General features: G+C 27.9%; 1 protein-coding gene and 2 pseudogenes across 2 annotated transcripts; 1 reads left to right on the top strand and 2 right to left on the bottom strand.

Moving 5' to 3' along the window:
• Positions 1 to 13,547: 13,547 nt before the first annotated feature.
• Positions 13,548 to 21,093, bottom strand: LOC149518493 (uncharacterized; annotated as a pseudogene).
• Positions 21,094 to 55,920: 34,827 nt separating this feature from the next.
• Positions 55,921 to 60,434, top strand: LOC111284993 (uncharacterized). Its single transcript, XM_022874185.2, has 5 exons — positions 55,921 to 56,282; positions 56,665 to 56,771; positions 57,180 to 57,356; positions 57,664 to 59,531; positions 60,207 to 60,434. Exons 1-5 carry the CDS (start codon positions 56,107 to 56,109, stop codon positions 60,351 to 60,353), a joined length of 2,475 nt encoding a protein of 824 aa, XP_022729920.2. The 5' UTR covers positions 55,921 to 56,106; the 3' UTR covers positions 60,354 to 60,434.
• Positions 60,435 to 60,566: 132 nt separating this feature from the next.
• Positions 60,567 to 66,260, bottom strand: LOC111284361 (uncharacterized; annotated as a pseudogene). Its single transcript, XR_016342897.1, has 4 exons — positions 65,306 to 66,260; positions 63,176 to 63,415; positions 62,025 to 62,185; positions 60,567 to 61,176 (listed from the first exon to the last, which is right to left on the bottom strand). The product of XR_016342897.1 is annotated as an uncharacterized LOC111284361 (transcript).
• Between the last annotated feature and the right edge of the window lie 5,829 nt (positions 66,261 to 72,089).

Raw genomic sequence — 72,089 nt, 5'->3', positions numbered from 1 at the left:
AAATTTACACATATTGGGAATTGTTCTTAACTTATTCTAATATTTTGACAAAAAAAATAAGAAAATCCCATCACTTGAGGAGTATTTAGGAAAACAATTGTTCTCTTAAAGAGGCTTTGTCATCGAATAATTTAACACTTATCTTATTTTTTATGAAATTTCAAAAAAAAATTTAGTTTTAAGGAAAAATTGATGTTGCAACTTTTCTTTCCAAAATCTTGATATCATTTTAAAAGGAAAATTGATATTTCAACTTTTTTCTTAAAAATTTAAAATTATTTTTTAAGGAAAGATTGATATTTTAACTCTTTCCCTTAACTTTTGAAATTATTTTTATTTCAAAAAAATTAATATTTCAATTTTTTCCTCAAAATTTGAAATTATTTTTGTTTAAGGAAAAATCGATATTATAACCTTTTTGGTCAAATTTTGAAAATTTTTTATTTAACGAAAAATTGATATTTCGACTATTTTCACAAATTTTTAAAATTATTTTTGTTTATGGAAAACTTGATAAATTTAAAAACTTACCAATAAATAAAGAAATAAAAGATAAAAATGATAATAGGCAAAAGAAAAAAAATTACCAAAGAGATTGTGTCAGCTCGACTTGAGGAATTGGCTTAGCTTGAGAAAGAAAATGCGACTCAATGGCTCAATTTTTTGGCTTGAGTCAAAAGGCTTAGTAGTAGCTTAGCATAATCAAGTTTCGAGTTAATGGTCACGGGTTAGGCCGTGGAGCACATGCAGATCCTGAAGATTTTGTTCTCCGAAACAATGTCATTTCTTACTCGTAAAGAAGCCAAAATCCCTTTTTTTTTTTTTCTTTTTTCAGATTTCCTTTCTTCCTTTCTCTTTCCTCTAGAAATTCTATCTTCTCTCTCTTTTTTTTTAATAGATTTTGGTTGTCGGAATCTTCAAGGTTGCAAAAAATCTTACCGATTTTGAGGTTGCTCACCAAAAAAATTGGTAACAGCCATCAAAGTCTACTAGATTTTAGGCTTAGTCATCTAAATGCTCACCAATATTTGGAAACTTCATTGAAAATTGGTTGAAAAGTTTAAATCTCATCAGAAAATTCCACCAAAATTGGAGTTTCCTATAAAATTTTTGAAAATTTATAGAAAAAAATTAAAAAATATTTCCTTTAATGAAATTCAATTCTTTGAATTTGTTCTTCCCTTTATTTCTCTCAAGTTGAACTTAAAAAATTTAAGAAAACCTAAAAAATTTTAAAAAATGTCAAAAGAACAAAAAACTCCAATAAAGACCAATGACCTTTTTTTTCATTTTACTATTATCTCTACTTTCTCTCGGATTTTTTCTCCCTTACGTTCCGTGTAATCGTTGGGGTTTAGATAGAGATTATGTAGTAGGAATTAGGCTTAAAGTTAGCTGGGATTCAAAAATTAAAATTTAAATGGCCTTATCCTACTGATTTGGACTTTGAGTTCAAATAAAAAAAATTTCAAAAAAGCTTTCTTATTTGTATGACTGCCCAAAATTCAAACCTTCATGATCCCATAATTATATCTCAATTTTTTGCTTTTTCTTTTTATTATACTATATTACATCTAATCATAGAATACAAGCAAACAAATGAGTCAAATTTTGATTGGACCTAAATTAAATGGCCCATGAGAATCAAGATATTAAAATCCAATAAAAACTCAGTCTAGATTTAAATGGATGTTTACATCTAGTTTTTATAAAAGTGATTATTTGTAGATCATTTATTAATTCATTTTTGTTTGAAAATTAGAATATTTAAAAATAATAAATCGAATACAATTGAAAATATTAATTTATCAAAAAAATATATTATTAAATAATAATAAAGATATATTGTATGTACAAAGTAACAGGTAATATTTGTTTAATATATGAGCAAATAATTATTCATCTCCTTTTACTCATACTTACTAATAACTTTTACTTATTTATATATTACATTATTTATTTTTTTGTATATTTACATATTTATTCATGTATTTATGGATGCAAATATTTGTTCTCACATATGTTACAGGTAAATAAAATTAACATGTAATTTTTGTCTTATACAAAAAATATATCATATTAGCAAAAAAATTATTGATTTTAAAGTTAATGTAAAATTAAAACTCTCAAAATAAAAATATTAAAATTCAAGGGATAAGATACATATTTATCACTCAACTTATATGGGTGGTCCAAATTTGTCATTAATTAATCTTTTATTTGATGCAGTTTTACTATTATACTTTTAATTCTTGAGTAAATTTATCATTATACTTCTAATTTTAGTGTAAATTTGGTCAATATATAAGGATTGACAAATATTTTAAAAAAAAATTTAATTGGAAACTGTTTTATAATTCAAAAAAGATAACTTGAAAATAACATGATAGACGAAAGGCCAAAATCAATTGAAAAAATATGATGTGTGGTATTATATTTAGTAAAAAAATTATCGTGGTGAAAGAAGAAAAAATAAAATATAAAAAATTTTGGATTATGTGGCATTATATTTAGTAGAAATTATTATGATAAAAAAAGAAAATTAATAAAACTAGTGTTGAATCTGGCTTCGGTTGGTGTGTTAAATTAATTTTTAATACTTTATTCAATTAATATTTGATTGAATTAGAATTTAGAATAATTTAATATAAAGTTACTATTGTTAAGTGCACAAAGTTTTGTTAAAATAATTGGCAAAAGAAAGTTACTATAAAACTAAATAGAAAATGCTAGATGTGCATTTTAAAGTTACAAAGTTCCTAAACAAAGCAGTTGTTAAACAGAAACTATAATCAAACATTTAGTTTGTAGCTACAACTGATTATTGAGAAGTTTATTCATAGTTAGGATAGATAACTACTTCAAAAGTTTTATGTGCTATCATAACAAATAAACAATAATCATCAATCTTCAAGTGATTATCGATGACAAAATTTTTTCGTTCTTTTGAAAATGATTTGTTTATGGTATTGTACTGTATGGTCCAAGATTTATTTTTTTCAAGATGTAATAGAGTGATAAAAGAATGTATGTCTGGCAGATGGTTATAGAAATAACTTGGAATATGTTGTAGAAACAATGTGATTGTTAATAAAAATTTTGATTGTATGTTTTGCTATATTATATAGTAATAGTATATGCATAATTGTTTACCAAAATGGGATACCTATTGATGTTTGCATTGGTCAGCAAGCAATGAAAAGTAAGACTGTCACAATAGTCATCATACTGAGTGTTGTAACTTGAAATACAAAATATAATAAGCGTAATTTACGAAAATTGAAATGAAATATAATGTAGGTGAAATTAAGATTTTACCTTGTTCTTATTGCAAGGCATTTACTATTATAGCAGTAGATGATCAAGATGCAAGAATGCTTCAAAAGTGTTTGGATTATTGTATGTTAAAATATTTTAAAGTGCAAGCTGATATGCATTACCAAATTCGTGCCATCTATTTTGAAAGTATAATTGACCGTTGATTTTTGTCAATTCCATCTTGAATGTATTTACTAAAAACCCCTTTATGTGTAAAGTTGTAAGAGTTTGAACTATTGACATGTATTGTTGAGTAAAGTTCTCTGGTAGTTCTTATAATTATATATGGTCTTGACACAATAATGAAAAGCTAAAACAGCCATGGAAAATTTGTTTAATTATTTTATAAAATAGATAAAACAATTTAAAAATAGCTAAGAAACAAAAGTATCAACCAAAAAAAGAGTTCATGTATGTGATATTTACAGTGTAATGAAACATTTAAAGTACCAAAATGCCCTTTCATTTATTATGAAACATTGTATTATAATGAAAGCTAGCATCCGTTCATTTATTCTTTCCAATTAGATGATGTATGCTTGACAACCAAGTGAAATCCTTGAAATCCTTTACAACTTTAATCTCATGTAAAAGTAGATAGTATCAATAGCTAATATTTGAGTTGAAGTAATCATTTCAAACTTATTATTGATAATAATATTAACCTAAATACCACAAAAACCCCATTAAATACTTAAAATGCTTAACAATGTATTTAAAAGCAACATGCCTACATCATTTCTATGATATCTTAAGTATGTAGTAGATGAGAAAAGTAGTTAACATAATAATAAAATGACAAAATCAAAGTCAATGTACTATGATACCTTGCTTGTGTAACTATCATAATCACAAAATAACATTTTTGTCTCTTTTTAAACAACAAGGCTGAGAATAGAAGGTTCATTTTGTTTTTTTTTTTTTTTTTGTTTCTTATTTTTAATTAAAATAAAAAGAAAAAAAGTCAAAAGAGTTTTTATTTCTAATATTTATTCTAACTCTGGCTGTAGTCCAACCTATGTTCTAATGATAACATTTTTTTTATCTCTCTTTGTTCTCTATAGATTTTGAGATATAATTGTGAGTGAAGATAAATAATAGTCATAGATATAGGTTAACATAATTTGAAACCTTAAATGAAATATAAAAAGGAAATACAAAAGAATTAATTGTTTATGATATAAAGAAATAAAGTTGTATTAGAAAGATTTTTACCATGAAGTCTTGAATAGCATCTTTAGGAGTCAAACACTTAGGAATTGTTGTGATTGTTGGAGGTTTCTGCTGTTTTAATTATAAGAAGAAGTTTAAGCTGTCGTGTTTTTTTTTTTTTTATTAGAGGATTGATTCCGATAGGTGAATTTGGTAAGGTCTGTGGTGTGTAGAGTGTTTTATGGGTTAGCATAAATTTTGTATTTGGGTTTTATTTTAATATAAGATAGGCTGTGGTTTGAGATTATTGAGGGGGTTGGGTGTATGCAATGTATTTGTAGAATAAGTAGGTTTATAGTTTTTGTATTGAAATTGTAATATTTTTATAATTTTTTTTAAAGTGCTTATAATAATTTATAGTGTGATATTTTTTGTTAATATATATATTGTTAAAGAAAAATGTGTTATTTTTTTATATTTTTTTTACAATAAATTTTATTGGATATTTTATATAATTTTATATTTTTTGGAAAAAAATATTTTTTATAGAAAAAGTTGTCAAAATAATTTGGAGATTATTTTTAACTTTTTATGTTATTTTGTATTGAGTAATAAAATATTTTATTCTAAAAATTATTAAAACTTAATTTGAAAAAAGTAAACTTTTATTCATTTATTGTAGAGTGAATATATTTTTTGTCAAAGATGTTGCAATCATAATATCGATAGTTGTTAATGAAACAAATAACAGGAAACAATCCCATAACCAAACCTCAGCTCAAACAAAGAATAAAGGAAGAGGAAAAAAAAGAGGTGGTAGGAAATTTGATGAAGGAGATATTTGTATGAGATCAAGATAAAGGCCTTACACTGCAATATATAAGCCACTAAATCTAGTTATCAATAATATTATGGTTGCAACTTCAAATGGGTCTACAAGGATATTTGTATGGATGCAAATGTTTTAAATAATAAATATAGGAAAATAGATGTTTCATTCTTACTAATAGATTTCAAACTCCTCTTCACTATTTGTAAATGATGTTCTTTACAACTGTTTCATATTTACAAAAAGAATATGTTCTATACAGAGACTAAGAGTTAAGATTTTTTATTGACAAAAGTGGAACATTAACAACTGTTTAACAAAATGATAACATCAATCGTTGTTCAACAAGATGATAACATTAATAACTGTTCAACAAAATGATAACATAAAAAAAGTAAGTTAGCTATTTAACAAAATGATAGCACTGACACTAACATGGTTTCTTGATCAACCATTATGGTAGATAAAAACATCAAACTTGTTTGCTTTAATCTTCTGAAATACACATTAATCTCCAAGATTAAGATCATCGTCAAATGCAAAATGACACTAGTCACCCGAAAAACTTTTGTTTTTTTGGTGTGAATGTAGTTAATAAACCATTCTATTTTCTGTTGATTGATATTATTGCCAGTGTTTTGAGTAGATGTTCTTACTTCTTTTTTTGGAATTGAAAATATTAAGTTCATTAGATGAGGTGGAAGAAAGCATTTAGCAAATGGTACAAGAACATGCTATGTAAAGAGTAAAAATAATATTTATTATAAGTACAATAAAGATTGTTTAAGTACAAATTCACATTAAAACAAATAATTAGAAATGATAGGACAGATAAGAAATACACATTGTTGATCACTGAAGGTTTAAATATTAGTATAACAGTAAAGCTATTATGATAAAATCATTATGTTAAATAGAAGTTAATTGAAGTGATAAAACTTAATTTCTACAATTTACTACTATTTCAAGAATAAGTGAAATATTGTAGTGATAAAACATATTTTTATAAAATTATTCATTTTGCATATGCAGAAACGTTTATGTAACATAAAAGGAAAGTAGATAAATAACATAATAATTTATGTTTCAAGTGTTATGAGGAATTTTTTTTTTACCAAAATGTAATAAGTTTGAACGTTGGTTGCACTTATTGTGCATTGAAAAAGTTACAGATCATAGTTTGAATCTGAATCTGAGCTTAAATATTCAATTCAATAACTTCATGAGGTTATTGTTGTTGGTTGTTCGATTCTTTATCGATAGGAAAAAATAATGTGTATGTAATTTTTTATTTTAGACATAATTTCTATAGAGAAATAAAATGTTACATTTCCTCATTTGTAGATCATCAATTGTCATCAAAGTAGCATTCATATCATAAAAATAGACATCATATGTAACATTATGGTTAATCTTAAATACAAGAAAGTCCCTTAATTCAATATTATGAGCAGTGAAAAATTGTAACCATCCATTGCAAAAGGAGACATTTTTATTCATTTGAACCATTTTGATTTTAAATGCAGCTGGGATCAGACCTTTATGGTAGGTAGTTCTTTGAATTTCAACATTTTTTATGTAGTGATTAATAAATCTTTTTGGTAGAAGCTAAAAGTTTTAATCAAATTTATCATATTAGTAAAAAAAAATTCAGGTAGTTTACATTATCTAAATAAAGTTGAATAGCTATTTGCATTTGAAAATTTAGTATGTATGCAATGATAAGCAAAAAAAAAATAAAATTGCATAGCATAAAATGAAAGTTTACTATGTAAAGTATAGAAAAAAATGTAAAGAAAATAGAATACATAAATAAACTAAATCAATATAAATAGATTACTTGTCTAACTTTTCTACTAATACAATAAACTACTTAAAAATAATTTGAATAAAACATGCAAAACAGATACAATACATAAGTAAGCTAAATATACAAAAGAGCAATTATAGAACATGAAACAAAAAAAAAAAATATGGATTTGAAAATTTACCGTGTAGAATTTATTTTGAAATAAAGAAAAATAAAAAAATTTTAAGGGTTAAAACGTGATAAATTTTCAAAATAAAATCAGATTAAAGAGTAATGTTTACAAATAGAGAGTTTAAATATTTTAGTGTCTATTAGCCCTAATTTCATTGAAAAATATATGAAAACCTAAATCTATTAAATTATTTAGGTTTATGTGATTTTTCATGTGTTTTCACTCTCAAACACTCAAAATTAAGAAGAAAAGGGAAAACTTTGTGTTATTAAAACATTTATATGATTTGCATGTGCCTATTGTTTGTATATTTTGAGAAAATTCAAAACTTTAAAAAAAGCTTACCGTGCGATTGCGAGAGAAAGCTCTTGTGAACCTGACTTTGAAAAATTTTAGGACGATATTTGTTTTGGGCAAAGCTCATTCATTTCATTTATGGTGATCGGCCATTTTTTAGAATATTTTTGTTTTTTTTTTTTTGACAAAATGTGAAAAGTTAAGAAGTGAATCTAGTTATTTGGACTATTTAAGAGAGTGAAAAGTTTATGGCTCTTTGTTAGTCGGTTAGAAAAGACAAAGACAATGGAATTTTATATTTTATCCCAAATTTGTGAAATTGATTTATATTTTATTTTTATTTTAAATATTGTTGGATTATAGTTTTTGAGAAATGGGTTAAAAAATAGTTGGGCTTTATGTAAAGGTTAGATTGTTGTTTAGGGTTAGGCTTTAACGGCTATTTAAAATGGCTATTTGCAAAAGAATGAATATGTGGGCTTGTTTAAATTAGTTGTTGTTTGGATTTAATTTCATGAATTTTAGTTTTATGTATGAATGTTAGAAAGTTACAATTTTTTGAAAGTGCTTTGGTTGGGAAAATTTTGTTTTTATTGGAAGGTAATATTTGATAGAATTTTTTAAAGTGAATTAGTTTTTTTTTTCTCTGACTATGAATGTTTATGAAATTATAAAAGGTTTATTTGATTCTATTAGTTGATTTTGAGTAGTTTATTTTTAATTTGATGTTGTGCTTTGTAATTTGAATGAAATTGTCTTAAGTTAGGAATTTTAGATACTAACAATTTAAATCAAAATTTTTTTTGCAATGATATTTGTAAAAGGTTGAGCTTTTAATTTGGTTTAAAAGATGGTAGACTTAGGTGGGTTTTTAATTTTGGTTAAACGTTTGAAAACCTTTGATTTATGTTTTTTGTGTTTGAGTTATTGAAATTAACTAATATTTATGGGCTTTTTTTTTTATATAGAAAATGAGTTAAAAAAATATGTTTCTGGGTTTATTTATTTAAAATGGGCTGAATATAAAGGGAATTTAGGTTGTTTTGTAAAGTGGGGATTTGGGCTATGGAAATGGTAAAGTTTGGAGTGGGAGCTATTGGAAAAGAATAAAAAATTGCGAAGACTAAAATTGAGGAAATGAGCATAGGGAATTTGGATTTAGTTATGGGAAATTTTTTTTCGTTAAGTTTTTTTTTTAATTTGTTTTGTTTATAAGATTGAGTTTTATGTATTTTCTTGCAATTTTAATTTTTTTAAATTTTAGTTGGTTATATGAGTTTTTGAAACTTGAGATTTTGTTGTGGTGATTTGGTTGAGAGATTTATGTTTCTTTGTTAGAGTATAGAATTTAGCATGAATGAAAATGAAAAAGTTATTAAAAAAAATAAATTTTTTTATAATATTTTTTTTACAATTAGTGTTTGATAATTTAACAAAAGCCTTATCTAATTCTGTTTACTTGTTTTTGATAGTTTTTTTTTTTTTAAGATCAACAATTAACAAAAGCCTTGTCTAATTCTGTTTACTTGTTTTGATAGTTTTTTTTTTTTTAAGATCAACAATTAACAAAAGCCTTATCTAATTCTGTTTACTTGTTTTTGATAATTTCTTTTAAGATCAACAATATCTTTGGTTATTTGAGTGGAATTGTGTCAAACTTAAAGTCTTAAATTATAATAATTTAAATTAATAGTTTTTTTTGTTTATATTAGTGCAAGTCATAGTAATTAATTGAAAATATGTTGGTACTGTAAATCAATTTTTATTTAACTTATGTTTGATTGATTAAATAGGGTAAAACATTATACAGAAGAAAAAGAGTCATAAACATGTGAACTTGCAAATATAAAATAGTGGAAAAAGGAAGCAAAACTTACTTGGTAAAAACATTTGCCACCTTTAATATCTTAAAAGTATTATTTTTGTTTTACATGCTTTAAACTATATGCAAAAAGCTTTAAAAAGTAGAAACAAAATAAAGAATAAAAGATTCAAAAAATGAGTCAAAGATTTTGGAAACAAAACATCACTATGATGGTATCAACAAATAATACATACACGGTGATGTTTGATTGGTTAATGTAGTTAATAAGAAGGTAGCTCCATTGAATTAATGAAGTCGTTTCTTTTTACTGTGTTAGTGATAAAAAATGAAAATTTTATAATATTCATTACTATAATACAATTAATATGCAAATTGTAGGAAATAGTTACTTGAAATATTACATTTATCAAAAGAAAAATTAAATACATAATATAGACTAAATCGTATGCATGACGATATGAATAATATTATGTGCATTACATTGAAGGAGTAGTAAATTCTTGAGATTTTTATTTTGAAGCAGTTTTGTGATTTTTTAGCAACTCCACTATAACACTAGTGAGCTAAAATATGCTTTACATCAAATGTGACAAATTTAGGTTCTTCAGCTACATCAAATTTCACAATCTTTGATGAACTATTCAATTAGAAATAATATATAGAATGTCATATTAGCATACAATATGTAGATTCAAATAAAAATATAAAAACTTCAAATAATACCATAAAAATAATTATTGTAATAACTAATAGAATTCTTTAAAGTACAAAGTACATCAATAAAGTAAAGTTATTAATAGTTGTTTAAATTGTTTCAAACTACTCGTATCTTGCATAACACTGGTTCTCAATCTTTTGATCGGGGATTGGTCTAGTAAAGTGGCACTAACAATATTTATCTTTTTTTACTTCCAAAGATATCAACTGCTAGCTGATAAAATTGATGAGGACTTGTTGGTGATGTTGTTTCAGAGCAATGGTCACCATGGAGTGTTGCAAATTGATAGAAGACATTTCATACCCCTGGTTCAATAAATCATCAATTTTTTGCATAGTATTTTTATCGATGTTGTTGCTGTTTTAGCTGCTGTTGTGAGTATAAATGATTTAGAGATATTTTTCGATAACAGAACTTATTGTTCCAAAAGGCTAATCCATTTGCTTCTTACTAAACTTCATCAAATGTTTTAAAGTTTGATTAGTTCCAAGTGAATCAACTTCTAGTTTTCTTTTTCTTCTTCAACTTTCAATTATCATAGTCAAGTAATTTGTATGTAATGATTCCAGTTTTGATAGCTCTAGAAGTTAGCAGAGCTTCAAATATTCTTTTTTCATTTTTTAGTGATTTAATTGGTCCTAGAAGTATCATCTAGTAGAATTGCATCAATTATGTAATGTAACCCTAATTAATTTTTCCATTATTTTGCCAAATATCATCAACAACATTTGTATAGTCTCATCTTCAATCACAAGTTGTACTTTAACTCTGAATGAAAAAAATATATGTTTATTATGATGTATTAGTGTATGCAAATTTCAAGAAGATAGTATATTTTTTTTTGTTAAAAATGACTTACAATAGCAAAGGAATCTTTTACCATGTTGCGAACACCAGAATTTTTTAGCCCAAAAGTGTCAAGCATTAACATACTCATTGCATACATTATAAAACCAAACACTAGTTGGATCAATATCAACGATTTTGACTTTTATGACAAAGTATTTTGTTAAACAAACAATTAAATGGTTCAATAGTCATATTTTTTTTATTCAGAATTGTAAAGTAAAAGTGTTATAGCAAAACTTGTATCTTTGTTGGATCAACAACGAGTAAATATGCAATTTTTGCATTTTGCTTTGGTCTATGTTTAGGAGTCTTTTAAGAAAAATAATGTTGCTATTGTAGAACTTGTACATGCACTGGATCAAGTTCATAACTTACAAACATGTGCCATTAAATAAATAGTATAATTAATAAATCTGTCACATATACATAACATATAAATTAAAATAAAATAAAAACTATAATTCTTATGTTACTGTTTTCTCAACTGATTTGTCTTTGGAATATCAAGATCTACATAAAATTTGGTAATAGAATTAGATGCTAAATAAATTTCTCCTATATATATAAGTCAACTAGGAATGAAGACTATGATAAAAAAAAAATGATAATGAATGTACTGTTTGATATGAGGTATGGAAAGTAGATTGTAACAAAATAACAAACTCATGTGTTTTTTTGACCATCCTTGTAGTATAAATTACAACCCGAAGTTTTGTTTCTTGAACGAAATCTTCTTTCTCAATTTAAAGCTCCATAACACCATAAAGAACAATCTTTAAATGATGGTTGTTGTTTGTAGACAATAAATAATATAAAAATGTAAATAATAATGCATAAAAAGTACATTTTTATACGAAAGAACTAAATAACGAATAGTAAAATATTTCAAATAGTCATAAACCTTATATCCTAAACATATATCTATCTCTTTTGGTAGCATCATTAGGCTTATTGTTCAATCTGACTTGTCTAGTAGGTCTAATAGATACCAAAATCCCAATAAAATTTGTTTCAATAGTAAGTTACTAAATAATAGAGAAAAAGGAAATTATTGTAATTATAAATTTTAACTAAAAAAAACTTGCCAAGTATTTGTAAAAGACAAAGTTAAAGCAATATTGGGAATATGGTGTCACATTATTTTGTATTTTTTCAACTTGTGTTGCTCTTATTAGACAAATATTAAATAAGCAAGAAGCAACGTTATAATTGTGCATGCAATTTCTTAGCTAAAATCATGTTAATGAATACAAAGAACCTTTCGTCAATACTATTTGAAACAAAAGTGCATCAAATCCTCTTATGTAGAAGTGCATTGTATTTCCCTACAAAAAATATTGAATTAAATAGAATGAAAGATATTCATTTATACTACAGTAACTATAATTGTAACAAAAAATAAAGTTTTCTTAACATTGTACTAACTTAAGCATCTATTTCTACGAATTCAAGGCTAAGAATATTATTTGGTTCAATGGATTAACACATTTTCAAATTTTAGATATTCTGAATTTAACACTTTTTAAAGGTTTAGAAGGATCAAGTTCAATGAAAAATTATAGCTTATCTTGCAAAACCTGAATCTAAAATTGAAAATAATTGAACTAAAGTTTAGTATTTCCCAAAGGAGAAACAAAAAAGAAACCAAGAAAAAAAGTAACAATTATAATTGAAATAAAGCATAGGATTTCGCATAAAACAAACAAAAAAAGAAACACAAAAATAAAAACATCAGTCATTAATCGAAATAAAGCAAATAAAATGGCATGCTCAATTTTCAAGGAAAAGTCAAGAAAAAATAAATAAAAAAAACAATTACTAACTTAAATTTAGATTCTCAAAAACTTCCTTAAAAGCAATATTTTTTGTTTCATTGTTTTCTATTCCTTGCTCATTATGAATCAAAATTTTCAAACATTTTTTAGATGTTACTCTTGAAAGAGCTATATATAATTGATCATGCTTAAAAATATGTTTAGGTAAACAAAGACCAACAATAACTAACGTTTTTTCTTGACTTTTATTAATGGTCATTCCATTACATAATCTCATAAGAAATTGCTTTCTATTCAAAACAAAGGGCCATTTTTTATGTTTAACAATCAAAATAATTCTAGGAATAAAAACTTTATCACTAACATGAGTTCCTAATAATATTTTACTCTCAATGACATTCGAAGCTGATTGTGTCACCAAAAAAAGTCTAGTACCATTGCATAAACCTAAATACTATTTATATTTAGCAAAAGCATAATAACAACACCACTTTTCAAGACAATTGATGGTTAGAAGTACCAGAAAAATTTAGAAAGTTCAAAATTAAATGGGATAAGGCAAATCTTGATCACCAACATGTTTAGAATCCATTGAAATGTAATCATTGCATAACTATGTTTTTGTTTCACTTAGAACTAAATCAAGAACATAAGAATTAATGGAATCAACACTTTCATTGTATGAAGTAATAATTGCTCATTGTTTGAGGTAGTAAGGATCAAAAAAATTATCTTGAAAGTTAGAGTATACTACAAAAACTATACTAGCTATTGTGTTGTCAACAAAATGAATCAACAAATCCTAAGAAATTTTAGTGCAAGTTACTGTTTCCTTGCTTTTAGGCATTACAGATCCAATCTTACCATCACCTATGTCCAACAACCATTGAGCAAATTTTGCATTCTCATTCTACATTGCCTAATCTAGGATTTGTCTATGTAATCTAATATTTATTCTTAAATGAAATATCTTACAATTATGCCAAAGCTTGGATTGATTTATTGAATCATTCAAAATATATGTCTTTGTTCCTATTTGAATAATAGGTAATACTTACCTAAAATCTCCACCAAAAACAATTGTTTTACCTCCAAATGGTTTTTCCGTAAGAATAAAAATATCTTTTATAAGTACATCTCTTAATGACTTATCCAAAGCCTCAAAGCAATTTCTATAACCTATAGGAGCTTTATCCTAAATAATCAAAGTAGTTTTTTTGTATCAATCGAGCAACTTGTATCCTTTTTTTTTTTTTGACATATGTGTAACGTATCGGTTCAGAGACTTAATTACTAGACATAAAATTTAAAATTATGAAAAACATAGAGTCATCACCAATATTTTTTAGGGTATGATTGGCTACTCAAAAAGTTTATCTTTTTAATAAAATGGATTTAGAGTTTATTAAGAAGATAATTTTGGTCTACGAAAACAGAATTCGATTCGAGAGTTGGTTACACATGAGAAAGGATTAGCTCCTTATAACGCCCATAAAATTGATACCAATTAACCATACACTGTCTATAATTTTGGATAAAAATGGCTTTTTTATTTGAAAATTTAATAATAATTCCCTTCATTTAAAAAAAAAAAGTTAAAATTCTTTATTTAGGAATATTGTGAAAATCTTTAGATTAAAGAAATATCTTATAATTCTCCAACATATAGGTAAAATTCAAAGTAGTCATTTCATCTAAGATTTATTACAACATCCATTTAAAAATAATAAAAATAACATTATTTGCCAATGATAAGTATTGATAATTCTCCAACATCTAAACAAAGTATCAAGAATTACATTTTATGGAATGCTATTTTAATTTTATTATTTTTTAAACTAATTTTTCAAAAAACTCTTATGCAGTAAAACTGAAGAATGATATAATTAACATTAAATATTAATAATTAAAATAATACATATGCATAATGAGTGCAAATATTAATCTTAAAATGTGATAAATGCAAATGATGATAAGATGTGATTTTAAGAATTAAGTTCTTAAATATAAAGAGACTACATGAACTCTCTAATCTCTAGATAGGGTTTGAGTGTGATTATTTATATTTAAGATCTCATTTTATTTTTATTCTTTATTTAATATTGTTATCATTTTAATTATGGAATTATAGGAAAAATCTTAATGAAATAAAATTTTCTAAATACCTTATCATTTAGGTGATATTCAGGGACAAACTATTTTACAAAGGGTTTTAATATAAATCCCTAAAAATTTAAGATGGTTTTGAGGTTTTGGGTAAGTTTAGGGTTTCAACTAAGGCCTAGGGTTTTAGGTTTCATTTAGGGTTTTATTTAAGATTTTAATTTTAGGGTTTTATTTAGGGTTTCACTTAGAGTTTCAAAAATTTTTGAACTTCTCTAAAAATTTTTAACATTTAAGCAAACTTTTAAAGGAAGCTCTTTTTTTATAATTTTTCTAAAATGAAATTTTTATATTTTTATTTATTTTCTTTTTATATTAAAAATTTTATCATTATTATTATTTATTTATCTTTTATTGTTTTATTTTTATTATTTCTTATTTAATAATTCCTTAACATCTAAGTGGAATTAAAAATTGTAAAACATGATTTTGAATTTCCTTCAATATCTAGGCAGAGATTTAAAATTTTTTTCTTTTTATTAATTTTTATTATATTTTAAAACATTTTTTTTAAAAAATGCAAATAAATGCTAAATATATAAATATGATCAAAAGTAACATAAACATGCTAATTAGAAAGCTAATACATATATAATATCATTAATTATTAAAAATCTAACATGGGTTAAAATAATTAAATGATAATAACAATAGTAATAATAGAAGTAATAATAATAATAATAATGGTGTAAAGGCCATATAAACATCCATAAGCCTTAAGTTTTTACTTACTATTTTTGTTTTATTATTATTCTATTTCATTATTTCTTATTCCAAATGTGTTTTAAAATTTTATAGTTATATTTTTTAACATCATGTGGACAACATGAAAGGTAAGAACTTAACAAGACAACACCAATCAATCAAAAACTGAAAGCCAATTTGCAAGAGAGCAGTGAATATGTAAACTTTAAGCTTTTTTTCTTATCACAACCATCCCTTATGTAACACTAATGCATGCATAAAAGGAGAAAGGAAATGAAAACAATAAAATGTAGAAACTGGATGAAAAATAAAGCATAATGAAAATATAACAAGCACCAAACCATACACTAGCAGACCTATAAATAGTAGCTTAACATACACCAGACTAGTAAGCACAAAATTACAACAAGCCATGCAAATAGCATATACACAAAAGTTTAAAAAACCCTCAAAATGAACCTAGCTACATGCATTCAATAAACATATACTTAAAAGGAAATGAGATAAGGAGGGCATATAGGGTTTGTTTTTTGCAAGTTATTTTTCCTTGCCTTAGTTTTTTTTGGCTTCTTTGTTCTACTTCTACTTCACACTATAGGAGAATAGATTTTTAGTAGCTTTTTTTTTTTTTTTACATTTAATGGCATTTATAAAAGCCACTAACCGATTCATGGTGTTTGTGAAAAATGTCGCTAAAAGTGCTGGCTATACCTATGTCAAGAAAGATAGTGACATTTTAGGAAAAAATGCCATTAACTTAGTGGCGTTTGTCGATAAAAACGCTGCTAAATTTAGTGACATTTTTGGACACAAATGCCACTATCTTTTGTAATTTAGCAGGATTTATCCATATAAATGCTGTTACATTTAGTGACATTTTTGGACATAAATGCTGCTAATTTATGTAATTTAGTGATATTTGTCAATAAAAATGCCACTAAATTTAGCAATGTTTTTTTATAACAAATGCTGCTAAATTAGCAAATTTACTTTTTTATTTTTTAAAATATTTATTATTATAATTAAATAAAAATATTAAAAGAAATAAAAATGAATTTAAATTCATAAACTAAATATTATAAATATTTAAACATTTAAATACATAATTTGTTCTAAATACATGTAAAACAATGTTTAATACAATAACATTTAAATTGTTTTAATACATTAACCAAAAATTTAAATATATGAAATTGATGACTGTTTGGATAAAGGTAAAGTAGCTTCACCAAGTACATTGATCTTGATCAAAAGTCCATAATCTCGTAAATTCATATCCAATTTCCCTGATAATGCATTGAGATCGCTCTACATTTTAAGCTTCCCTTTACACTTTTCCTTTAGACATAAATCTACCAGTTCAACTACTTCCTTCAATGTTTTTGACACAGCTTGCAATTGCTCCTTACAAAGAGCATTTTTGGAAAAGAAAAGATGGCCCTATTAACTTATAAATAGAGTCAACTGGTAATGGTATGACTTATGAGCCATGGAAGAAACTTTCCTTTGAAGAGAAGATAGGTCATAGGAGTCCCTATCCAAAGCTGTGTATGTCGAGCGTATTTAAATTCTTCAAAGTGAAGCAACCCCACTAACAACATATATTTAAGAAAATTCAAAGCAAAAAATTCTAAAAGAACAATACCTCTAATTGCTTTGACTTTTTTTAAAATTTACAGCACTCTACCATTAACAGCCACGAAGTAGTCCCCACTATTGTTCTATGTAAAGCTAAGAGCATAAGAAACGAACATTAAAAAAACATTTAAGTCTAATCAAAACGATCAATTTTTGAGATATGAAAACCAAAGATGAAAGAAAGATGAAAAATTGCATAAAAAAAAAAGAAAAAGAACAAAAATAAAAACCATTTTATTTTTCATAAGGCAGGGATCAAAAAAAGCAACCTAAAACAACTTCAAAGAACATTGGACTAACCTTTAAGACTCAGGTATTCTAAAACTTATCCTTTTTTTTCTAGCAAGTAACCCACTATAGCTTAATCCTCAAACTTCTCTTTTCTCTTTCTCTCTTAATTCTAACCCAGATAATGCTTCTAAAAATTGACAACAAACTACAGCTTTCAAAAAGAAAAAAAAAAAACTAATTCTTTACTTAAAATTGAAAACTTGCAATGTAGTGATACTTTTAAAATCAGCAATCAGATTTGAAATACTCAAAACCCTTTTTTTTTTATTAATGAAGGGCCTTAAATTACGAAGACAAACACCAACTCAAGTCTAAAAACCAAAAAAAAAAAAAAATGAAAGACCCAGTTTTTTAAAGTATTCAAGCTTTTAACAACATGGCATAGAGGGAGAGAACAACCTGAATAGCAACATGGCAAGAGCACTAAAGGTCTCAAACATGATTTTGGTCATTTTCTCATGATTGGCTTTTAGGTTGATAAGTGGGTGCCTCAACTTGAGAATGGTTGCAGATGAATTGCAGTTGATGAATGATAAATTGAAAAAAGAAATGCTTGGGTTTATAGAGAAGAAAAGCAATTGAGGAAAGGAAAGGAAATTAGGCGCAAGTTCAAATTTTATGGGAAAATTAGTGACATTTTCTTAAAAAATGCCACTAATTTTTTTCTTGAATAATCCCCTTAAATTTTGAAGAGATGATTATTGAAGGCATTTTTCGTCGAAAAGGCATTCAATAATTTCCTTCAATTTTTAGAGAAGATTATTGAAGGCGTTTCATGCTAAAAATGTATTCAATAATCTCCTTTAATTTTTTATAAGGGATTATTGAAGATGTTTTCTACCAAAAACACATTTAATAATCTTTTTAAATTTTGACAAGGAGATTATTGAAAGTGTTTTTTTTACCAAAATGCCTTAAATAATTTCCTTTCAATTTTTTAAAGCGAATTATTGAAAGCATTTTTGACAGAAAATGCCTTTAATGATCCATTTTATTTTTTATTAGAGGATTATTCAAGATATTTTTTTACCAAAAATGCCTTCAATAATCCCCTCGTTATTTTTTATGAAGAGATTATTCAAGATATTTTTTGCCAAAAATGTATTCAATAATCCCTTCTAAATTTTTATAGGGGATTATTAAATGTGTTTTTGCCAAAAACTCTCTCAATAATCCCTTTCATTTTTTATGAAAGGATTATTGAAGGTATTTCAGGTCAAAAACACATTTAATAATTCTTTTAAATTTTGACGAAGAGATTATTAGAGGCATTTTTGATCAAAAAAGACATTCAATAATCTCTTCTAATTTTTTAAAAGGAATTATTGAAGGCATTTTGGCAGAAAACGCCTTCAATAATTTTCTTCATTTTTTTATGAGGAGATTATTTAAGGTATTTTTTGCCAAAAAATTATTTTAATAATCCCTTCCATTTTTTATGAAAGGATTATTAAAGGTATTTTAGGTTAAAAATGCCTTCAATAATCCTCTTAAAGTTTTATGAGTGAATTATTTAAGGTGTCTTAGTGGATAAACATCACTAATTTTTGTCTTTAGTGGCATTTATAAGTACAAACGTTGTTATTTGAATATTTAGTGACGTTTTGATAAAAAAACGTCGTAAGTTTTATAAAAACAAGCTAAAGACTTTTATAAGTAAAATGTTGCTACAAAATTACCACTAATTTTTTATTTTATTGTAGTGCCACATCTTTTTTTCCACGCTTCTCTTTTATTTATTTATTTTGCTTGCCTTTTCTTACTCTTACGCCTTCTGCCTAGTTTTTAACATTGCCTCTATTGTCTCCTTTAGTCAATTTGTTCCTTCTTCTTCTTTGCAAGCATTTTTTAGTCTTGAATTGTGCATGTCTATTGCAGTTGTTTTTGCTTCTTCCCTTGCTACCACTTTCTCCTATTGTTTTACCTTTTTTTTGTTTCTGATTTTCCTTTTCTCCCTTTCACTGTGTGCCTACTACTAGTTTTGTTTCCTTACTCTCGATTCTGCCCCCCTAATCCCGTTTTTCTTTCTTTATTTTTTTGCTTTTTTTTTTTCACTAACTTTCTGTTATTGGTATTTTCTATTTCTATTTTGCTCTTTTTTTTTTGCTACTTTTTTCTTGTTTTTCTACAAGTATTATTGTCTCTCCTTCTTTTCGTTAGTTTTTCTCACCTTCCTTTTTAATTTTTTTTTTTGTTTTTGTGCTTCATCTTTTTTTTTTTACATTTTTTCTTTCTACCCTTTTTTTCCTTTAGGTTTTTTTGCTTTATTTTTTTTCTCTTCTTTTTTTCCTCCTGCCTATTGCTTGCTTTTAATTTATTTGGCTTTCTCTTTCTTAGTTTTTTTTTTTGCTTCCCACGTCTTCCCTCTTTTATCGTAACCATGCTATAGTTTTTTGGTTTTGCGATTTCTCTTCACGTCCTATGCATGGTGTGGTTTTTATTTGAATGCAAGGAACAAAGTTGAATGGTCTTTTTTTCTTGGGACATATTTGGGCCTTTAACAAAAGCCTAATTTTTTAATCTATGAGTTTAAGTTAGGCCTCCTTTGATTTCCCTTGGTTTTTGTCTTTTATGTTGGATTTGGCCTTTCTTTATTTTAGTTTATTTGTGCTCTCATTTATTTTAGGCTAAGTTTTTTATTTTTATTATTTTATTTATTTTTATTTTTAATTTGGTTTTTAAGTTGATGATTTTTATATTTTTATTTATTTGGATTTTCATTTAATGGCCAACACAGACCATAAATGGACTTTTAAAAAAGAATTGTTGATCAAGCTTTTTATTAGGCTATTTTAGGCATTCATTCAGATCTCACACCAAAACATTTAAAAATAAACAGTGTAATGGGCTCGAAAAGTGATAATTAAGGTCAAATTAGAAAGATAAGCCTAGATTAAAACAACAAAATATTTTTGACAAGATTAAGTATTTACCATATGTAGAACACTCATTGATAGTCAAAGGAATTTTGAATCGAGAATGCACTGCTCTACCTCCTAGAAGTAGCAAAGAAGCAATACCCGATGAAGCCACTACTAAAATAATTATTCTTGTTGACTTAACACAAAAAATAAGTGTATTCCATAAATATATCTTTCTTGTTCCTCAATGACCATAAACAAAAAAATCCCAAATTTGTTTTTATCAATTGAAAAATTTACAGATTTATAAGTTAGCATTTGTTCTTCATTCAAAATAGATAGCAACTCCAAATGTTTATGTTGAAGCTTAACCAAATCATAACTTAATTCTTTATGGATCAATCTATCAGTGATTCCATATAAATTCCTTTTAGTTGGTACAAGCAATTTATACTTAGATAAAGAGCTATAATTCCTATTAAAAATTTGTTTGAGAGCTATCAAACATATTTTTTCAATTTATTAGTCGAAATAGAATAATCAAATGATCCAAATGCAACTTTTAATCTGTGATTCAATATTTTTAGCCATAAATCTCCAATTATGTTCCCAAAAACTAAAAAGGTTTCCAACTTGACAAAACATAATGATTATAACAAAAAGTTGCCTAAGTTCTTCACCTGATGCCATTGAGAAGTTTAAACCAAAGTATCAATCTATTCTCGATCACTACCCAACAAACCTAAAGCATGACATGCAACTTGAAATTTAGGATAAATAATTTCATCCACTATTTTAATTTTTTCAAAATTTCTTGCTCCTTAAACACTATTTAACAACATCCTCAAAAAGTATAACTCACCAGATGCAGGATGTACATATATAATTCTACCTATAAATTTTTCTTGTTTTCTAGGCTGTCTCTTTTTTATCTTAGTACTCCAAACCCATTTTGTAGGAAAATCAGCATACAACAAAAACCTAGCGTCTTTATGCACTTAATTAATATACATTTATTAAGTCAACATTGTTTTTTGAACATAAGACCTTCTAATAATATAAGATAAATCTTTTTTATCATTGAAATATAAATATCATTCCTTAGGTAAATGTACAAGCAATCTTTGAATAGTTGGCTCCTATGATGTATTCCAAAGGCCAAAATTCTCGGATATATTTCATAAGCTGATAGATATCTACAATCGAGGTAAATTTTGACTTACATCAATTTTAGCAGGATATTCATGATTAAATTTATTTTCAGATGGTTGAACACTTTCAAAAATAGCCCTTAATCTATAAGGTCTTTTTTTTATGTACTTAAACAAATATTTGATAGCTTTGGTTTTACTACGAACTTCAACATTGAAATATTTAACAACCTAACCCACATTGTGCAAATGACAAAATGATTGTCCAATTCAATTCCATTCCTAATCGTAATATTTTCTTACATAATTGTTTCCCTTCTTCTATATAATGAAAATCAATCTTTATTAATTGTAGTATGTAATTGAAACTTTTTAGGAAAAAACTTTAAGCATTAACCTTTAAACATGCATGGTGCTTGAAGAGATGCAGAACTGCATTGACCATGAAATATAAAATTTATAATAGCATTATATCCAACGGGGTCGAATCTTTTATAAGGAATTGTAGTGAATATAATCTTATCAATTTCAGCAATAGTATAACATTTGATATCGAAATGTAAACATAGAAGAATATGAACTTATGGTAGCCCACATTTTTTAAACTCAATTGTATAAATAACTACATAAACATTTATAAAAAAAATTTAACAAATTATTCTTCAAACAAAATAAAAACACATGACAACATTAATAACAATTAAAAAAAAAAACCAACTTGCCATAACACAACCAAAGTGATTCTTCTTGCTTAAATTATCCATAAAATAAAATAACTTAATTTTAAAAACATGTGATACAATGTCAAGATGATCATCAGGTCATCGGCCTAGAATAAAAGTTAATGCTTCTCGAAATTCTGGCCATCAAGCATTGCATGTAAATATTATGAACAAATCAAGATAACTATAAAAACTACAAATTACGATAGCATCTTAATAGTTTTGAAATAAATATTGAGGACTAACTATAAAACTTGGCATCAATATGACTCATTTACCAATAGAGTTACCTTGAAACTTATCTCTTACAATTGAATCCTTAACATCTTTATACATTTTAAACCTAATAGTTTTTTTATTATCCTTTATAAATAGCAGCTATATTTCCTCAACACTCGCATAAGCATTGACAACAAATTATTGGAACAATCGATCACCTCATAACAAAAAATCACCAAAATCTATTCTATTCTAAAGAATAAATTTATAATACTCATGTATTGTCAAGTTCTTTTGTGTGCCTCTTCTTTTTTTTTTGTAGATTTAATATCAATATGATAGCCATTCTCACCATAAAAAAATAGCAAAGGATACTACAAAGCCATACAAAAAGGATAGAGATCACTAATTCTCTTCAAACCATTAGATCTATGATTAATAATTATATCTCGATGCCTACCATACTCTCATATATCTTTAACTATCAATGTAACAACTTTATTAACACTTGAAGGAATATAAGTTCTATCTCTCTCTTCTTTTACGCTAATCAACCTTAACCTAATAGGAATATAATCAAAACCACTAAACCTATCTCTAGTTGATCTGAAGACTTTAACAATTTCATTGTTTGCCTTAAACATTGTAATCAAACCATCCATAATAGTTGGATTAACTCTTGAAACCTTTTCACAATTTTGAAAAACAGACATCCTATTAAAAATCTCATTCTCAATATCATAGATATACATTTGAACAAACTTAGGATTCTAACTAAGAAGAGGAAGCAAAAACTCAATTCTATGATAATTCTATCCAAAAATTTTAAAAATATAAGGCCTTGCTCTATTATTGATACTATTATCAACCTTACCCCCTATTGAGGTAAATTGAAATATAGAATTATAGACTTAAACATTTTCTCTACAATCTACACTTCTATGCCCTCCAATATAACTAGGTAATTGATCCAAATATTGTGGAATCTTTTTTAGAAAAGGCAATCGAGCAATCCTTTCTTGACAACAAAGTATAAATGTAAGATTCTGTGTTTATTTTGAGATATCAACCCTTTTTTCGTACCACATGACAGCATCACAAAATGGATAAACATATTTAAAACCACCAAAATTAAAATGTTCAAAATAAGTTCCTTAAAAAAAAATTTAAATATCACATGAATGAAAAGAATAACAATTAAACTACAAATGAATAAAATACACAAAACATAATAGAACTTACTTAAATGGTAAGTTTGCCTTATCTCCCCACTAAATACATTAAATTGGTCTTCTTGCTCTAAAAAAATGTCATAGAATTACAATATCCTAGACACATCAAATCAAGAAAAAAAAAGATATCTATAAAGATCAATATATTAAATGAACATTACTAATAGAATCTATTTGAGCCAAATCTAAATTTTAAGCACATCTAGAAGAATTTGTAAAAACATCCAACCCTAATCCAAATTTCATTTTCTTTGACATATGAACAATTGACTCTTTTGCAATAAAAGGCTTGCATATTTTAATTTTAATGGTCTATAATTTCCCATTAGAATCAACAAAAGAATGTAATAATACATGAGGTTGATATCCACCTCTTTCATTATCACGAACCAGATCATGTTCAAACATATGACTTATGAAATGTGTTAAATCAGAATTTGAAACTAAAGATCTTCTTCTAATATCACCAATAAATGTATTATCTCCATTTCCATATTATTGAAACTAATATCATTAAGCTCTCTTCGACCATTGATATATTCCATTAAATTACCAATCAAACTTTAACATCTTCTTGTTATAACATCATAAAGACATCTCCCATGTTCAAATTCATTTGTGCCAAATAAAGAAAAACTACCTATATGAATAGTTTGTTGTCCTCTCAATTTTACATATCGTAACCTTTCTAATCTTTTAATTTTACTCTCCTTTCCTCTACTAATAAAATCTATGATTAAATACAGTAACTTAACACATACAATCTACAATTAATATACATACAAAACATCATTCACTAACAAAATCATAAACAATAAAAAAAGAATGAAACCTAAAATCGAAACACATAATATCATACTATATTCCTAATCAAATGATACACATAAAGAAAACTCAAAACACAAATAAAGCAAATAAATAATAACATAAATAAAAAAAACATAAAGGAAAAAAGATAACAATATGAAAACCAAAATTTCAACATAAAAGCTACCTCGCACACAAATTACCTAATTTCTATAACTACACCTATAAAAAAAACAATACCTTATAATTTAAAACAATAAAAATAAATCAAATATCAAATTAACTATATAATTGAAAACAACAAGCTCTTTTAACAACTTTCACCTACACATACACAAATAGATAGAATGATTAGTCAACATTATAATTTAACTATAATTTATGTAAAAACACTTGCAGTAATTAAACTTTTAATTTTAATTAAAATCTATTCATATAAATTTATCTATATACATTGTCCATAATATAAAAGGAATCTAGTAAACCTAGAACTTACTGGTCAAGCTATTAACAATCTTCATACTCCTTGGTTAGGCTCTAAACAATCCCTAAAAGGAACTTAAGATTCATAAAATTGTTCATAACATTAAACTTCTTCACTCATTGTAGAACTTACTTCACAAAGAAAGATTAATTTTTTGTGATACTACATGAAAAAGTTGAATGTAACCTACAAATTAATAAAACCTACAAACCTACAAATTCGTAAAGTTATTCATAACATTCAACTTCATCATTATCCAACCATTTTTTTATCTTACCTAAATGAATGAAAGCTTTACAACCTGTAGATAACCTTTAATAGTACAACATGATAATTACTAGATATTTGAAATTAATGAAGTAAGTTTACATATAGAACTACTAGATAGAGTTTATGTATACTTTGTTTCCTTTATACTTATATAGAACTATTGGGTAGAGTTTTTAGTGTAAATCTTATATGCAAAAAAAAAAAAAAAACTCTAAATATGCGAATGTGAGTTTTTTTTTTTTTTTCATATTTGTCTCCTAAATCCCCTTCTTTGGTTATTCATCTAATCACTTGTTTGCTTTCATACTTTTTTTTGCCTTGTAAATGCTTGTATTTAATATCTTTTCCTATTACATAATCTAAATTTATCTATATAATTGTTACAAAAACAAATGACATTTACAAATATCTCAAAGACAGTCAAATATATCACATTACAAAGCTCAAAAATAATAAAAAAAAGCTTAAACTTCATACCAATCAATCTATCTTTTAGTCAATTTGACATTAAAAAAACTTTCAAAATAATTGTATATGACTCACTTTAACAATAACATCAAACATTTCGAGGGAAAAATATAAACTTTAATATTATGCCACTTTTGAAAACAACTATATATAACTTACATTTAATACAAAAGTGTAAACTGCAACAATTTTTTTTGTTCTTCCTTAACATTTATATGTTTACTATTCTTCATCCAAGGAAAGAAAAAGTAAAAACAAAAAAAAAAAAAAAACTTAAAAGAAGAAAAACACAACCTTACAAAAAAAATCAACCAATCAAGGTACCTCTTTAACCATTAAACTAAAATTTCTCTATTTCATTAATTTCAAAATCCCAATACCCAAATAATTGTAAATCTTATAAGTAAAAAAGTTCAATATAAGTACAAAGAAAACAAACATTTTTTCACAAATCTTATATGTCACACACATAATAGCAATCGAAATAACTATACACATAATATTTACATGTTCACAATTCTTTATACAAGGAAAGAAAACATTAAAAAAAAAAAATCAAAGGTGAAAAACATAGCTTAACATAAAAAATGAAACATCGACCAACAAGGTTCCTCTTTAACTATTAAACTAAAATTCTTCTACTTCATTAATTCCAAAATCCTCAATACCTGATTAAGTCTAAATCTTATAAGTAAAAAAGTTTAATGTAAATACAAAGAAAACAAACATTTTTTCATAAATCTTATATATCACCCACAAAACTAAAATAAGTATACACATTTAGCTTTCCATTTGTAATTCATAATTCATAGTTTGACTTTAAATAGTAAGATTGAGTCGAATTTCTTATGCTCTAGAGGGAATGGGCTCTAACTGCATTACTTTTAGTCTTTCCAATTTTCAAAGACACAAAGGAAGTAAAGAAAAGATAATAGTTAGAATTACATGAACTTTTGCTAGTAAGATAGACAAAGCAACAACAACAACCTTTGGCGCCCCAAAATCAAAGGATAAAAAGATTTTAATTATTATAAGGTTAAAGCTTTTTAGTAAAAGGGAGCAATTGGCCAAAAGATCTAGTAGTATGAAATTGCATTGATGATCATACCATTGTTTCTAACCATCTTTCTCAACAACGCGCAGCTCAGTCATCTTTTTTTCCACATTTTGTAACTTAACAAAACTATATATTTGAAACTCCAAATATATCCATCATGGTCCTCAACATTACATGACAAAAAATTACTTCCTTTCTTTATCACTTTAAGCTAATGATTTAACAATTAGGTGCTTCCTAATCTATTATACTACATGTTATACATTACCTAAGTTTTTATATAGGCGGATATCTTGTTTATAAGATCAATGATAACAAATATTTGTAAATAATTTTGTTTGTTTTCTCACCCTCCAAAGCTACATATGGAGTTCCAAAAGGCTACTCTTAGTTAACAAACTATGGGTAGGTTACCTCTTACTTTAACTACAAATGTGAGAATTTTTTTTTCTTTTTTGTTTTTGACTCATAGATCCCTTTCCTTGCTAATTAATCCAATTACTTACTTGTTTCTTTTCATACTTTTTTTTGCCTTAAAAGTACTTGTATTCAATATCCTTTCCTATCACATAATCTAAATTTGTCATCACTCAAATATAGCACAATATAAAGCTTAATAATAATAATAAAAGTCTCAACTTCAAATCAATCACTTGATAGGTAGAAATCAAATATACAATGTCAAAAAACAAACAAGACATATAACCTAACAAATCAAAATACACAATAAATAAAGGAAAACAACACATAATACAATTTATACAAGCTTGAAAATTTAATAGCCAAAGAGTTTCGAGAAACCCTGAGAAACAAAAGAAAAAAATTCAATCGAAAACAATATTACAACTTTATTCAAACAATATACAAAACAAAATACTCCTATGAAATGCATAAATTATGCACTAAAAACCTATCTTTCTAGAAACAATAGTCTGATTTTCATTCAAAATCAGAACATGCAAAGAAAAATTTTTTAAAAAAAATTTCACAACAACATGCAAACCTTAGAACTATAAAACCAAACCCCATTTAACAATTGAACTCCATTAAACAAAATAAAAATATGTAACAATAATGTCATAACATATAAATCTGGAGACTTGATCGCTAGACGTAAATATTTAAAATTGTGAAAATATTAAGAGTTACCACCAATATTTTTTTTAGGGTATTATTGGCCACCCAAAAAATTTTATCTTTTTAATAAAACAATAAAATGGATTTAAAGTTTATTAAAAAGATACTTTCGGTCTATGAAAACAGAATTAGGTTTGAGAGTCGATTACCTGTAGAGAAGGATTAGCATCCTATAGCACTATAAAAATTAGTACCAATTAATCATGAGCTATTTATAATTTGGGATAAAAATGATTTTTTATTTTGAAATTTAATAATAATTTTTTAAAAAAAATTAGTTAAATTTTTTCACTTAGGAATATTATGAAAATCTTTAGATTAAAGAAATATCTTATAAATTCCCAACATATAAGTAGAAGTCAAAGATAATTTTTTCTATCTAAGATTTATTACAACATTCTTTTAAAAATAAAATAATATTCTTTGTAGATGATAATTATTGTTGACTTTTTAACATTTAGGCAGAGTTTCAAAAATTATTTATTTGAAATGTTATTTTTATTTTATTTTTAAATCCATTTTTAAATAACATTTTTCATAAAAAAGATATTTATGTAAAAAAAGGATGATGCTACAATTAAATAAGGGACAATAATAACAATTTAAAAATAGAAGCATGTGAAATGAATGCAAATAATAATCTAAAAAACAAACATGTGTGAATGAATGGCATGCAAGACAATGAAATGCAATTTCGGGATCAGGTTCTTAAATATAAAAAGGTCACCAGAACTTTTCAACCTCTAGGCAGAGTTTAGATGCAATTATTTATATTTAAGATCTCATTTTTTTATGCTTTTATTTAAACTTATTATTATTTGGATTAAGGAGTTATATGAAAATTCTTAATAAAATAATTTTTTTTAAATACCCCATCATTTAGTCAACATTCGAGAATAAATTACTTCACAAAAGGCTTTCACACAAATCCTTAAATTTTGGGATGATTTATAGTTTTGGGTAGATTTAGGATTTCAACGTTTTATTTAGGATTTCAACTAGGGTTTTGAGTTTCACTTAGGATTTAGGGTTTCATTTCAAGGTTTCATTTTAGGGTTTTATTTTAGAAATTTGCAAACATCTCTAAAAATTTTCAATATCTAGGTAGACTAACGATAGATTTTCAGAGCATGCTTATTTTTTACAATTTATCTAAAAAAATGAATTTTTATATTCTTGTATATTTTTCTTTTTCATTAAAATTTTATTATTATTTATTAATATTTTATCATTTTACTTTTATTATTTAACAATTTTTTAACATCTAGGTGAAATTATTTTTAAAACATAACTTTTATTTTCCTCCAATATCTAGGCAGGGATTTTAAAATCTTTTTCTTTCTTATAAAATATATTTATTATTATTATTATTATTATTATTATTATTATTATTATTATTATTTGGTCTTTTTTATTTTATTTATCTTTCTTGCATAAATCTAAAATGTGTGAAAAGTAAATTGTATCAAAAGTAAATTAAAGTATGGAAATTGTATAAAAATTACAAAGAGCAAAGAAATTTAATCAACATGAAAATTAAAAGGCATAGAATTTAAATTGTAATTAAACTTAAACAATATGAAAGAAATCTGCACGAACATAAGTGGCATGAAATATGCATGAAAATAAATTCTGTCAAGAACAAGTAAATTGTCGGCCCCTTATCTTTTTTGTAAAACTGATTGACATCTTGCTTATGTTACCTTTTCTATTTCAATTTAAGTTAGAAAACATGTGGGAGAAACACTACTAACCGTGCAACAGCCTCTAATCAACCCTATGCAAAAGCTAAATGCCAAAGGGAAAAATGGAAGCCAAGAGAAGGTTGAAGCTTTAAGGTTCCCTGAACAAACAAAGTAGCAGACGTGAAAGACGATGAAGCACTAAAAATTTGCATGCAAAACTTGTATAGGAGAAGAGAAGAATCAAAACATGTAAAACTTGTACAGGAGAAGAGAAGAACCAAAGCACATGAGACAAAGTAAACCAAAATACACGAGACAAAGTGAAGGCCCGGGTTTCTATAATTAGGTGGCGCATAAAAATGGCAAGCAAAAAGAAACAAAAAAAAAAAAAAAAAAAAAAAACAAGCTTCAATCCTTTCCCGCGCAGGCCACTATTTTGGATTTTAGTTTCTGTTGCAAACCTTCATTAAAACCAGAGGACCATAAACATAAATAGTACATCAAGATGGTAAAAGGAGGATCAAACTTGGCTTGAGATTTTCCAGCCACAAACCATTTTTATCTTTTCCAAGTAGTTTTTAAGTTTTCATTTTAACTTCGCACAAGAGAGGAAATGTTGCAGTACGTAAGCAGCATAGAATACAAGCTAATGTATACAACATAGAATGTACACAAATCCAGCCAAAGCAGTAGGAAGCTGTGAATGTTTTTACCTTCTTCGTTTTTTTCTGATGGTTGTTTTTCCGCTTCAGTTACTGCTGCCTTTTTTCTGCTATTTTTTTTTCTGCCAGCTATCCCTTTTCTGTTTTCTGTTTCTCCGCTGGTCTTCTTCTTCCCATCTTCTTCTGCTCACGTCTCTTTTTCGTGTTTTGCTTGTTTCACTGCCCAGTTTCTTCTTTTTCTGCTTTTTGCTGCCTTCTGGTCTTGCTAGCCCTTCTTTTTTCTGTTTTTTTTTTTTCTGCTGATTTTTTTGGTTTGTGTTCAAGTTTTCTATTGCTCCTCCTGGTCCTCACGAATTGTCTTCCCCCTCTCCTCTCTTCTGGTTTTTTTTTCCCCTTGTTTCTGTTCCTTTTTTTTTTTTTGGTTTTACCTTTTCTTTTTCCTGGTTCTCTTCTCTTGGATGCCCACTGCCTTTTTCTTCTTTTTTAGTTGTTCTGTCCGCCTCTTTTCCCCGTGTTCTCCTCCTATTGCCCATGCACCCGCCCGGAACGCATCTCTCCTTTTTTCTTTCTGTGTTCAGTTTTTTCACACGAAGCTTCCCTGTTTCTGTTCTCCTTTCTGGTTCACCCGAAAGCTTCCCCTTCCTCCTCCTTTCGCATGTTTTCAGTTTCTTCTCTTTTATGCAAAACTCCCCCTCTTGTTTCTTGTTCAGTTTTCTTTTACTGCTTCTGCAGGCAACCACGATCCCACGACCCAGTTTGCAGCGGTCGGTTTTTGTTTTTTTTTTTTTTTATCACACGGGGCTTCGTGCATGCCAAGTTAACCGAATGAGCTCCGTCCCTTTTGCATACTTTGGGCCTTCATCAAGGAACCATGTTTTAGGGCCTTGGCTCCAATTTGGGCCTTCTTAATTTTGTTCTCCCTTTTTTTTTTTTTTTTTTGAGCTTTCAAATTTTATTTTATTTTTTCGACGAGTCTTTTTGTTATTTTGTTTTTTTTTTTTATATTATTATTTTTTATATTTTTAAATTTTGTTATTTGATTTTTTTTAATGACCAATAATAGGTTATTAATGAGTTTTAAAGATAAATCTTTTATCATATTTTTTTTTTATCATTTTAAGCATTCATTTGGACATATGCAATGAATCTCATTATGAGATTTATATTGAAACTTATATTGAAGTATTTAAAAATGAATTGTTTAATGTGTTTAAAAATGAAGGTTAGAGTCTCGTAAAATCGAATCCAAATTAAAATAATAAAATATTTTAAATAAAATTAAGTATTTACAAACAAAATTATTCTAAAAAATCACAAAAAAAAAAACAAAACCTAAATTCAATTAAAAAATAAAAAAAAATAACCTTAGATTTTACCTAAAAACATCTAAACAAATTATGAAAAAAACCAACAATTACAAATTAAAAACGGTTCTCTTTCACGCCAAAAATTTCACTCTCAAAAGTAACAATAAAAACCCAATCAAAAAGCTTCAAAATTGTAGACAAAACACAATGTCAAACATAAACAACATAAAAAGACACATATATCCTATCAAAGAACTTTATGCCTTTTCTTCTTGATAAAACATCCAACTTGATCCTACCGAAACGGCAAAAACTTATAAAAAACTCTAAAAAAAAAAAGTACCCATGGCAATGCCAAATCCGATACCTTTTTATATAAGAGTGTATTGATAAAAAAAATATTTTAGTTTCATGATTTTTTTTTTCTTACAATATCATTTTTAAATTATTTTTTGAACTGCAAAACAGTTTTTTGCAAAATTTTTTACTGAATATTTTTTAATTGCTTCAAATTTTGAATTACAATAAAAATTTGTTCTAAAATTAAAAGTATTATGTAAAATTACACCAATTGAAATATTTGTGATAAATTTGAATTGTTCACATAAATATAGTAATAAATTAATTTGCACCTTAGCCCAAAATTCAATATAAAACGTTAAATATTCTTTATTAATATTTTTTTAAAATATATTTTATAATTAAAATTAAATAAAAAATATATTTTTTCTATATTGAATTTGTTCTGAGCCCAAGCTTTGAAAACCTCATCCTGTGGACACGTCAAGGGTCAACCTCATACCAAAAAAAACCATGACCGAGCCTAATTAACTTCTACTCATGACCTATTTAAACCAAACAATTATTTAAAAAAATTTTTTTTTTAATTTATCGTTGAACCTCTACTTTGTATTTACTTGATTAAAAAAAATTATTACACGCATAATTTTTTTCAAATCCACAACCTTCAATCATTAATTTTAATATCATATCAATTAATCTAAAAATGAATCAACACCAAACAATTAATTAAAAATATAATATAATTTTAAAATTATACCCGTTTCAAAATGGGTAGTAATTTGATACTTCACTCGCCTAGGTAGAGTGACAAAAAGGTAAATTCTTAAATTATGTAGACAATAACGTTAAAGATGATAGATACAGGGAAATGGAGTCACATAATAATTTATATATTCTTCTTTATCAGTTGAAATTTCTTAATTAATAAACTTTTTTTTGTCACATATGTGCTCTAAGAATTCAACCAAATCTTCAATGATTAAATAATGCAACTGATAATAGATTATAGCGGAAGTGGAATGCACCTAACTAAAAAAAAAAAAAACCAAATATACTATTTGTTGGAATATATCATTTGGCAGCTAACCAAAGCTGCTTGGTGCTTAATTTAGACTACATCTTAAATGAATCCAAACCAAGGAAAATAATAATAATAATAATAATAATAATAATAATAATAATAATAATAATAATAATAATAATAATAATAATAATAATAATGAGTTTTAGAAGATTATAAATAATGACGAAACCAATCAAATTAAAGTTCCACCTTCTTATTCTTCTTCAACATTTTATTGATTATATATAAATGATGATAAGAGCTAGCCAAATTTAGCAGGCGAAGCTCCTTATTAACTTGCATCTTTATTTTTAAGTAAGATTAATCCTATGAATTTCTAGCTATCTATCGCATTAATTATATTTCGATAAAATTTGTGATCAAAGATTGTGATGCTAACAATGACTTTATAGCCTTGTCTACAAGAAATTAGATCCCTCAACATAACAATAACATCTTCCTTGTCTCTGATTTAAATTGGCCAACTTCTATAATTACTCAAATCTTTATTTTGCAAATTTTGCTTACTTCAAAATAAGTTTCTTGGTTACTTGGGTTTAAGTAGAATATACTAATCATTCATGATTTTTGTGTAATTTTTCATTTTTCTTCTTAAGTTTAAAACAAATAGAGTCATAGCCTTTTAAAAATGTTCTAAATTAATCAATTAGATCAACTCGGTTAAAAATTCAATAAAAATATATCATGTCAATTATAGTTAAAAATTCAATGAATTATGTCATGCCAGTATTACATCCATATTCATGTAGCTTAAATTTTAATTCAAAAGTTAAATGGATCCTTTTTTATTTGCTATGTAAACATCTACATGAACATCCATATGATACTAAGATGGGAACCTTCATCATTTTTAATGACTAGTGATAAAATAGATGAATTTAAAACATTTTTAAAAGATCATTGATCAAAATTTTGAGTTTTATAAGTCATCAATGAAAATGAAATATTGTACAAAGATTATGAAAGTGTGATGTAATTTGCTGTTGAGTTTTGTTTTGAGGAGTTTGGGTAAAAATTTTAGGTTCGAGTAATATTATTTTTATTGTATAAATAACTAAATAAATCATCAAATTTTAATTCAAAAAATAAATAAATAAATTCAAACCAAGATTTAAAAACTAAGAAAAACTAAGAAGACTGTTACTTGCCCTCCACACTAATAAATTCCATATGCCTAATAATTAATTTTTTTTTTTTTTTTTTTTTTTTTGGAGTTGTTTCAACCATATAGAATTTAGTAAACAAAGATGAACCTCATGAATGAACTTTGCTTTTAAATCACAAAACATTTAAAAGGGAAAATAAAAACGTCGGTGAGAGTATATTGGTCCAGTGCTCGACTGTAATGCTTCAATGTGTTGGAAGAAATGCCATTTTCAAAGCCTGCATTTAAGTGGTTGGAAGGCAATGCCCTTTTGGTTTTTTTTTTTTTTTTGTCTTACTTATAATTGACGCTTAACACCAAAAAAAAAAAAAAAAGTTAACAGTACAAAAATTCTAACATAAATTCGCCATGTCTAGTTCTGAGCACATGGCTACTCTTTCTTTAGTTAGAGTCCTATATATATATATATATATATATATATTGTTATTATGGGAGAAAATATTTTGATGTGAATTACTAAATTCTAGAATTTGCATTCCATTTGTCCCAATCCCAAAGGCTCCTGACAAAGGTAGCTGCACGTGGTTTTCTTAGTACACTAGAGTAATAAAAATTTGCGGTTCCCTTGGCAACTTATTTTACATATCGTTTAACAGATGTTAAGGAGGCAAGCATTATTTTTTAGGAAATTATGTTATTATTTGAAAAAGGAAATTGTGAGATTTAAGAATTTACGAATTAATAATGCAAAGTTAAAATAAAAATATACTAACTAACATTCTTATTTTAAATTAACCAACGTAATAATATGAAAATAAAATGATTAAGAATCATACATCTCAAATATAAAAAATTTCTTTTTAAACATTTGGGTTTTCAGCTTCACAAAGGAAATTAAAGTGAATGAGAGTCCAATAAATGGACCTTAAAAGTCATAAAAATGCTTTCCATGCACTCATTTTATTATCTAAGGACTTATTAGATAATTGAATTATAATAGAATTTTGAAACTTATATATTATGTGAACGTGGGAAATGAGTGTATGTAACTTTTTTTCTACGCATAAGATAATTTATATATTATAAATTTTAAAATTACAATCTTATCCCTAGGCGTTATTAAAAGAAGTGATGTAGTTATATGTGAAAATTTAATAAGCCTGCCATCACCTTCTAAATTTCGAACACAGAACTTCCAAAAAATTTCTTAAAGTGTTTAAGGGAAGAATTTATGTAAAGTTCTTTTGATCAAATCCGATTAAAAATTATCAAATAAAAATTTATTTTAAAAATAAAAGAGTTTTCATTAACAATGATTAAATAAAATTTTATTTGAAAATTAAAATTTATAAATTAATAAAGTTTAATTAAAAGATCAATAATATGTAAAAAAATTTATCAAAAATTTTGTTTGTAATTAATTTTTATAAATACTTATTCAATGGTTTTTTTTTAAATATTAGAAAATGCTTATGTAAAAAAAAAAATCAAAACTTATTAAAAACTTTTCAAATTTGTACACTAATTTTTAATTTATCATTAAATGTTTAAATAATTATTTTTAATGAAAGCTTTACAAAATTGACCTCGAGGATCTTACCTAAAATTGGTTCAAATATTAGATGTTGTAGAATTTCATAAAATATAATGTGAAATGCAAGCTTTTAAACTTAAGAGCAAGTCAGGGCAAAGGATAAGATGGGTAAGAAAGAAACTAATTAAATGCGTTGCAAACTTGGTGCAGAGGGTGGTCCAGCTGGCCCTATAAAATAAATAAAACTATATGACAACCACATTTAATGTGGGGATGGGATTGGGGAATAGGGGATGCATACGAGAAGCCATTGTCCTATGTAATGTAAGGCCTACCACACTTAACATATATCGCAAACACCAGGCAAAGTACGCTCCTGTCAAAATCTCTTTCTCTCTCGTCTCTACTGAAAATCAGATAATGATCCAAAACAAAGATGCCAACTGATGCATTTCATCCATAATTTTTTTATTATTATAAATTTATTATTATTTGTTAACTTTGAATTGATTTTTATTTTGAAATGATAAAATAATAAAGACAAATAAATTTGATCAAAATTTTGAAAAATATTTATTTAGTATAATTTTTAAGTTTTATATTTTGATATTAAATAAATAATATGATTTTCAAAGTTTAAATAAATTTTTCTTGGTTTCATATTTCTCAAATCAAATCTATCTTTAAAAATTATTTATTTGAGCTTAAATGAAAGTCCAATTGTTGTTTTTAAAGTAAATTTATTTATTTTGGATTTAATACAATTTTGATAATATTGGTTTTGAGAAAAAGATTAACTTAAGAAAACTGTTTTACAAGAACAAAGTTTTCTAATATTGAACTTATTTTATTTTTCTGTATTAATTCACAAAGTTTTAATATTTAAATTTTATATGGTTGGAAACCTCTTTGAGTCTACTTTCTAATGGATCAAACAAAATCAAAATCTAAATTTTCTAAGAAAAAATTTTGAATTTTTACTAGACACTCTGCAATTGTCAAAAAAATTGCACAAAGGTATAAGTCATACTCCATGAATTAGGTGATGAATTTTATATGGATAGAAAGCCCTTTAAGTCTAGTTTCTAAATCTTCCAACGGTTTGTAATTTGGATTTGTATAACTTAAAATATGATTAAATTAGTAAGTAGAGTGTAAAACGAGATACTACCACCTAGCATAGACAGGATCAATCCCCTCTAGAAGGGATCGATTGCTTTTTCAAACAGAATGCTCCCAAGACAGAAAATCCAGAAAATGGATCAATCCTCCCACATAGGGGATCAATCACCCCATTAACCAATTGATCCTCTACAAAAATGGATCGATCGGTTGGGCTATTTTCAAGTGAAAAATGGTTTAAAACATAAACCAATCGATCCCCTCAAGCAAGGGATTGAACGGTTTTGGGCGCAAGCACACCAACGGCTACTTTTTCATGATTCCAACGAGCACTTCTTCACTCCAAGCTTCCCCAACGACTACTTCTTCAATTTCTCTATAAATTAGGCACTTCAACACACCAAGAAGATTGATGAATCAAGAGAGTAAGAGCCAACAAGTCATATTTTCATTCTCTTAAATAATCAAAAGTTTTTAGAGCTTCAAAGTCTATATCTTTATATTTATTGTATCCAAATTATATTTGTTGTTCATTCATCCTTTTTTTGTACTTAAACTTAGCAAACACTTAGCCTTAGAGAGGTTGTTCTATTGTTTGTAAAATTACCTTTGATATACAAAGGTGGAAGAGAATAAGAGATGGGCTATCTTCTTGAGAGCTTTGTAGTGAGATTGTGTAAAATACTACAAAGGATAGAGGTTTCTGTCTTAAGCCTTAGAAAGAAAAAGATAGGTTGCATTTTTATTTCAAGAATAGTGGATTGAAGTCTTGTGTGTGGACAACCAAGAAGAGAGGACATAGGTGCCTTATGGAGAATGAACGAACCTCTATAAATCATTATATTTGATTTCTCTATCTTTATCTCCTTACAATTTATTGTTGTTTATATTTGATTTTAGGTCCATTAATTGTTATTGTTTGCATTATATTTCCATCAAAAGTGCTTATTGTTTTAATTTTCATTCAACTATATTGAAATCATTATTTGGGAAGAATTTGGAGAAATCCAATTCACCCCCCTCTTGGATCATCATCTCACCTAAAAAGCTAACATTATTTAATTATAATAAAAATTATTTAAAATTTTATTATTTATAGATATAAATTTCATATAAAATTTGATAAATTTTACATAATTTAAATTATAATTAATTAATTATAATAAAATAATTATATATAATATACTTCAAGTATTATTAGCTATTATCAACTACAATGATGCTCACAAATCTCTCTTTGATAACACTTCTTTTCACTATTATTTTTTGTTATTTAGCTTCTTAATTTTTGTGGGGTTGCTGTAAAAGTAAAATAAAACATGAAAAGTAAAATCATTATTAATTATTCGGCAAAAAAAAATTATTGATTACAAATTGACAACGGTCATTAATTAGTTTTCAAATATATGTAATAATTATTACATATTATTAGCATATAAAAAATAGAATATCTATTTGTTGAAAATATTTTTATTTCATAAATTTTTAGAAAATATAATAGTATTTTATTTTAATACCCCAAGCACACTTTATTCAAAAATTATTAAGTGTCCATTTGAATGAATAATAAGATTGATTCTAATGAGGTTAAAAATAGTAGTGGAAGTAAGATTGATTATTATAGTGGTGAAATTAAAATAAATGATAAAATATGTATTTAGATACAAAAACAACAGTAGCAATGAGATAAATTATGGTAAAAAAAAGAAAATAACCATTAAAAATATTCAATTAAAAATTACATGTAATATAAATTTTAAATTATTTAATAATTATAAATTAATAAATTATTTAAAATTTTATTAAATTATTTTTATATCAAACAATAATTTTGTTAATAAATAATTAAAATGTATTTATTATTTTATTATATAATAATAAAATTGATTTATTTATTAATTTATTATATAATAATAAAATTTATTTTTCTATTAAATTATGAAAAATTACTTTGTAATTTTTAAATAAAAAATCAAGATAAAAAAAGGTTGATTGATTAACAAAGTGTGAGTTAAAGGAAAAAAAGTAAACAAACAAAATAAATGAAGGAGCCGTGGTAGACTAGAATCCCAACCTCTAATGAATGATTGATAGAAATTATAATGCATTGGAAGATTGTTTAGATTATAAAATTTGTGGGTGACATAGCCTTTTATGATAATTTCATTATACTGAAAGGTCCGATGTAATCCCATGGCACCCTAAATGGATCAATTATCAAACATTTTCTTTTTTCAAGTTTTATGATCTGAGAGCCATTGAAAGTGGTGGAATGCTTCAATGTGCAACTAATATATTGATGGTTTGATATAATATCCTTTTGTATTTTATGTTAAAACTATGATTCATACACTCTAAATAAACATAAAAGTAAATAAATAAATAGTGGTTGAAGGTATTTAGATGTTTACTGTTTGTGTTGAGCTCCAAGTTGAGGGTCAAGATCCTGAAATCACAAAAAAAAAAGAGAGCGGTTAAAAGCAAAAGCAGTGGTTGTTCCTTAAGTTTGCACTCCGACACTTAGGTCATAAGTTGGAATAAGAGAGGTCGAAATGAAAGGAAAATAAAAAATTAAAAGAAATAATCAGATGGATAGATAGTCTCTAAATGACTTTATTTATAAGTTGAAAGTGAGGGATCTGTGAGGTAGAATAGTGATAAAGCCGAGCTGATGTTGTACTATTGTACATGTTAGGTCGGCCCAAAAGTAAAAAATGCATTTTGTTGTTTGCTAACAGTTTTTAATGAGAAAAAAGACCAATTTACTTTTTGGACCTAAAATATCCCTAACATTTTATCCCCCTACTGGTCAACTTGACTATTAGACTAATAAGTGCCCAATTGAGCCCTTTGGGCACACATGCTTGTTAGTCTAACCTTGAGTTTTTTAAGTATGGGTTTTGAAATTTTATGCTTTGGATCCAACCTTTCATTGCCAAGGTTGAATGCTCTAGAGGCTGATGTAAGGGTCAGGCAAAAGTGGTTTATGATCAATTGTAGGTTGTTGAGTGTAGCCTCAATCACTATGGAGTATGCCTACCTTATGTGTGATCAAAGGTGTCAAGCTTGATCTTGAGCGTACGTTTCAGATTATACGTTTAACTAGTCCGTTCTAGAGTTGTCGAGGTGAATGACCCTATATCGAAGATGTTTAAGGTTGGACTAAGCAAGCTTATGAGTAACTATCGACATGGCTTATGTGTCTGATGTGGTGAAAACAAATGTAAGACTTGTGCATTTTCTTGATGCTGGAGTTTGATTTTCAGGCCTAATATAGGGTTGACCTGCTTAATCGGTTTAACCCAGGTTTTACGACTAGTCTAACTGGTTAAAATAGGTGAAATGATCAATTTGCCTTGAAAATTGCATTTGATAAGAAAAAAGGTATTTAGGTAGTAAAAACCTTGAGTTGAAAAGGTTATGGGTCATTTCGGTAATCATGCAAACTTATGGCATAGTTTAGAGCGTTCATCCGATCTTAACATTTATTATATAAAGGGCTTTTTGGGGTTTTCATTTTTCACCTTGCTATCTTTTTGCTCTCAAACTGACCTATTTTTTTCAATCTTAAAGATCTTATTTTCTTTTAACCAACTTTTTTTTTTTACTTTGGTACATTTCTTTTTTTTTTTTTATAATATCTTCTAATACAAATTATAGGGGCTCGGGAAATTACAAAGTAGTTTCAAGAAAAAGTCAACTCAACAGTGGGGATGAAGATGATCGAGTTTTTTTTGTCATTACGGGAAATGACAATTCTAGGTCTACTTTTTGGCTAAACCTAATGATGAAATATAAGCAAAAGAGAGTAAAAAAAAGTGTTTATGCCAAAAGAGAGTGAGTTTATCATTCAATAGATGAGCTCGTGGCTACCATTGACTTTAAGCTCGAGAATCCCCTAGTTCCAGAGTCTAAGGTTAGTCTGGTTTTTCTAACTAACCTCTATTCTGCTTCCATTGTTCTTTTTTTCTAAAAGTCAATCCTTTTATTTTTTATTCTTTCATCCTTCCTTTTACTGAGTCAGCTTTAGTTAACGTCCATCATTTATATTTTTTGTTTGAGAAGTCTTCTTACCTCTTTTTTTCTTCTAACATCATGGTGATCTCCGTTATTGCTCCTACTCAGGAGTTTGAGCTTTTTCATGATGAAGACTCCAATGATGATGAAGGTCCCGATGGAGAGCAGAAAGAGGAAACCAACTAGGCTAAGAAGAAATGTGAAGATAAAGAAGAGTTCTTTTTAGGTTTAGATGCCTTGGCTCAGGTTCTGTTTTTTTATTCCTTGTTATTTAGGCTTAAACCTTAAGGACGTGATTAAGAGCTTAAAAGGCAGGGCTAATCTTAAGGATTACCCTAATAAGTACTCTGCTCATCACGTTCAATCTTTGAGGGTCAACTTTGACTTTTAAAAAAAGGGTAGAATGTATTAGTGTCAATCATCGATTATCGAATCACTTATCCTCTATAAGGTCACCAACTCTAAGTGTACTAGGATTTTATAGTGGCCAATCTAAGGTCCCTTTACATATTATTATTGTTGAATTTTTTATTTTTTATAATTTAATAATCATTCAACTAATCTTAAATTCTTTTCAGTACATAATAGCCTTCATCATTTTTTCGTAAAAACTTAGATATTCTTCTTTTTCTCCCTTTATTTAAGGAGTTCTTCTTAGTTAAAGAACATCTTCATGACAAAAGTTGATATTACATCATAGCTCGTCTAGCTAAAAAGATTTTTACAGACTACCTGAGCTCAATAAAAATTGAAAGCTACTTTTTCTCTACATAAAGAAAGAAAATAAAAATGAAAATAAAGAACCCGAGGTATAGGAGATTTTAAATGAGCCTGAGATTTTTGAAAATAAACTTGCTCCCCTAATAATGAATGACCTTATTGCTTGATACAAGATTTTAGAAGTCACCAAAAGGGAAGATCTGGTCAGAGATGTTTATAAGCTAACCTATCCTAAAGTAATGAGAGAGATTAGATATTAGAATAGGTTTAAGGTAACCTCGTAGGGTATTTAGTTTTAAAAATTTTTTCTAACATTTAGCCCAAGAGGCTTCACCCTAACATCAACAAAGAAAGTAAGTATAATAAGGACCAAAGGTGCCACCAAACATGCCTAAGGTGCATGCTTGATTGGTAAGGGGTTGTGCTAGATGTCATAAGGGCTTGTACTCAATGTACCATAAGATGTGCACTTAAATCTTGATGTCCTAAAAGGCATGCCTAAAACATGCCTTGGAGGAAGCCTACTCACTTAAAATACCAAAAAAAAAGTGAAGATGAAAAAAACTCTTTTTCCATTTAGGACTTATATAAAAAAATGGATGTAGACACCCATCTGTATCTGGGTCGACTGATGTTTATTATTATTGTTAGTATTATTATTATATTTTTCTTTTTTTTAATATGTACTGATAAACAAGGATTAATCAAATCTACAAAAAGGATTAATCAAGTTTTCATAATCAAACGAATTTCAATTTAAAATATTTTTAAATCAAGAAGACTGGCAAAACCTAGGCCTAAATCACGTTGGACAAAATCCAATCTCAGGATTCAAACTTGGATTGGTTCTATTTGAGCCCTAAAATTGGTACTAAAATGGGTTATAAATTGAACACAGAATCATAAAAGAAAAGCAAAGTTAATTTTTTAGGGAACCTCTCTCAGTTTGAAGTTTCTAGGTTTTAGTTTAGAGTTTTGGGATTAAAAGTTTGAGTTTGTGGGCTTAGGTTTGAATTTTTATGTTTTAAGTTTGAAGTTCTAGGTTTAGGTTTAAATCTTTAGGTTTGGAGTTGAACTTCTGAAAAAATCTAAAAAATCTAGGTTTTTGTTTGAATGTTTGAATTTTTTGGTTGAATTTTTCGGTTGAATTTTTCAATAAGATTTGAAGTTTTTGGTCAAATTTTGATTAGTTTTCTAGAAACTGGTGATCAAATCCTATTTTTGGTAGTTTGTTCTAGGATTTCTAGAGAAAGACGAGAGAAAAAATGAAAGTTAGAGAGAGAAAGGACTAAAGGCTTTTGAAGAAACACTAAAAAGTTTGGCTTTTATACTTGCACCAAATGAGGCTGTTCTGAAGGCCCAAAATCCGTATGTTAATCCGTTAACCTGCATACAACCCGCGTGTTTGACCCAATCTGATCGCAGGTTTTCTTTTTTCTTTTTTCATTTTATTTTTTGATTTACATTTTCATTTATTTTATTTTTATTTATTTATTTTATTTATTTTCTATTTCATTTTATTTTTTATTTAGATTTTTTTCTACTTGTTTTAAATTAAATGATTTATTTTAAATACTTTTGTAAACTTCTTTTTTTTTTAAATTATAAAAAAATTATAAAAAAAAATGTTTCTAAAAATGAATTCATGAATCCTACCAAACTATTGGAAGTTTTTTCATGAATTTAAATTTTTATGAATTTTATTAAACTATTAGAGAATTTAATCAAGTAATTGTACAAAAAATATTTTTATCAAAATCCTTTGTATTTTATCCTACCAAACTATTGGAGGATTTGTATCTTAAATTTTACCAAACTATTATAAGATATAATGAATTTTCTAAAAAATATATAAATATTTTACAATAAAATCTCACCAAATTATTAGGAAATTTGCATCAAAATAAATTCTACCAAACTATTGGAGGACTTTACTAATTGTTTTCTTGGGTAAAATACATTAATAAATTTGACGACGGAGTCTTTTCAAGGTGGGACATTAGTCTTCATGAATACTTCTGAGATAAGAAAATTATCTTAAATTGCTACCAAACTATTTAAGTAATCTTAAGATCAATTTTCAATAGTAAATATTTTGTAAATTATAAAAATGTTTAAGGCTTGGATAATTTAAAATTAAATCGGTACCATCTTTTGAATAGGTGCTGTGAGGGTACTATAACCTTTCTCATGCATAACCACACTCTTGAATCTAAAATCTGATTTCGTGGACTAAAACATACTATTTAAAAATACCTAAATCAATCTTAAGACTTCTCTTTAAATATGACAGATTCGATCAGGTGGCCAATCACACCTAAATAAAAAAGATTAATGGCAATACCTTTAATCTATGTCTAACAGTAGGTTCATAAATCTATACGTTATTACAATGGAGATAAAAGATATTCATACTAAAAACTAAGTCAACAAGAAAACAAACACTTCATCTGTAAGCATTTGATGCTTCCATATTAGGTTGAGAGAATACCTTCTTAATATGACTAAGAATAAGACTAAGCTTCACCTAAATGATCACCTGAATGACTTGAAAGCCTCTTTACAATTAAGAAAGACTACAAAACTCCTCAAAACAACTCCAACATTAAAAAGAACTATAAAGAAAAGATAAGTTTGCCATGGCTAAGACATAAAAATTTGCTAAGGCATTGAACTCCTTGAAGCTCACTACAAGCCTCTTCCAAAGATGAAGAACCAATCAAATGATCGATAGAGGCATCAAATGTCTCATTCTAATAGTTATGATCACAAGCTATATGGGAATCATTATTAAAGAAGGAAGACATCTTAACTTATCGAGAAAGAAAAAAATCAGGCTTGAAAAAGAAGTAACAAGCCACAAGAGGGAACTAAAAGATCAAATGGCTCACCCCGATACCATAATAACTTAAGCACCTAAATCAAAGGCAAAGGCATAGAACAACACTAGGAAGTTTGTACACAACAACTTAAAAGTAAGATCAAATAAGGGCTAAGGCGAAAGATTTTACCTTGTGTAAACTTAAACTCAAGATAAAAAACAACTTCAATAAGGTAGAAGCTTGATGAACCACTTGAAGCAAAGATTTAAGACAAAAAAAAAACACTGCCTAGCATTCAAATTTAACATTAACAACTATAGCAAATAAAATGTAATTAACCCGCTTGAGAGCTATGTGGCTTATCGATTTCCTCCTCACTTTTTATAGCATCAATGCTTCATAATTAACGGTTGGTCTAATTCTCTAGTTTGCATTTCAAAACAATAATCCAATTGCACTACACTTGACTTATTCTAATTATTAAAAATATATTTATGAAAATTAAAACTACATAAATTTTCATTCATCATAGCTTTGTTGACAATAAAATTTCTAGAGTAAAAATCACATGAATATATATGTATATATATATATATATTCTATTTTGCAAAGTCAAATAGGAGATTGAGACTTATTTATCATAAGATTGAAAGTAAAAAAAAGAATGTTAGATTGTTGGGATGTTACATACAACTTAAATGAAGAGGTGTAGACACCCAATTTGGTCCAGGCATGGATCAATCGGGCATGGTCCAAATAGGTAAGGCTATTTTTTTTTTTGTATTTTACATTTTACATTTTCATTTTATTTTTATTTTATTTTTATTTCTATTATTATTATTATTGTTTTTATATTTTTTTTTCTTTTGTTTTTATCTTATGTATTTATTTATTCATATATATATATATATATCTTTATTATTATTATTATTATTTTCTCTTTTTTTTGTTAATATTTATAGGTATATCAGATTATATGTTATAATTTATCTGTTATTTAATTTTAATTTATCTGTTATTTTTTTATTTATTTTCATTAATATTTTTATTTGATTTTTTTTATTTTTTTTTTATTTATCCGACTGGAGATTAGATTGAGATTCAATCAGAAAAGTCCATGTTCGATTCAATGATCCAATCCCGATCCAAAGAGAAATTGGGATTGATCAAAAACTCTTTTGATCAATCCTTATAAAAGGGATCCTCAGGAACAGAAGGAACACACAGACACAAAAAAACATAGAGAAATGAGTTACTGGCTGAGAGAATAAAAGGCATACAGAAGAGATTTGAAAGCTAAAAAGGAGTTTAGAGGCGTTTGAATAGCTTTAGAAATCGAAGGGAAATTTTTGGAGATTTTTCTACAAATTTTTTTTTTGAAAATTTTTGGAAAATTTCCAGATTTTGGTGAATTTTTCGACGAAAGTTAAATTTTTCGACGATAATTTCGGCCAAGTTTGAAGTTTCCGGCCAGCTGTCCAGTTTTCGGTAAGAATTTTCAAAAATCGACTAACTTTTCAATGAACTTCCGACGAAAAACTCAGATTTTGACGAAATTTTTATTGATTTATTTTCATTAATATTGTTATTTGATTTTTTTATTTTTTTTTATTTATCCGACTGGAGATTAGATTGAGATTCAATCAGAAAAATCCATGTTCAATTCAATGATCCAATCTCGATCCAAAGAGAAATTGGGATTGATCAAAAACTCTTCTGATCAATCCCTATAAAAGGGATCCTCAGGAACAGAAGGAACACACAGACACAGAAAACATAGAGAAATGAGTTACTAGATAAGAGAATAAAAGGCAGACAGAAGAGATTTGAAAACCAAAAAGGAGTTTAGAGGCGTTAGAATAGCTTTAGAAATCGGAGGAAAATTTTTGGAGATTTTTCTACGAATTTTTTTTTTTGAAAATTTCTGGAAAATTTCCAGATTTTGGTGAATTTTTCGACGAAAGTTAAATTTTTCGACGATAATTTCGGCCAAGTTTGAAGTTTTCGGCCAGCTGCCCAGTTTTCGGTAAGAATTTTCAAAAACCGACTAACTTTTCGATGAATTCCGACAAAAAACTCAGATTTTGATGAAATTTTTATTGATTTATTTTCATTAATATTTTTATTTGATTTTTTTATTTTTTTTAATTTATCCGACTGGAGATTAGATTGAGATTCAATCAGAAAAGTTCATGTTCGATTCAATGATCCAATCCCGATCCAAAGAGAAATTGGGATTGATCAAAAACTCTTCTGATCAATCCCTATAAAAGGGATCCTCAGGAACAGAAGAAACACACAGACACAGAAAACATAGAGAAATGAGTTACTGGCTGAGAGGATAAAAGACAGACAGAAGAGATTTGAAAGCCAAAAAGGAGTTTAGAGGCGTTAGAATAGCTTTAGAAATCGAAGGGAAATTTTTGGAGATTTTTTTACGAATTTTTTTTTTTGAAAATTTCTGGAAAATTTCCAGATTTTGGTGAATTTTCCGACGAAAGTTAAATTTTTCGACGATAATTTCGGCCAAGTTTGAAGTTTCCGGTCAGCTGCCCAATTTTCGATAAGAATTTTTAAAAATCGACTAACTTTTCGATGAACTTCCGACGAAAAACTCAGATTTTGACGAAATTTTTATTGATTTATTTTCATTAATATTTTTATTTGATTTTTTTTTTTATTTATCCAACTGGAGATTAGATTGAGATTCAATCAGAAAAGTCCATGTTTGATTCAATGATCCAATCCCGATCCAAAGAGAAATTGAGATTGATCAAAAACTCTTCTGATCAATCTCTATAAAAGGGATCCTCAAGAATAGAAGGAACACACAGACACAGAAAACATAGAGAAATGAGTTACTGGCTGAGAGAATAAAAGACAGACAGAAGATATTTGAAAGCCAAAAAGGAGTTTAGAGGCGTTAGAATAGCTTTAGAAATCGGAGGGAAATTTTTGGAGATTTTTCTACGATTTTTTTTTTTGAAAATTTTTGGAAAATTTCCAGATTTTGGTGAATTTTCCGACGAAAGTTAAATTTTTTGACGATAATTTCGGCCAAGTTTGAAGTTTTCGGCCAGCTGCCTAGTTTTCGGTAAGAATTTTCAAAAATCGACTAACTTTTCGATGAATTTCCGACGAAAAACTCAGATTTTAACGAAATTTTTAGAATCCGTGAATATTCAACCTGAGTTCTTCGGATTCTAGAAAGAAGGGAGAGAAGAAAGAAGGGAAGAGAGAGAAGAGAATAAGGGTTCTACTAAAAAAATGAAAGAATCAGCTTTATATACCATTCCAAAACGGTACCGTTTTTACGTTAAATAACCTAGAGGATCCGTATGTTTTGCCAAGATCCGATCCGACCTGAACGTCAACCCATTTTTCGACCCGTACGTGACTCGTCCCTTCGAGCCATTAGCCAAGTCGAGCCGACACCTCTGAGCTGCTGCTCCGAGCCGCTTTTCTTTCTCAAGCCGAGCCGCTCCAAGTTTTTTTTTATTTTCATTTTATTTATTTTTATTTTATTTATTTTATCTATTTCATTTTCTTTAAATAAAATTAAAAAAAAAATATTTTTGAGGAAAAGTTGAAAATATCAATTTTCCTTAAGAATAAATTTTTAAAAAAGGTTTTTTTGAGAAAAAGTTGAAAGTATCAATTTTCCTTGAAGATAAAATTTAAAAAAAAAAGGTTTTTTTTAAGGAAAAGTTAAAAGTATAAATTTTCCTCAAAATTAAAGTTTTCAAAAAATATTTTGAGAAAAAGTTGAAAGTATCAATTTTTCCTTGTACAAAAGCGATCATTTTTTTCTTGTATTTCTTTTGAATTTTCTTTAATATTAAATATCCAACGATGGAGCCTCTGTAAGTGAAACAGTAGTTTTCTTGCATACTCTTGAGGTGAGGGGATTTTCTCAATTTTTTGCTAAAAGTATTAGAGTCAATTGAGAAAATTTCCAACAACTAATTATTTAGTAAATTTTTAAGGCTTATTGGATAACACAAATTTAAGCTGGTATCATCTTTTGATGGGCGTTGTGAAGGTGCTATAACCTTCCTCACACGTAACCGAACTCTCAAATCCTGTTCTGGTTAGTAGACCTGAACCTATTCTTTTAAGGACCCTTAAATTTAGGTGTTCCCTGAAAGGATAGATTCTTTAGGTGACCAATCACACCTAGATAAAAAAGATTGGTGGCGACTCTCTTAAGTAAATGTCTAGCGATAGATCTCCGGATCTAGACGTTATGACAAGAGGCAAATAGATTATTTTTTTTTTAAAATATAATTATTTTATCTTATTCATTTTAAAGATGTTAATGGGTATAATATGGACTGAGTAAAGTATTCTTCATTCCTATATGCGGTTTTTTATATTATATCCATTATCCAATGAGTATTTTTTATATTATATTCATTACTCAATGGGTATTTTAAATTTATCACCATGCCGTAGGTATTTAATGGGTATGAATAATTTATATACCCATAACTTTTAAAAAATAAAAAAACAAAATTAATTTTTTAATTTTTATCTTATACATTTAATAATTTTTTAATATATATTGTTAAATAAAAATATATTAGTTTTAATTAATCTAAAATAAAATTTTATATTATTAAATAAAAAATCTATTTACTAAATATTTATATATATAAATATATAAGATATGAGTAGGCTAGGAAAGAAGTTCTATGTTACCCATTCCCATACTTATATCCCATACAAAATTAAAAATCATACCCATACCCATCCCCATTTCTATTTCTATCTTCATTCAAGTAAAAAAAATTAATTTTTCATTGAATTTGGATAAGATTAACAACCTTAATCCATATTTAGGCTTACTTATTATCATCTTATGTCTTTCTAGAAAATTTAGAGATTTATTTTTGCTTACATAGATTTTATTTTATCAGTGATGATTATTATAGAAACAACTTGCCTATATAAAAAGTCAACTTTTAGTTTTAGGAAGAAAAGTTGGATTTAATAAAATGCCAATATCAAGTATCTCTTAGAAAATTTTTATTTCTAATTTCTTTTATGTTTTGCATAAAATTTGTTATCAAACCCTAGGTTAATGAATCATCATATTTTGAATTTGTGTTTAATTTAATTGATTTATACAATTATTTGAATTTAATATTTAATATTTAATTAGTTCATAAACTTATTCTTAAGAAATTATATTTAATAAATTCAAATTTTAAATCTTAACAGTTACACTTCCTTCATTTATTCTCTATATATATTTTTAAAATAAACAATTATCATATTACATAAGTTATCAATAAGATCTTGAAACCTTTTTAGTATATCGAGGAAATCTAGAAAAAAAAAATACAAGACTTGATAAAGAGGGAAGTGTAGTCAAAAGGTTAATTAGAAAATATGTTAGCTATGACCATCGTGTTTTTTTTTTTTTTTTTGTATGGTTGGCCAATTTGGCAAATAAAGTCATTTTTGCCACATCAGATTCAGGTATGCCAAGAATATTTTTATTTAGCCACTTAGAAAGTTCTCACAGCTAACCCTTCATTTTAGTTTTATCCACATTACTTGTTCCAACAATTTTTACACCTTGCTCAAAATGTGTCTACCAAATACGAATGAAATGAATTAAAAAATAATTATATAGCATTTATCAACTTATTTCCTTATTATACTTTTCTTTTCCCTTATTTTGTTACAAAATTGAAGGTAATATAAGAGGAGAGATCAATTTTCGCCAATATAACACTTATTAATCTTTACATCTTTTTATAAGTTTATGTATGATCAAGTTTGAATCTTTTTGTGAAGAATTGCAACATATAAATGAATGTTTGATTTTTAATTAAAAGTTCTTTTCTTTTTTTTTTTTTCCTATAAGTTTGAAAGAATTGTGTTACATGCAAATATGCAATATTAAACAATTTTTTTTTTTTGCCTTTCTATTTGCTTTGATTTTTATGTACAAATTAAAAAAAAAACTAATTGTTTGGTGGACTGTTACTCTATATAAGTTTTTTTTTTTATGAGTTTACCTTTTATATGTATAAGTAAATAAATTATGCTTTAGTTGCTCTCATTTCTATCATTTATTTTAATCTAAATGACTTTTTTATTTCTAAATTCATTTGTGTTTAAACAAACATAGAATGTTATTTGCCTATGTATATTTTGTAAAATTATTTGAAGTATGAATTTTGCTTGTTAATCAATGCTAAAATTTGGCAGCTTTTAATGTCTTCAAAAAGAGAGAAAAACAAGAAATTAAAATTTTATAGTAAAAAAAGTGACATTCACTTGGGGAAGTTTATTGAAACAGAAAGATTCATTAACAAATGTTATCATTTAGTAAATTTTTTGTTATGTAATACGTCGAAAATCCTCATAACAACTTGAAAAATGAAAAACCTAAAAATATGTTGGGCATAAATGCGAAATTCTTTTATTAGAAATGATTAAGAAAAAGACATTGTAACTTAAAATAAAGTGAACAAAAAAATTTCAAAATAGGAAACAATTGTTGCAGTACTTTTTTTTTTTTTTTAACTTTCTAAACCTGAATTGGTTGATAAAAATGTTGCCATATGGAAAAGATCTTCGAATACAAGCAAAGAAGTCGATTTTAGCTCTTTTTTTTTCCTCAATATTTGTTTTAATAACTTGATTACCACCTCCTACGTGTAGAACATTTTATACATAATAACGATAACCTAAATCATTTCTACCTTCCTTTTTTAGTCCAATTTTGTTTTTGCAGGCAAAATAATTTTGTCCAAATCAAATGCCACGTCAACATGTTTAACTTTTGGCAATTCAACCTACGACATTATTATCTGCATAAAAGGTAGAGTTAGATTAAGCATGTAACACATATTCATAACTCTATGTTTTTTTTTTGTCTAATTACTTTTTACTCTTTTTCACTTTTTCATACATCTTACTGATTTATGTGTAATAATACATCCAAAAATATCATCTTCGACATCACTGACTTTTTTCATGACAAGTCATGCTCATTATCATTCTTAATCTCCAACGACCTCTTTAACACCAAATCAAAAGTTCCATCAACGATGAATAAGGCTTCATGACAAAATAATGAAATAAAAAAGTTTAAGAGTTTATAAATTTAGTAAATTATACATTTATTTATTGTTGTAATATTATCTTTTGTATTTAGTTTTTATAATTATTATATCAAAATTTATGAGAAATTACAAATCTAAACGATTTTACCCCTAAAAAAGAGAATATAGTTTAGGTAACATCTGGCGATCTAGGTTAGGGGGTTAGACAGAAGAAAAGGAAGCTTGTCTTCAACATTAACACTATTGTATAGTTTGTTAGAAAAACTATTTGTTGTTCAATTTATTTTGTTCCATCCTTCAAAGGGGAGATTATTTATTTTATTTTGACTGTTTAACTACTTGTCATAATGATTTTGAAACCGTTAGATGAATTTAAAAACAAATAAAGGCACCGAATCTTTTTAACTAGGTCCAATTAGCCAACTATTTAAACTTATCTTTTTAATAAAATTTTAAAATTAATTAAATTTATTAAAAAGATAATTTGTGTTTGTGAAAACAATTTGGGTTTGAAAATTAATTATACGTGGAAAAGAATTAGCACCCCCACAATACCCGTTAAAAAACGATATCAATTAATTATATGTTATCCTTTAATTTTGATAAAAAAATTTTAATTTTTGTATTTAAAAATATTTTTCTTGATTATTTTTATTAATTTATTTTCATTTCCACTTTTGTTATTTCACCATTTTTTCCTTTTTTACAAAATTTTTTTATTATTATTTAATTTTTTAAAAATTAATCCATTTTATTTGAAAAAATAAATTAGAATCTTAATATAAAAAATTCTCTTTAAATGTTTCAGTATGTTTGTAACATAAAAAGAATTTTTTTTCTCACCTAATGATTTCTTAGAAATTAATACTCGGATTTCCTTAAAATTCCGTCTTCAGAAACTAATATTTATTTTTCAAAAATTAAAAGGTATGCATGCGATGTATATGATTAAAATATTGTGAGCATATTTTATTTATTCTTTTTTTAAAATTGTTTATTAATTTTTTATTAAGTTTTTTAGAATTTTTTTTATAAAAGGAAACTTTTTATTTTATTAAAATTTTTTATAACTACTCGAATATGCTATTAGTATTTTTAAAAAAAATTCTCATTTAGAGTTTTTTTTTTCAATTATCACTACTTAGATTACCTTAAAATCTCATCATCGAATAACAATTTCCTTTCCTACTTTATTTTTTAAAAAATATTGACTATCGTAATTTTTTTTCATTTTTATCACTTTTATATTTATCTTTTTATTATTTTATTTAATATATTTTTTAATTTATTTTATGAAAACATTTATATTGAATTTTTTTTCTAAATACTTTATTACTTTAGTAGTATTTTAAAAAAATATCATCACCTAGAAATGTTAAAGATTAGCTACTCAGATATCCTTAATATTTCATCATCGGAGATTTTCCTTCTTATTATCATTTTAATAGTTTAATATTTTTTATTAATTTACTAATTTTTTAAACATCAACTTTTTTATTTTTAAAAATATATATTTATTCTAGGTATGTAAAACATAAATATGCATTAACAAATAATTTTAAAAATTTTAAAAAATAAAATAAAAAATAAAAGTTACATAAAAACGATGTTAGCGGTTCGGGGCTATCAACTTAGTTCAAGCAATTCAGGCTCGTTCAAACTTGGTTTGGACCAATTCAGTTACTATGATAAGGATGCCAGTTCAGCGGTTTGACAAGTTTACTATTAATTCAATTCAGCTAGTTCAAGGCTTATCTTCAAGAAATAAAGATGAATCCGAGTCAGGTCCACATGTGGGTTGCCTAAGTTTTTTTTTTTTAATTTTTTTATTTCAAACCTAACTTACCCTTAAAAAAAAAAACCTAAATGCTTTCAAACAAAACCAACTACTGACCACTCCCAATTTTCAAAATTCGATACCGACTCATTATGCCTTACTGCTAACCGTCGTTTGCCAACACAAGATTGCCTCTAAATTTCACCCAAATTTTTTGACTTTCTCTTTCAATCTATCAGTTTAGTTTCTCTAAAAATCTCTCAAACGTTCTAGATCTAGGCCTAAAATTTCAACCAAAAACCCAAAATGACCTTTTTCTACCATTTTGATGGTTGTCATTTGCAGCTATGTTCCTCTCTTAATCTTAACTATCCTCCTCACCCAAAAACCTAAGTCTAAAACCCTTAAAACCGAAACCTTCTTCTTCTTTTTTTATTTTAATTTTTTTTTTTGGTTATGGTTTTAGCGCTGTTGAAGTTCCTCAGAAGAGGACTGTGATGATTTTTTTATGTTTTTTTCTTTGTTTTCTAGTGAGTGTTTTGCCTTTTTGGGTTGCTTGACCAAATACTTAGGTAAATGTGTTTTTTGGTCGCCCGTGAGTCATAAAAAGAGTGTTTTTGGCTTTCAGAGATTGAGTTAAGGACTAGGAAACTAGTAAGGGTCAATGGCAAGAGGTTGAGATTTTTTTTTAATGGGTTTTCAAAGCTTTGAAGGTGATGAAATCTGGGTTTCAATTTGAAATAGGATTAGGTTTCTTGGGTAGGATGGTTTATGCTTTCTAGAATGGTCGAATGAGGTTTTTTGCTGATTTATAAGGTGCAGTGGTGGTTTTCTTTTTTTTTTAGTAGAATGTTTATTGGGATTTCTTTTTTGGCATAGTGTTCTTGATTCAAATTAGCCTTCTTTCATGTTAAAAATTTCTTGATCTTAAAGAAGCTTTGGGGAACACAAGAAAAACTGACAAAACATGTCAAAGTTTTATGGATAAGATGAAGCATTGTTGACAACTGAAATTCAACTATTATGGTGGCTATTTGAGGTGGTAAGGTGGCTTAGTAGGGGCTGTTTGAGATGGTAGGGTGGTGCTAGGTGGAGCTGATGACTTGTGAGTGCAAAGCAGAGTTGTAGGGTAGTTTGGCCTAGATGGCGCTATGCACAACATCTGCATCATTTATGTTTGTTTTTTTTCTTTTTTTATTTTATATTTTTTCAAATTAATCAATATTAAATCAACCTAATAAAAAATTAAAAATAAACTCAAAATCGAATTAATTTGGAATATGAAATTATTAATCCAAACAAAAATTGATGTCTACACTACTAATAAATATCATTTAATACTAATTTTTTAAAAATATTTATTAAAGTCTTCTGTTTTTTCATTTTATTTTTTTCCTTTAAAAATTTACCTCCACACCACTTATATCAATTACAAATCTATAAAATTAATGTTATTGCTCCACGTACAAGTAAAATTGCCAAATGTGCTATTATTTAATTAATGCAAAAACTAAAACTATTAAAAATTCTGTTATCCGGACGATATTTTTCACATAAGGAATTTTTTATTTGTTTTTTTTTCTAAATCTAAAATATTTTCAAATTTTACATTTGATCTTACATTATATTAAAATAGAAAAAATCCTCACTACTTAAAAATTAGTGAAAGCTTTCACTATTTTATTTAAATGCAATAAATACACTTGTAATTAAATTTAAGATTGAAATTTAATAATTTTAAATTAAATATAAAAATAAATAAAAATTAATTTAAAATAAAAATAGTTTAAATTAATATTAACCATATATTTAATTGGAAGTGCATTTATCACACTTAGATAAAATAATGAAAACTTTTATTGATTTTTAAGTAATGAAAATTTTTTTATATGTACCCAAAAAATGTATAAAATTTAAGATTATTCTTTATTGAAATAAAATTAAGAAATCCAACATTAAGTTAAATTCTAAAAATATTTATTAATAGAAAATAAAAGTATAAAAATGAAAAGTTGCAAATTTTATGGAAAGAAAAAAAAAACTCAAATAATGTAAGGGCAACTTGGTAAACGAAAAAAAATCAATATTAAAAAAATTAAATACTAAATTTTTAGTTTTAAAAAAGTTAAAGCGTTAAATTTATGATATAAAAGTTATTTGATATGTTTCTCAAAATTAAATGTTCAGTTAAATTTTTGGTAATCTCTTGTAAAAGAGGAGATATGATTTTATAATTATTTTTAATTGAAAAAAATTAAAAAAATAAATAATTGATTAAAAGAAATATATATAATTAATTCATTTAGATAATAATTTTTTTCTACTTAACACATTAAGTAGTTAAGAGCACCTTTTCATTGAAAATATTTCTTTAACTGTTATTTAAAAATATTTATCAACACATTGAAAATATTAATTTTACATGTTTTAAAAGTTTTTAAATTTAAATATTAAAAGTAGTAAAAACGCGGAGGGTAAACAATAAAAATACTAGGAAAAGACCGGTCAACAGTTTTAGAATAACGTAGGCAATGGTGGTTGCCGTTTTTTTTTTTTTCTTTTTAATAGAACAAATAATTAATTAATTAAGTTGCCATAAATGTATTATTAAATAAACAAAGAAATTGGTTTTATGAGGGGTTTTTGTTTTAGCTAACAAGTAAGAAACAAACTTATATTCCCATTTCTCTTTTTCAATTATTTTCTTTTTTCTGTCTACAAAAGGGGCAAAGAGAGAGAAATTGAAAGTCGGATATGCTCAAACCAAACCACTGCGTTTCTCTCTCTTTCCTGTTGCAATGATTTTCGTCTCCCAAACCCAAACGTAACTCTTTCTCTTTTGTTTTAATTTTTCTTTAGGTTTTTTTCTTTTTTTTTAGAAAGAAAACTCATTTTTAAGGTCCAAGTATTTGGAAATTTTGCGTTGATTGCAAGAAATGAGCAAAGGGATTGTAAAGGAAGAAGGGCCGTCGTCGTCCGCTGTTGTTTCGTCGGAGAATCGTCCTATTGGTGGTCTGAGAGGTGTCCAATGGCGTATCAATCTCGGGATTTTACCTTTTTCTTCTTCTTCAATTGATGATCTTCGCAGGGTAACTGCTGATTGTCGCAGAAGGTGATCATTTCGTCTTTTTCCTTTTTCTTAAAACAAATTAACATCTGGATAAAATTGTAATTTTTGGTGTAATTTTGAGCTTCTTTTCTTGTACCGATTACCAAAATTTGATCTTTTTCTTATTCTATTTAAATCCATGATTGGTTTTTTTTTAATTTTTTTAAAAACGCATTTCAGCTTATTCTAGCTTAAATTTATCAAAAAATGATAACTTTGTGTCTCTGGATTTTCACAGAATTTTACTTTTATATTTCTCCTGTTCAGATTATTTGAAAGTTCTTTTTTTAATTAAAGCAATTATTTTTTTTTTTTCATTTTTTAAGAATTAAAAACTAACCGTTATGGCCACAAATCTCTAATCTCTAATTTTATGGTAATTTAGATATGCTGGGTTGAGAAGGCGGCTGCTAGTGGATCCACATGTTCCCAAGGACGGAGGAAGTAATTCCCCTAATCTTGTAATGGACAATCCACTCTCACAAAACCCAGGTAATTGTACTGTCTCTTCTTTCTTATGTTGCACCGCTTCCATATTACCACTTCTTTATTGGTTAAATACTTACATTTTTTATTCATCAACTTTTGTTTTAATTAGTACACCTAGGTATCTATCTTGATTAATGTGAAATTTATATGGACAGTGTTTATGAGTCCAATGGATGTTTATGTTGCACAAAAGGGAGATAAATCTCCTTTCCTCCTTTTCCACCCCATCTTGGTTGGTTGGTTTTGAAGCCAGGACTTCTAACTGATCTTTGTCAATGGAAAATTAGACTGTCGAATATTGTAGGAATATTCTTCTTTGAGCAAACTTACTATGGTTTCTATTTACGTCCCTTTTTTTTTAACTGTTTGTTGCTTGATCTGTGTTTAAACAATAGCTAATTCTTCATGCAGACAGCACCTGGGGTCGATTCTTTCGGAATGCTGAGTTGGAAAAAATGGTTGACCAGGATTTATCACGGTTATATCCAGAACATGGAAGCTACTTCCAGACTCCTGGATGCCAGGGAATGTTAAGACGCATATTGTTGCTGTGGTGCCTTAGACACCCAGAGTATGGTTATAGGCAAGGTATTTTCTTAGTCACTCTGCATGCATGTGTTATTGGCTTTCATGTTATCACATTATAGATTTTGAATCAGAAATGTGTAGCAACCATAATAATTGAATGTGTTTCAACAGTTTGAATCCTAATGTCTTTCATGGTAAGACCCAAGTGATGAAGCTGATAATGCAAAATTCATTCAAAATTATGCAATGACAACATTGGAATTTGGAACACAATATCCAGCATCAACTAACTTGTAATTTCTGCTACATTAATATGCTAGGCATCAAGCTGGCTCTTTATCTGTTTCTCTTTTCTGCTTATTTGTAGGAATGCATGAACTATTGGCTCCTCTGCTATACGTTCTTCATGTTGATGTTGAGCATCTTTCAGAAGTGCAAAGCCTTTATGAAGACCATTTCATTGACAAATTTGATGGATTGTCATTTGAAGAAAATGATGTTACATACAATTTTGATTTTAAGAAGTTTTTAGATTCCATGGAAGATGAGATTGGATCTCAAGGTAATTCAAAGAAAGTTAGGAGTCTTGATGAGCTTGGTCCTGAGATACAGACCATCATGTTGCTCAGTGATGCTTACGGAGCTGAAGGTGAACTTGGAATTGTCTTGTCTGAGAAATTTATGGAACATGATGCCTACTGTATGTTTGATGCTTTGATGACTGGGGCACGTGGTTCAGTTGCTATGGCAGATTTTTTTGCTCCCTCTCCTTTAGCTGAGTCTCACAGTTGCTTGCCTCCTGTCATTGAAGCCTCAGCTGCATTATATCATTTACTGTCAATTGTTGATTCATCTCTATATAGCCATCTTGTTGAGCTTGGTGTTGAACCACAGTATTTTGCACTTCGCTGGTTGCGGGTTTTATTTGGACGGGAGTTTTCACTTCAAGATCTCTTAGTTCTCTGGGATGAGATTTTCACAGCAGGTAATAGCCCCCTCGATAAAGAGTCTGAAGATGATGAGAGTTCCAGTTTCAAAATACTCAATTCACACCGTGGAGCATTAATTGCTGCTATGGCAGTCTCTATGATACTTTATCTGAGATCTTCCTTGCTTGCCACTGAAAATGCAACTTCTTGTCTTCAGAGACTCTTAAATTTTCCAGAGAGTATAAATCTGAACAAACTAATAGCAAAGGCAAAGTCACTGCAAATTCTTGCATTGGATTCTAACATCTCATCCTTGTCATCAACTTTTGCTGGGGCTTATAACCACAGCAAATCTGCAGCAAGCGGTCACAATCTTTTGTCTGATCCAGTTTCTCCAAAAACTCCTCTAAGCCTTGTGCCCGACAGCTATTGGGAAGAAAAATGGAGAGTACTGCATAAGGCAGAGGAACTAAGGCGTGATAGTTTAGGAAAAAAAACTCCAAGTGGGGAAAAGAGATGGTCAGAAAAACTAAAGCTGAGCCTATCTAGATCCAAGTCTGACCCTTCACCTGCAAGAGCAGAAAAATGCAAAAAGGGCAATAGATCATCCGTTAGGCGTAGTTTGCTTGATGATTTGTCACAGCAACTTGGGTTGGAGGAAGATGCTGAAAAGGGAGGCTGTTTTGATGGTTCTAATGCAGAGGATTGTCATTCTATAGAAGTTCAGGTGGAGGGACAAAACAGTACTAACAAGGAGTCCATTTGCACTGCTGAGGAGAGATGTGAGAGTGAAAGTGGAACTGTTGTCAGTGAAGAAAACTCTGTTTTTTCTGGCCCTGCAAGTCCTGGTAGTGGTAGTAATGACCATGAAAATGACACAGAAAAAAGTAGTGTTGCTTCAAATTTATCCTTAGATGAAAATGATGAGCGCCAGCAAAGTAACCCAGAAGATTCACCTCTACCAGTTTCCCTTCTTCCTGAACATGACTCTCTAAATTCTCTGCATGAGAATGAATCTTTAGGGAAGACGGTCTCAGCTATGAAGGAGCAAAGGCATCATTCACGTAGATTCCAGTGGTTTTGGAAGTTTGGACGAAACAATGTCAGTGGGGAGACAACTGATAAAGGAGGAAGTACCAATGAGGATGCAAAATCTCCAAATCATGATATCAGGAGCAATACAGCTGATTCATCTACTTCTGGTGCTTCTTGTAATTCATCTTCCACCAGCAAAGGAGATGCTGTGGACCAGAATGTAATGGGCACGTTGAAGAATCTTGGGCAGTCTATGCTTGAACACATTCAGGTAATTTTCTGGTTTTTTGTTACTGTTTAGAGCTTCAAACTTTTGAAGGAAAATGTTCTATTGTTGAATAGAACAATCTAGTTTGGTCTATTTTTAATGCCTACCTGAAGAACATGTTTGGTAAATTAAGCTGTGTAAGTTCAGCGTCTAATTTTAGCAAGCTTTGACAAATTCTTAGAAGAGTGAATCTAATGAAAACATGAAGCTGAACTTTGAAGTTCAAGTGAAGTTCCATTACATGTGAGGAAGTTTGTATAGAATTTGATGCGTAGTCTTTATGAAAATTTGTAGATAGATGTTGTAGATCAGCCTTGTGTATGCATTATTAACCCAGAAACTGAGAATTCTTCTGGTATTTAGGGAGAATGATGCTGTTAAATGATGAGGTAAACTGGTGTTACTTGATCTTGACTAGGAATTACATCAAGCTTAACTAAAGATTGGTGGTTTGTATTTTATTAGTACTTTTCCGGATGCCTCCGGTTTCATGTACCCACTGGTATTCCTAATAGCATGCTTTTAGATGATCTGTTATAAACTTGCCTTTCTCCTACTTGAAGTTGTCTAGCAACTGTTGGAAATCTGTTTGCTTTCGAAGTTTGTTGTGAAATACATTTTGTGTAAATTTTATTTGATTTACCTCCATATATCTTTAAGTCACCATTTTGTTGGCAGGTTCTGGAGTCAGTTTTCCAGCAAGATCGGGGTCAGGTGGGATCATTGGACAACTCTAAAAACATTCTAGTTGGCAAAGGACAAGTTACAGCCATGACAGCTCTCAAGGAGCTTCGGAAGATCAGCAACCTTTTATCAGAGATGTGAGATTTGTTCTAGTTATGAAATCTTTATATACTTTTGTAATTACCATTTTTTCAGTGCAAATAAAATGAAATTTTATTGGTTTCTTGGCTCTTTTATATTGTTGCATGATCCAAATCTTGTTGGTGTCTGAGCGATCAGGGACGTGAATATGTTCTGTTATGATCTTATTGAATTTTTTAAAGAATAATGATGCCACAAGTGTAGCTGTCTTAAATCTGCAATTGTTGCTGCAAAGTTTTCTCCAAGCCTTTATAACAAAAAGGATTAATGTTACGAAATATCTAAATTATAGTAAAATATTTTATTTTACTGCAGTTGAAGGGCTATTCGTAAATTATCGAACCAAAAACTGCACAAGACATACGCATGCCCCCTGTTAATAAACAGACAGAAAGGGCTCTTGCAGAAAACTATTCAAAAGAGATGATTACCAAGAACCGTGCAATGACTGCGTGGATCTATCATGTATATGCTGATATAATTGCATAGGAGACACTGGAGTACCTGTTAAAATATCAGTTTCTACATATATATATTATTTTACATTTATTTCCAAGGAAAAGTTAAAAGAAAACAATTTTGCCTGCTACTGAGTAAGTTCAGAAGGCTCAATCATTCGCTAAAGTACTGATCTACTCTATGTTGTGAAAGCCTGGAAGAAGGAATGTGATGAAGCCAAAAACAATCATCTGGATTTCCTTAACAATTCCCCACCAGTGATTACCACCATTTTCTAAACAATGGTCTGCTGCATTCTCATTCTCAACCACCCGACTACCATCATCTGCTGGCCGGTTCTCATTCTCTTCTCCTCCTTGTCCCTCTGATCCAAGATACAAGATTAAATAAATAATGGGCATGTAGAATCACAATCAAATATTACGTAAAAAATTATTTTCAAACAGTCCTCATCTCAGCATATGCCAGAATGAACAATTGTGATACTACACAGCAAAATTATGGTTTGTGAGCAGGGAAGCGGTGCAAGGCTAGTGGCTACCCACACGTGTGGCTCCTGTTGCATGAACTTAACCACATAACTAAATTCAGCCATTAGTTGTTATATTGCATGCCTAACTAGGAAGTTTAATTAGGATTTAACTTTGTTGTTTATCATTCCTTTTATTATCCTGGTTTACTAGTAGTGAGGATTGTCTTGAAAATAGACTGGCTCTATAAAACATCAGCTATTCATTTTCGGATTAAAGTTGAATTCTAACAAAATCTCTAAATATTGATTTGCCTTGAAAACTTATACTCTCAGTTTCTTCCCTTTTATCCAGTACACATCGAAGTAGCTCTTTCAAATTCAAAAGAACATAGCTTTCTGGGCTGATTCAGAATTCAATAAGGCAAACTAGCTTGCAATCACCAGTCACAACAATGGATAACTTGACGAACCTCAGATTAATTTTGGAAATTATCATTCAAGAGATAATACTAATCTGTTTATCATACAAAATTTCAAGAATTTATTATATATAATTTTTAGATAGTATATTTTATTGAAAAAATATGTATGAACAAATGCAAATAATGAAGTTTAATTCCTTATACCCTCCTTAAACACCAAAAATACACCATCCCCACCCCCTCCCCCTCGTCCAAAAAGAAAATGAATGAAAGGGCAGAACGGTTTCAGTTCACATAAAAATTAATAAAAAAATTTACCTGCCAAAGCAGCATTTTCATTGCTCTGCCTTCCAGCAGCAGGAACATTCTCTGCTCTGGCAGCAAGCACAGATGGACGAGGAGGCGCAGCTGCTCTCTGCATGCCTTGTGAAAGCCATCTTATCCATCTTATCAACGGTGTGAGAACTCCAGTTTGATATCTGCAGAAAACCAATGTATTAAGTCAGCTTCCACTGTTACACTGAAAAGTATCCAAAAAAAGGACAAAAGAAATCACATCAACTTTAAAATTTAGAATACCGAACAAAAACATTTGTCTGTGTCAATCTCAGTAAATTAAAACAAAGAAAAAAAATCAGATTTAAACCGGAAGTGAAAAGGAAAATAGAAAACGAACCACCTATCATTATAGTTTTCCCCTCATATTTGAAAAAGCTGCACCTATCCCATTAAACAGTATACGGAATTAGTGAGGCACAATTGGTGATTCAAATGACAGAAATGCCTTCCTCACCCACCCCCCAAAGAAACCTTCAGTCTTTTTTTTATAGCAAAAAGTCACACCTTCTCCAGCAAAAAGTCACTTCTCAAACCCTCACTAATGCCTAGGGACCCATCAAGCCACAGCAATCCAATCAGTCAAAGATGATCAAAAACAGGATTCTGGAACTTATATCTTAGCTTAGGTGAAAAGAGAGTAAACTAAAGGGAAACTGGGATCTAAGTTAGGGATTTCAAAGCATCATTGCATCTGACCATGATGCAAAATTTCCAAAATTCACTTTTGCCTTCAGTTTCATAAGTTGGGTTCCTTTGTAGCAGATGGCTAGAGCTTAAGGCATTGGGGTGAATTTTGCTCCACAGTATTTGTGATTTCTGTTTCCTAGAGGGATAAAAGATCAGGTATTCAGTTTTTAACAGAAAAGTATGAGAGAGAGACTTAAAGCAAGCTTCAACAGATGAAGATTTAGAAAGAGTCTGAAAACGAAGCATAACAAGAAAGAAGAAATGAAGGATGGAAAGTAGGCAGAGCAGTTTATATACTTGCGCATCTTCCAAAACTTGTGCAACCAAACAATCAACTAACAGAAAATGATGTAAGAACGTGCATCCAAATAATCTGGTAAATAGCAGCTCTGATGCACAGTACAAGTCTTAAAGTTAAAAGCATCAGAAGTTCAGATACTTACAAATAGAGAAGTGAAGCAAAGAACACAAGGAGTGCCAGCCTCTGTCTCGATCCATCTTAGTTGAACAAAAATATTACAGCTACTAGCTTAAGTATAAGCAACAAATCCAGCCGAAATGCAATTTGGAATCTTCTTACAACAACTTGTCTTTGAGGTCCTGCCTGCTGCTGTGGACGTTGAGGTTGTTGTGGTCCTTGCCCTTGCTCCTAAACTGCTGCCCCTGTCTCCATCGTACGACGACTATTAATGGAAAACAACAATTACTAACAAAACATAATCTTATAAATAATCCGTTTTACCATAAAGATATGCATCATTGTTGCAATCCCCCTGACTCAAAAAGATCTAAGGTCAACTAAAATTTTCAGTTACTAGAATACTTTTGTATCATCGCACTCTAACTATAGCAATATCCTTCATGTATTCAGCTAATCTAACCAATTCCATCAATATTTTTAAAGTATATTAACAAATAATTTCCCGGCACAGCTAGATTAAAATGGAATTTTCTTCCTCTATCAATTTCAAACATCAATGACAAAGCCATCACTCAAAATAGGATACAGCTAGGGAAGTAAAAGGATTACTATACATTTTAGGACACCATAACTATTGAGATGACAAGCTTTGTGCCATCTTCAACCATATATGTTACACTTATACCTTTTAAGGAATAAAAAATGACAGGAACTTAGACTAGTCTGACTAAGCCAGACCTAAACATAGCAAAGACAAAAATAAAAGGTTAAAAAAGAACAATGATGACAGATAAAAACCCACATGATAAACTGATTAAGACGATCAACTAAGAGAACTTAGGTGCTTAATGAACTCCAACATTCACAAAGCATTTAGTAAAACTACCATGTGGTGCCACTTCACGAGGAACAGGTAACTTTATCACAATGACCATACAGTGGGATCCAATGTAGCGGTTGCAAAAAGTCAGCTGGTCATTCAATCATAATTTTGCAAAAACTGAAATAATTGCAATTGAGAAAACAATAACTGAATTTTTTAGGTTAACAGGGATAATTTGAAAGACAAACATATTGTTTAAGGCCTAAACAGATCATTTGATGAAGAACTCACATGCCAAAATTTTATGAAACAATTTGTGTAATAAGAGAACAGCCAAATCTTGGCCTCACAGTTGTTAGGGTAAGGTCTACTGTCCCCCCTCCTTGGACTTCCTCAAATGTGCCAAAGAAGAGAGTGAATTAGAGGGAAAAATGAATGTATTAAAAATTAAAATCACTTCAAAAATTAGGAAACAGTATACATCTAGGTAAAGCACGTTTCAGCAACTGTGGCCAAAAACATTAACTGAAACTACAACCAGAACACAGGTTCCTCAAGAAAGGGAGTAAAGGCAAAAACGAAGATGGAAAAGAAAATAATATAAAAGCAAGCACAGTGATAACATCAGGGAATTTGAATCAGCCAATTGAGATGGCTTTTCTTTCTTTGTAAATTAGCAAATCCCTGTCTTTCTACAATGGCAGAAAATCCCCTTGCTGGAAATTGAATGTATACCTAAATTTGTTTTTCTTAAAAAAAAAAAAAAAAAAAAACTTTGGAAGAGACAATCAAACGAAATAAGGGAAGTGAAAAAAATATACAAAAATAAAATGAGGCTCCTAATTGTTTAGCAAACGAGGCAACTCAAAAGCTTTTGATCAGTGTGTAGTGGTGATGGAAAGGGAGGTAACAAGCAGGTTGTAGTGATGGGAAAAAGAAGGTTACCAGGTTGAAATTTGAAATCCAAAGCAGAAAGATGATATGAGATACAAATCCAAAAAGGACTAAAATATTTGGCTAAAGTGAATTGTTAAAGTAAAATATTATTTCTACACATCAATTAATTTGGCTGGCTTTTGCATGAATCTTTTAAAAATAACCAAGCAACATACCAACCATTACAAATTCTTTTTTCAAAGTCAACTGAATGAACAGAAGACCCCAATTTTGGTGCTAGAAATTACATCACTAAATAACATTTTGAGATATCACCTAAGAGTGCTCACCCCTAATCGAATTGGATGATAGGAGATTATCTACCTAAGGGTATCTTCATCTAACAGAAGGTAGATGAACTACATAAATTTACAAAACCACAGATTTACTTACATAGGTATATTATAGGCTAGAGAAATGAGATTGTTAGATCGAAGCCCAGCAATATGCTCCATAAATGGTAGAACAGGGACAGCATAAATGCCTGCTCCGCGGTTCATCTGTTCCTGATTTTGTAACGAAGTTAAAACTGGGATAATTGCAGGATACATAACTGGAAACATCTGAAAATCACAATTTTGAAAAGCTGGGGAACTAGAGCATCCTGGAAGCTGCAACAAAAAAAGCCATATAGAAACTAAGAAAGAAGAAAAGAAAATTGCTGACACCAAACACAAGTGAAACAAGATAACATTACGGAACTCCACAAAGGACATGTTTTCTCTTCTTCCAAAATACCAAATAGATTTAAAAAGAAAGTAAGTTTCCAACTGATTAATTAAAACTAATTTTTAGTAGTCACCAAATAGGACAGCACATGGAGCAAGATGCATTAATGTGTAGATTTAATTTTTTCACATTTAAACTCTTTTATCGCTTGGCTGGAATTTATTCGGGGAAGAATGACTTTCTAAATTATGTTATGATGGAAAAATCCTTTGAACATAAAAGATCTAAATGCTCAAGAATCCCATTTAGTTACTAGATGGTTGCAACAGACAAAAGGATGCATATTTTCTGTTGAAAACCTTTTATCATTGCACATAAAAACGTGTAGGCAAAACCCCAGGTATCTCAAAATTGATCATAACTGGACACAAGCCCATTCGGAATCAACTAATGCCTGATACAAGTCAAGTACTAGTTTGTTCGCCTAGGACACATAAAAATGACTGCTTGATCCAAGTTTACTGTCCACTGTATTTTTACCTACTATAGCAAAATTAAGGCTATTGCTAAAAATAAAAAATAAAAATAAAAAGTAAGATTTGTTGCTAATGGTCCAACAAATGCAGGAATGCATTTCCCTACAAGCATAGATAAGATGCATAGATTTTCAAGCAAAGAAGACAGAAAAATCTCTTTCTTTCCTATATTTAAAGTTATTACTGCTAAACATCTTTAAAAGTTTGTAGCTGGTTGAAATTTCAAGAAAAATACATATAAAGCATTCACTTGTTTTCAAAAGTTCACCACTATCAACATAATTTATTGACACATTAGAGCACAAAAGAGGTTTATAGCTGGTTTAGCTAAACAGTCCCCCTAGGGTAATCCCCTCATGAGAAGTAAACTCCACTGTTATAAGTCCAATCACTTCTAGCTTTTGAAATTAAGCTCGGTATCTTGATGAGAAGAACTTGTAAAATCATTCGTTCTGCATCTATCAAACACACTCACCACATTCTGATCTATGCAAAACCGCCCCACAAATACATAAACAAAAGCGTATGCTCATTTTCATCTTAGAAAAAGACAAGTAACTCCCGGGATAAAAAAGAACAAGTCCATTTCGACAAGCATAAATCTTTTAGTAATCAATAAGTTACTGACTCAATATCTATGGAAAAGAAATGCCAGATAAAAACATGATCTAATTTGGAAGATCTAAATATTCTCAGGAAAAATAAATAATAACCAAAGTCACATGGATGAAAAAATGCACATAACCCTATTATATGACATCATCAGCCAATAATTTCCCAAAAAGACAAAAAGTATAGCTAAAACTCAGATCTAAAAATTCCTACAAACTAGATAAAGTAAACCCATCATTGTATATCCATTATTTATCTTGACTAAAATGGGGGAAAAAAAAGGAAGTTAAGCTAAGACATACCGAGTAAAATTCAACCCCAGACGACAGATAAATACCCCGAGAAGTAATTCAATGAAAATTTATTCTCAAATAATCTCAATCCCACAATTAAAAAAAGATGTAAAAAGTGCAGGGACTCAAATTAAAATGCTAGTGAATTGAAGGGGAAATAATTAAAAGAAAGAATGAGAAATGAAGAGGAAAACCAGGGATTTTTTTTCCAGTGTCAGGGGAAGACTTTGGTTGTGAGGTAGATGGCATCGCTTCGGATTCTTCAGCCATTACACGGGAAATGGGATCCACTTCGATTGTTCTAAAATTCAAATAGTAATATTTTGGTGGAGCAATGGAGTTTTTTTTTTTTTTTTTTTCTTCTTCTTTGCAACCAGTTTGGCATTTTTGTGTTTGTTTATCAATAGTTTTTAAGCGATTAAATGCTCGTTTACGTGATTTTTAAAAATCTCGACTTTTTAATTTAACGTAGGATATAACGTTTTTAAATTGAATAAGACCTTCCTTGTCTTATACACGCAAAAAATAGCATGAATCATTATTCTACAACATAATAAACAGTAAAAGTAAGTCAAAAATTCTATCTTTTCCAACTTTTCTTCTCAAGCAAATTCTATCTTCTCAAAAATCAGCCTCTACCTCCGTTGATTTTGTCACCAATAACCACTGTTGGTCTTTACCTTTCACCAACAACACAACTTTTGCGTGAATAAAACCGGAATCTTTAGTTTAATCCCTCTTCTGCATTCTTCTCTCTAAATCCCCAAATTAGAACTCAACTACAATATGAAGAGCTTAAGAATCATGGAATTTCACCACCAGAATCCAGTGTTGTTCCCTGTTCATTATGTTACCGATCGATCAGCAACTCGTCCCTTTTTTTAATTCTGTCTTAAAACTCAAAAATTTTAAAAAAGAATCAAACCCAGAAAAAACTCTTGTTGATGAATTTTTGAATTCTCGAATCTTGCTGTTATGGTTGTTTCTGTGTATTGAAACCCTCTTGTTCGATCAATTACTCAATTAAGGCTAATTACTTATTGCTGATCTTATTAATGAATTCGCTTTGTTAATTGGCTAACAAATTTTTTTTCCTTAACCCAAAAAGTTTCTTAGAACAATTGTTTTAGTGTATATTTTTCCGCTCCTTCAAAAATTCAAAAATTTTGTTCAAATTTCTTGCTTTTCAATGGCTTCTAATTGTGAATTATTATTGTCAGGCATATCTTGATTGTTCGAGGTTAATTATTGTACTTAATTTTGCTTTTTACTTTCGTCTTGATTGTCAATTGCTGTTGTGCTTAATTTTTATTTTCTATTGGAGTTAATGATTTTAATAGAAAATGTTAATAAAAAATTTAACGCAACTTAATTCTTATTTGAACAAATTTAAAAATATTATATCTTAAATTAAATTAAATTAAAATTAAAATTTTTAATTGAACAACCAAGTAAACGTTTATCCCAAATTAAGTATTTATCGTTTTTAAACTCTTATTAACGACTTTATTATATGGATTTTGTGCTATTTTTTGCTATTGCAACATGGAACATGCCACGACTTACATAATTTATCTTGTTGCAAAACTGTCAAGATGAATGCATTTATATATACTCTCCAACTATGTTAGGGTAAAGTAACTATTTTAATATAAAATAATAAATAAATAAAATATGACAAAAAAATTAAAATTAAAAATATAAGATTTTATATATTATGATTTTTTTGTTATTTTTATGATATATTATGAATGTTGTTGTTTTTTTTTTTTTTATTAATAATTTGATTAAAATGTTTGATCTTTTAATTTTTTGTAGATTATAAACTTTTTTATAAAAATATTTAAAACAAAAGAAAGGAAAAAAAAGTAACTTTCTATTTTTATATTTTTTATTAATGATAAAAAACTCAAAATCTATAAAAACAAACTAATTACAATATAATTTCAGATAAACTTTTATATTTCTTTTTTCAAATTCAATTAAAGCTCAACTCATCATATCTCAATTCAATTAAACATAACACACAATTACATGCAAACTTTAATAATATATTAAAGTATTTTTATCAGCCACTAGTTATTTGATAAATAAAAAGTAATTTGACAACTCGACTGTGAGCTGCTCTTAAATCGAAAGTTGTCCCCACTTAAGAACATTTGTTATTGTATGTTATTAATTAATTTATGTATAAAGAAAGTATTAGCACACTCACAACATCCATCCAAAAATAATATCAATGAATCTTATATTATCCTAAAATGGTAAAAATAATATTAATTAATTTTATATTATCCTAAAATTGGCCAATGTAAATGGTGTTGTATTTTTAATTAAATTTTATTATTTAAAATATTGAAAAGTTTTAGATTTTTTTAAATTTTTTATAGAATTTCAAAAAAATTCTCTCACTTTAAGAGAATTCAACAAACTTATATTTCTTGAAAAAGATCTAACATTGGATTAATTTAAAATTTTATAGAAAAAAAGTATTTTATTTTTATTTTACCAACCTTTAATTTTTACAAAGTATTTCATTAAAAAGTAAATAAAATATTTTTTTATTGAAATAGTTTTAAAATCTTTCCAATACTTTATATAAGATTTTGTGAAAATTTATCATTTAAAATTTTAAATTACCATTTGTAATTTTTTAAAATTTCATCATTGAAAGAATATTTATTTATTTCTATTTTTTAAAAAATTTATATGATATAAATAAATAAAATTACAAAAAATTATAAATTTATTTATTTAACACATATTTTAGCTTTTTTATATTTCTCAAATGATTTATTTCATGCTTTAATTAATCTTCTAATTATTTTTTATATCTCATATTAGATGAAGTTTTTTTTTTTTAATATTGTGTTTTTAAACTTATTTCTTAATCACAAAATTTTTTTGCCATATCATATTATTATGCAATTTTTTTTGTAAAAAATTAAAGATTTTAGAAAAAAGGAAACGTATAGACATAAAAAAAATCCTAACACATTATTAAGGGCATTTAATGGTTAAAAGAGTATAGTGATATTTTTCCATGTTAAAAGCCTTTAACAGACAGCCAAGGGTAATTTCGATATTTGTCCCGACCTGACATATCAGGTCGATCTAATATACTCAGTGTCATATTAGCTCAGCCTCGTCCTTATTGTCCCTTAATGGTCCTTTGTCACTTATCTATAAATACAAATGTGCAAGCACCATTAAGGCAAATCCATTCTACTCTTAATCATTCTTACTACTCTTCTTCTGACCTCACTCATTTTAGGTTGCACATCGGAGTATAAACGTAAGGAACACTCTTTACCTTTACCTCTAACCGTCATTCTCTTTTATCTTTTCAAGAATACCCTGAGATCGGAGCTCGATACAAATATTTGGTGCGCCAGGTAGGGGCCTCTTTTTTTACTCACTAGTTGAGCATAAAACAATGCCACCAAAGAAGAGAAACTTTGAAGAATGAGAGACAACCATCTTGGTTGGAACAAAAACGATAATAACCAACACTCAAAATGACCTGCCCCATCATAGACAAGCTCAATCATGGAACAATTCCAGGCCTTGACCAAGCAAATCTAAGCCCTTAAATAGATGTTGTAAACCATAACCTCGTTACAAGTTTTGAAAGTGCCCAATTTAATCACCCCTAACCAAGAAGCCACAATAAGACAACCAAGTTATGAAGAGATGAAAGCCTCATCAACCTCTAAAAAAGATAAGCATAACACCCTAGTTTGCCATTACCACAACCACAACTCAACATATGTAAACAAATAAATCTCGAACCCCAACCAAATAAAAACCTGAAAATCAGGATGCAGGCCATGAAAAAAGAGTTAAAAACAAAGGTAGTGGCATTCAAGGATAAACTTAAGTTCTTAGAGACCTCGTCTTTCATCGAAGAAATCGATAGAGCCATGCCTCCAAAAGGATTCAAAATACCAACCTTAGAAACCTATGATGGTATTTGACCCTTTCGATCATTTATAACTTTATAAAATTAACATGATGATGTAGGGTGTAGACGAGGCTTTGATATGTAAGGGCCTTGCTACTACTCTAAATAGTGTAACTCGATCTTAGTACAATAGTTTGGAACAGAGGTCAATTGCAACATTTAAAGAGTTCAACCACTCTTTCCTATCTCAATTTGTAAGTAGCCGAAGAACAAAAAAAACAACTTTGAGTTTGATGTCGATCACCAAGGTCACAATAAATCTTTAAAGAGCTATGTCATGCATTTTAACGTGAAAGCTTTACAGGTTAAAGACCTAGAGTAAATGGCTGTTGTAATTGTCCTGACAAGTGGACTCAATGATAGAGAGTACCATATAAAGTTGACCTTCTCACTAGAATCACCTAAAACTTTGGCTGACATCTTACTTGTAACAAAAAATATATAAATGTCGAAGCTACAATGAGAAACAACCGAGGTGAAAGAAGCTCATCCTCCCTCTTAGATTGTAAGAAAGGTAAGGATTTTTACAATCCTCCCTCAAAAGAGAGATGACATAGGACTAAAAGTCTCAGTGGAGAAAAGAACTATACTACACCGAATACTTCCCGAAAAAAGATTATGATACAAATTGAGAAAAATCCCAACCTTAGATGGTCGAAGCCATTGAGACAAAACATAATGAGGGATCCAACCAAATGATGTGTCTTTCATAGAGACAGGCCATAATACTAAAGATTACATTGACCTAAAAAATGAAATCGAAGCTCTAATAAGGAGAGGTCAGTTGATGAGGTTTGTAGAGCAGTAAAGATAATGTTAACCCAAAATGAACTACAGACAAGACCAAAGAAAGCCCATCTAGGACGGAGAAAGAAGGCCAAAAAATAAAAGAAAAAAAGTCTGAAAAGATGACCTGAGACAAGAAGAAGTCTGAATAGATAATAATAGGCCAATCATTGGAGTGATTAATGTGATCACTAGAGGTAGCTTAACCTTAACCAAAAAAAAAAAAGTTTAATCCAAGCATGATCATAGCCACAGGCACCTCGACAAAGGAAAAAATATACTAGAATGATAAACTGATTCATTTAGCTTGAATGATT

This window comes from Durio zibethinus, chromosome 6, assembly GCF_047325235.1.
Source record: "Durio zibethinus cultivar Kanyao isolate XHJ-2024 chromosome 6, ASM4732523v1, whole genome shotgun sequence".
In the NCBI taxonomy this organism is placed as follows: Eukaryota; Viridiplantae; Streptophyta; class Magnoliopsida; order Malvales; family Malvaceae; genus Durio; species Durio zibethinus.
This window is presented reverse-complemented; position numbering and strand designations above follow the sequence as displayed.

Coding starts and splice junctions, on each gene's coding strand:
- LOC111284993 (XM_022874185.2), top strand. CDS start 56,107: ATGAGCAAAGGGATTGTAAAGGAAGAAGGGCCGTCGTCGTCCGCTGTT. Junction 56,772..57,179: donor TCCACTCTCACAAAACCCAG/GTAATTGTACTG, acceptor TTCTTCATGCAG/ACAGCACCTGGGGTCGATTC. Junction 57,357..57,663: donor AGAGTATGGTTATAGGCAAG/GTATTTTCTTAG, acceptor GCTTATTTGTAG/GAATGCATGAACTATTGGCT.